General features: G+C 30.9%; 1 long non-coding RNA gene across 1 annotated transcript; it reads left to right on the top strand.

The window, feature by feature from the left end:
• The first annotated feature begins 20,193 nt into the window (after nt 1–20,193).
• LOC123274082 lies at nt 20,194–66,938 on the top strand. The gene is made up of 3 exons (XR_006511444.1): nt 20,194–20,459; nt 66,268–66,606; nt 66,770–66,938. It is a non-coding gene; the product is annotated as an uncharacterized LOC123274082 (long non-coding RNA).
• The last annotated feature ends 5,151 nt before the right edge of the window (nt 66,939–72,089 follow it).

The raw sequence follows: 72,089 nt of genomic DNA, 5'->3' as shown, positions 1-72,089 counted from the left end.
CTGTGGAAGTGCCTAAGTTTGGTATGTCATGGGTTGCCAAATTGTTATGAAATAACAGTAACCAAAGGTTTACCGAAACGCTTACCCGACTAGAATTTTAGTGAGGTATGCCGAAAAATCAGTTCGGGGCGAAGTTGGCTTTCCGAATTTAGGCTAGCCCAATTCGGATCTTATTTATTTTAAATTAGGCAAGCCGAACATTGGTATGCCAAAAGAATTCCACATTCGATGTAATCTCGTAATAGTTTGGCACTGCCTAAGTTCGGCATATAATGGATTGCCTAATTAGTACGAAATAACGGTAACTAAAGGTTTACCGAAGTTTGGTTCACCAAGCTCGGGCTCATTTAGGCAAACCTGTGGCAATACCTAAGTTCGGGATATCATGGATTGCCAAATTAGTACGAAATAACGGTAACCAAAGGCTTACCGAAGTTTAGTTCACCAAGCTCGGACTTACTTAGGCAAACCTGTGGAAATGCCTAAGTTCGGTATATCATGGATTGCCAAACTGTTATGAAATAACAGTAACCAAAGGCTTACCGAAGTTAGGTTCACCAAGTTCGGACTCACTTCGGAAAACCTATGGCAATGCCTAAGTTCGGCATTTCATGGGTTGCCAAACTGTTATGAAATAACGGTAACCAAAGGTTTACCGAAACTTGGCATACCACGATCGAGCTTCTTTAGGCAAAACAGTGGAAATGCCTAAGTTCGATATGTCATGGATTGCCAAACTGTTATGAAATAACGGCAACCTGTATTCTGAAGCTTGGTCTATCAAAATGAAACTTGACTAGGTAAGTCTGTGGCAAGTCCTCACTTAGGTATAATATCGGAATTCCTAACTCGACCGTTGCAACGGTAACCGAATGTTTGCCGAAGTGTCGGGCTTATAAGTATCTTGAGGCAAGAGGTCGCTCATCATCGGCGTAGCATCGCAGTATGGTATAGGGCTCTCGTGCGTCGGGTACAGTGTTCGAGTCTCGCGTTCGACATGTAAAATTTTCAATAATTAATAATTATTAATTATAATTATTCTTAAGGCGAGTGTGAGGTAAATTTAAGTGTTGTGTGTGACTAATGTATCTAACTCCATCATTTCCTCCCCCCTTGACCCATAAAATCGACCAATCAAAAAAAACTTCTTCATAGTAAGAAAAACCCTAAAAAGCGAAAAAAATGACCGAAAATTAAAAAAAAATAATACTAAATAAAAAAAAAAAATTTTTTTTTATTTACTTAATATTTAAAAAATTTTGTCCTAAAGTCGATATTTATATTTAAAATTTAAAAAGTAAATTAAAAAAAATAAGCATTCATTATTATTAATTTTTGCTTTATAATAAAAATAGCTAAAAACAAAAAAAGGATTCAATTTGGATTCTTCCGTGCGAATTTAGTTTCTGAATTGCTGCCTAGTTAGGTAGCCAAATTCGGACCGAATGAGGCTTGGATAGTCACCAGCAAGTGTGGTTTCCAAACCACCGCATAAGTCGGAAGCCAAGTTAGGCCCAAACTCGCGACTGCGTTACTTCCGGGACGTGGGCCAACTTTGGCTTCCTGGTTCGGCGCGAACTTGGAATTCGGCATGCCTAATTCAAAACGAACCACCGCCGAACTTAAATTTCTGGTCGGGTACTACCGGTTTTAGAATTTGCTTTCAGAATTTAATGAAATTTGGCATATTGGTACTTATGACCCAGCTATTGGGAAAAGGGACTGAGGCAGAACGAAGTTCACCACTTTTCTTTCCGAGGAAAGAGGGGTAAAATGGCTCCGATGTATAGAAAGTCCAAGCGGGCGCGTGGTTCAATGGAACCTGTACCTGCAACAGTACGACTTCGACGTCGTGTACCGAAAAGGGAAGTGGAACAAAGTCGCGGATGCGCTATCGCGAAGCACCCCTGAAAATTAGTTAATACTCGGATTAAACAAGTGTTAATAATAGTAATAGCACCGACCATCCGGGCCCACGTCTAAGATGCAGTCCCCAATGGAAGATACCGAAGATCCGAACCTCAGCGGTTTTTCAAAAGAAAGTATCGATGGTAGTACCACCGAGGCCGAGGGAACCATCAATAGGTCCGATAAAAAGTGTACCATCAACCACGACCGACAGATCGACGCACCTTGGGCCACACGACCACTGGGTCATGCCAGAGTTCCCAGAAATGGAGGACTATCCAGAGTCCTTTTCAGAGAGGCCTGGAGACCTGTTCACCAATCCCCAAAAGATCCAGACTCCGATGGAGAAACTGAAAGAGACCTTGGCATCGTTGGAAAACCTCCAGAGCCGACCCTTCCTGCCAGGACAGAAAAGCAAGCGCTCTTTCAGCGCCTACGACAAACAAGGGCGGATCTGGAAGGTAAGCCAGACCCGAAACCAGGCAAAACCAACTCTGCGATTGACCCAGCAGCGGCTCGAAGATTTGGTGGGAAAATTCACCCGTGGTAAAATGAAGTGTTTTGTTTATATTTTGTTATTTATAATGTAATCCCCGTTTATGACTCTGGACTCTGGCGAGCAAATTTCGAGCCGGGGATTAATTAGATAGGATTATTTGAAAACGTGGACGTTACAGATGGCGCTCGAACAGGGACATGATTAATTCTTTCGTAACGGGCCACGTGATGAAGTTAAAATGAATATTATTGTAAATCTTTTGGAATTTGGGGAACAAGACAAAAATCTTTCCAAAATACGATTAGCCGGGGTGTGAGTGTGTCGTCGAAAAGAAGTCGTTCAGCCGGATGAAGAATGAAACTAAAACCGTGAACCTCTGACGTAAACTAGTACCGAAACCTATAAGTGTCCGCAGTGCTCTGAGCAATTCAAAGATGAGACCATGCCCTGGAAGTATGAGTCACCGTCATCAAGAATCACCAGTCACTGAAATAGCCCCGAAGTTGAGGAACTTGTTGAAGCCAGAACCGGGAAACTCTGAAGTAAGCCGGAACCGAAACCTGTAAGTGTCCGCAGTACTCGGAGCAATCCAAAGATGAGACCATGCCCTGGAGGTATGAGTCACCGTAATCAAGAATCACCAGTCACTGAAATAGCCACGAAGTTGAGGAACTTGTTGAAATCAGAACCTGAGAAAGTCCTGTGTGCCATTATGTGGGCAGGGACCTGAGAAAGTCCTGTGTGCCACTATGTGGGCAGGCACCTGAGAAAGCCCTGTGTGCCACTATGTGGGCAAGCACCTGAGAAAGTCCTGTGTTCCATATTTGGGCAGGCACCTGAAGTTGAATCCGAAGCCGAGTATGAGCAGAACTTGAACCACGACGCATCACCGTAGAACAACCGTGAGGAAGATCCATCCGAGGTCCAGACCGCAAACCAAATTCAGCGATGAGGACACCGACAGAAGATCCACGTAAAAATCAAATAAAGACCCCAAGTTTCAAAAGATATCAAACGTAAATTCGAGAGTCTAGTTAGTTACATAGTTTTATTAGCACCGAGCCTGTTTATTGACCTAAAACCGTGAAAAGAAAAATTATTTTTTTGGTTGTAAGCTGAATGATATGGCATGCGACAGCCATTTACCGCGTTTTCATCGTCTTCACAACCATGGAGATGTCAAAGACCAATGGGATGTTGACCGAACTTCAGAAATAGAGAAGAATGGACCAAAAGAAAAGTGGCAAACGAAGTTCACCACTTTTCTTTCCCGGCTGGACTCCAGCGAGCAAATTTCGAGCCGGGGATTAATTAGATAGGATTATTTGAAAACGTGGACGTTACATACTTTATAATATCATAATTAAGCAGTAGAATTTTTGGAAGCCTGGTGAGTCCTGAAAAAAAGATTAATATTTACATATTTTTGCCTTTACCATTGATCCTTATGGAAAATCAAAGATTTTATTTTATTTCACAAAACTGGACGTTCAGATTCTTATAAAAATTAAAACAACGAGAGAAAATAACATCTAGAACATATTTAATAACAATCAGTATGATTTCCGAGAATATGAGAATATTTATTAATAAAAAACATTCAAAATTTATCTCTGTCTCTCTTTCTCTAACGTGATTTAGTATAGGCAAATCTACTACGTTAATTAAATAAGGTTAGGTTTTGGGATTTGACTCTTGTGGTAACGGTAGTACTACCTTAAAATATTTTTTCTTCTTCCAAAGAAGTATAACTTCTGACGCGTGTACATAGGTACACACACGATTTTTTTCCTGACTTAAACTTATAACATCATAAATAAAAAAATTTGCTCTTGAATCAACAATCAATAATTCTTAAAATGAAATAAAATTACCCGAGTAAAAACATAAAGTAGCCGCAACAGCACCGTACGGAGTCTAGGTGCCCGCAAAAGTGCTGCATCACAGCCGCAACAAATCTGTGATAAAATAAAAAAATTATAATTGCCGCAACACCATCGCAACACGGCTGCACTATAATAAATATTTCTAAAATACTTCTTAAATCCCGCAACACCGCCGAAACACAGCTGCAACAAATCTGTAACGAAATAATAAAATTGTTATTGCCGCAACACTTCCGCAACATGACCGCAACACGGCTGCACTGTCCCGAGTAAAAATTAAATTATTATTTTCTACTAGAAAATAATAAATTTCGATCGACCGCCGCAACACCGCTGCACTACCTTCGTTCAAATAGCTAAACTAAATTCTTTTAGTTAACTACGACTTGCAGCGCAGTTGGTAATGTTCGAGACTTTCATGCAGACGACCCAGGTTCGAATCCCATCGCAGTTTAATCATTATATAAAATTTTTCCAGGGTATTTCGATAGGCATGCCGCTTCTGTTCAACCCAGGAGACAAAATTAAAAATATACTTCAATAATACGACTAAAAAGAATCAATAATTTCGCGGTACTTTGGCCTGATTTAAAAATTTTTTTTCGTTTGAATATTAGGAATTTGAATAAAAGGAGATTAAACGATAGGTCTTACATTAAAATTTATGTTCAAGTTATTTATTAATTAATTATTGCGTGATAAATTAATTATGATGCCATTTTTTGTGAAATTGTAGCTATGCTTTAGCATTGGGGTACAGCAGTGTTGCAGGGGTGTTACGGCGATGTTGCGGCGACGATTTGAATAACATCAAGCAGCGTGCAGCTGTGTTGCGGCGGTGTTGCGGTTATGCGAGTCGAGAATAAAGATTTCGTGTTGCGGCGATTTTGTCTTCTAAACGGCTGTAGTGTAGCGGTGTTGCGGCAGTGGATAAAAATTTTATTTTTTAAAAATCAATTTTTATTTTTACTCGGGTATTCTTTATTAAAGAGAATCGTTTTTGAATAAAGAATTCACTTGTATCGATCGAAGATAATATATGGACCATTCTTGAACCAAGTAAAAATGTTATCGATCGGAGTGATTAGATCTCTCACTGCAAGAAACATGAAATCAAGGCAAGAATTTCTTGGAATAAGACAATTAGTTCTCTTCAAAATAATTTTCTTGGAGCAGGAATATTTTTCTTGAATGAAGATATTTTTTTTATCAGTGCATCAAAAAAATTGATCTACTCCGGTTATGAGTTTGCAAATCTTTTGAGGAATTATATTTTTTCCGGATGAATAAGGGATAAAATCATTATGAGTTATCTTAACTGATAGAATGTCAAAAAAGTTTTGTAATAAATCGATATTATAGAATCAATGCACAATACATATCGATGGTTTTCTGACGCAACCTCGTATCTCAAAAATGACGATTTTGGAGACGAGGTAAAAAATAGCTTATAGAAAATTAATATTCATCTAAAAAAAATATTTATCAATTGTATTTTCTAAAAATACTATCGTATTTATTATTAATCTGGTTAATATTTTTTTTTAGTAACGCGTTTATAATTAATTATTAATTTTTCAGTTGAACCTTTTCATCTTCAAAAATCGAGATACGTGGTTGCGTTAGAAAACCCTCGATATACTGTGTTTTTAAAATTAACAAGAAAATGAGTCATATACTGTATGAAAAATTTCATAATTAATTCTTCGTATTCGGGAACACTACTTTAATAGAGCATACAACAATCTGCAGCAGCCTGCATATATTTTGGATACTATATATCATTGAAACCAATATCACATTCTGTATGAATTTGGATTAAAATATTCATAGTCAAAATATGTTTTGGCTGAACTTCTTCCAGTTGACATAGATCATGATGTACGCTGATAAAAAATAATACTTCTACCAAGAATATATGTTGTTGATATAAGAACTTACATTCCTGAAAATTTTCGAAAACGTTATTTTCATCTGAAAAATTCGGTTTTGTCTCAAAAATTCGTCAAATTGATTGAAATAATTTTTGTTTAATTCAAAACAAGCTGTTTGTTTGATCGCTTGTAATAATGGAAACAAATATTAATATTCTTCTGCTAAAAAATTAATATATTAAATTGCTCAAATTTAACAAATTATTATTCTGACAATAAATCCTTGTTTGGGCGCAATTTTTTTCTCAGTGTAATTATTATAGACGGAGTCTGATAGATTCATAAAGATTTGTACAGAAAAAAAATTGATAAAAAAAAATTTCACATTCGTTTATTAGTCAAATCTTCACAGAAATTTAAACTGATCTCAGCCAATTTCCCATTAAAATTCATACAGGTATCCAGAAGGATTTGCAGAATAGAGTTCTTGTCCAATATTCGCAATGGATTTTTTAAAAGTTGTTGTGGATAATTGCATGAGCTTATAAGAAAATTCTATGGAGCCCTGTTTGAATCCTTGCAGAGTTAATTTTTGTATTGTTTTTAGAGAAAGCTTTTAACATTATAAACTTATAAATATGTTTTCGAAATAGACTTGAAAAAAATAATCAGTTTTCTCGCGCTGTCCTATTATACAACAATCATTCAAAATTTAATTTTTGTGAATAAATTAATAAGCAACTTTTCATTGAACTCGACAAGCAAAGATGAGTACGAGTGAAGACATGTTTATTTTCTAGATACAACTTGACGTAAAACAGAAGATATGGGTACACTAGGCAATACAAGTCTTAAAAAAATTAAAAACGATAAAAAATCAAGGGAATAAACCTGGTTGTGTACAAAATCAAAATAAATATATTTACAGATTATCCATGGCAATAACTCAAAAGCGGTTTGAATAGACGGCAGGGGTCCTCATTTTTATTCTTCATCTACTTTTTCATCTTCTTCTTTACCATATCTTCTCTTTGCCTACGTAAGTCCTACACATAGAACCAGAAAATCAAACTCAATCACTTTATACTGCTTTGTATTCTACGTTATCCGTCGTTTTCTGTCCCCCCTTCTCTTCGAAAACTCCTGCACTTATTTCTACGATCATCTGTCTTTCTTTCTCACCTTTCGCTTGATCATCGGAAAAAAATTCTCCTCTTCTTGATTTCACAACCGCAGCTTTGCACTAAGGCAACTTGATCCACCCCTCTACACTGCGCTATCCTATCTGCTATGCCACTCTTTAAACTTCTGTCCTGTTCTTTATCACATCCCGACCGCCCGTTTGAATGAGCTTTTTGATTTTCGTAGAGCTTTAAACTTTCTTACATGCTAAAACTTAAACTTTTAAAAAGAATTCATAACTCTTACACTTGAAACTTAAAGTTTGTCATATAAACATTTAAAATTTTCAAAGGATTCAAATCAAATCCTATAGTTCTTTATAACTTTTTATGTTTTAAATTAAATACATCCTCATCTGCTTACATAATCTTAATTAAATCATGCTCAAAATAATGTTCAATCTAAAAATCTAAAAATAGAAGACTTATGACCCTTATTGAATTTTCGAAGAAAAATATATTCTTTGGTTAATTTATAATAAAAAGTAACAATAAAGTAAACTAATTGTTGCCGATCATTTACGTAATTTTTTTTTTCTAATATTTCGCGGTATTTCCGTTACCCACTAAGCTTAAAATCGGCGGAAATTTTAAAAAATTATAGCGCATGCGCGTAAGAAAAAACTTTACCGATAATTATGGGGAATTTCACGCCAAATAGACTCCTTTTGATTTGACTGATTTTTTTTTCTACTCCATTGAGAACATTTTTCAGAAAATTTTTTAATTTTTTTACAAACTAAAAAAAGTTTTGAATTTTTCAAAAAAATGGTTGTTTTCAATGAGTTACAATTTTCTTGAAAGTTGAATTAACGAAACTTTTTTTTTCTTCAAGTTTTTTGTTCTTGAATGTACTAAGCGAAAAAAAAAAAAAAAAAAAAAAAAAAAACTAAGATTTTAAAATCTATGATATTTTTCACGTTTTCAAAAAAAAACCTATTTTATCAAAATCAGCCGTTTTTAATTTTTGCTTCTTTCCACTCAAAAACATCTTTAATTAATCCAAAAAAAATTCCCCCATTTATGGAGTGGGCCGATTATTCCTTATATTTTATTCCATCGATCGATAAAAAAAATGTTTTCAACATGGAATTATTTCGCAAGACATCACTCAGAAAATTATTAAGGATTCACAAAGGACCTCAGAGTTAGAAAAATTACAAATGAAAAAAAAAAAATAAAGTAATGATATTCCAAAAAATTGTGATTTTTTTTTTCAAAGATTAAAAAAAAAGACGATACTACAAACAATTTTTTTTTTCTTTTTTTTTTAAACTACACCTAAAGATATAAGTAGCGAAAAAAAAAATATTTTTATGGATGTCCAATTGTACATCTATAGATGTAGTTACGTGAAAAACTTTACCATTTTGTTTTTCGTTCTGCTAGGCGGACTGAAAGAAAATAATCGATTGGACATTGTCAACGTAGGTGATCTAGAGTATTGAGGCGAATTAGCTTGTGACTTGAATCAGGGTAAGGCAATAGGGGTACTCCCTATGGAAGTCTAGTTGTTGTGGGAGATTAGAGAAACGAAACACGCGAGGTTGATCTGCTCATAAGCGTGTAAATCCCTCGGGGTAGTCTCAGAACTACGAAACAGCATGATTGCACTTCTCCAACACGAATGGATTCCATTATACTTGGGGTAAGAGAGAATGCTCTTATTGCCGTCAATCTACCCCTGAATTCTCTTGTACATTTTCACCCTCAATTCTAATGGGTTTGAACTTCTTTGATTTATTTTCCGAAAATATAATGTATTAAGAAATTAAATGCAATTGATTTCCTCGGGTTATTTACTATACACTAACGAAATTATTCTTTACAATATTTAACTAAGAAAAAATAAGAAACATAAAAAAAAATATTTGATCCAAAAGTTCTGAATTCTCAAATAATAAATATAATTTTTATTATACAAAGTTTCAACAACTAATTTTCATAAAAGTATATCCATGCAAAACACATCATCAATACTTATGGTAACCGAAATCAAAATTATAAATTGAATAGGATTCTAATTCTTTACAGTATTTATTTTTGACGGATAATTTTTTAAAAATTCAAAACATAATATTTTTTCATCTATTCATATAAAACGGAAACAGTGGCTGATATTCTACTGGGCGTTGTAGTAGGTCCTTAGTGATATACCTGACGCAATTCTCAAGGTTCTTAAAGTTATATTATGCAAGACTTACTGCTGTGCGACACAATAGTCAGCTATGTAAAAAGAGTGTACAATTTTATTATCGTAATGGTGATCTTCATGGTCCGATTGTGTTTTTATGTTTGTCCATTATTTTGGCTCAATTACAAGTTTAAGAAGCATTAGCTGCTAATTTTAGCAGTATTTGTCATTTTTTCTTCTTTTGTATCAAAGCAAATTGAGATTTTACACAGGTACAAGGTACTGAGAAGCCAAACAAATTACTATTTAGTTCCAAAATTAAACACATTTACTCCTTCTTAGCGTAAAGTTCATACTCTTTAAAAGTGAAAGAGTGACTATGTATTCACTCATTTTTGGAGAATAATTATCACATAATTTTAGTTATTTATCTATATACTCATATTAAAAAAAAAAATATGGTGTCACTATCATTGTTTAAACTTATTAAAAATTATCAATCATTACGCTATGACTGACCTCAATTAGCTGACGATGTTTAAAATTTATTTTTATGATTAAAAAATTTTATTATTCGCATATAGTCTTATTTTGTAAAAATGTAACGATATATTTTTATTTTAATACCTTTGCAAAAATATTTGCAAATCACGATTGATAAATTCGTAGGTCTTGTGAATTACTTAAAAGAAGTTGCAAAGACCAGGAATAGATACTAATATTTGCCACTTAAAGTGATGTGATAGCTTTTTCATTTGTCTTATTTTGTACTTTTAAAAGTTAAAAAAAAATATAGCGTGGAACAGTAAATAAAAATAAAAATTAGCTTGGAAGTAATCGATTTTTAATTTCATAAAGTATTTCCTGCCATAGCATTTTCATAAATTTTACTTAACCAAATAAAAATTTCCAAAAAAACACTCTACTAATCGATACAGTATTTAATAATCTAGCTGCTATTACATAGCTTTTGTCAATAACTCCCGTTTAATAAAAGGAAACTCGATTTCTAAGTTTCCATTTACTATACAAGTGAAAAGTTTTTTTTCACCTTATACTCACCAAAAATTTAAAATTCGTGTTCTGTTTTACGATCATAAAAAAGTGGCACTTTTCTCTTCCAAGAAACATATGGCTCGACAGGTGTACTAGTCTTCCCGCAAGAATGAAAAATTTTGGTTACAATAATGTTTAAAAATAATTTAAACACCCTGAAAGATATTACTTATTGCTTACTTTCCAAACTTATTGTTTCGTATGAAGATTAGAGCATTTATCGAGAATTATTCAAATCGTTATTTTATAAGAGAAAAATACCACTTTTTCCACTGAAATGGAACAGGAATTCCAAGTGTGGGTGCAGATATCACATTATGAAATATTAAATTTTGAGAATTGACGGCCTGAGTAATGCAAGAGCTGACATTATTTGCAGTCTTTATCAACTATTTTGAGTACATTCAACAAAAATAATTGCAGCATGCTTAAAATACTTTCAAAGTGATTCGAAAATTTTGTTGTGCAATTAGATAGTAGCTTCGAATTGAAAAATGTTCTTCCGGGAAAAACATCAAAGATAAGAATTTTTCTTGCCATTTACACACTTTCAGTTGTAACCCTTTGCTATAATGTGTGGTAATGGTTTAATTCTAAGCATCACTGGTGGCTTCTATGAACTTAGTTATGCCATTTGCCAGGTGTAAGTGATGGGACTAGCATTATCTACTGTTGCACCCATTCCATTTAATATCGTATTCCAAAACATAAACAAAGGTAAACTACAAATTAATGTTCTCGATTTATCACGCTTTTATGCCCCGCTGGGACACGTGCGGACGGCCAAGTCTGGGACCGTCACTCTTTCTCTCTCTCTCTCTCTCTCTCTCTCTCTATTTCTCTTTCTATCTATTTACCTCTTTTCTTTGTTGACAATATTTAACTACTAATATTAAATGCTTTTTATACACATTGTAAATAATTTGAACCAAATCATAATTTCTACACTTCACAGGAAAATAAGATGATTGATAGTTCACAGAGTCAATATTTATTTCTGACCCAAGTAACGATAATGAGTTTGTGTCTACGTAATGATAATTTAATGAATTGAAATGGAAACAACAATTGCAATAGAATTTTTCTTTGACAATGGTTATGGATATGAGAGCAAACTTTTACATAATTTGTCTGAATTGGTATGTTTATAAGCAAATTAGAAATTATAGAGAAAATTTTACTTTGTCTTGTCTCTACAACGATTTTCATTGTTATACTCTTGTCAGTGTACCGAAACGAAATATATCGTGTACCAATAAATAATTGAATCAAGATTCATTCTGTGATTTTTAAAAAATTATTTAGTGAAATAGAAACGGAGAGAGTATTAAATGAAACCAAAAAATTTCTCCCTTCAATCAATGTAAAAGAGTTTGAGCGAAAAAATGAATGATATCAGTCTTCTATACATCTATGTAAATAATGATCAATTTTTTTTACACGCATGCGTTGTAATTCTAGCTGAAGCTCAGTTAAGTTAGTAAAAAAAATACCGCGGAATATTTAAAATAAAAATTACGTAAGCAATCAACAACGATTAATCCTTTTCGGTACTTTTTTTTATAAATTAACAATACAATATTTTTTTATAAAAAACTCAATGAGCAATCATTTAATTTTATACATTACTATTATCTGTATAATTAAGACAATAATGAAAATTTTGTCTCTGATATATATAATATATATTATAAAAAAAAAATTTTTTTTTTATTTAAATCGCCATATTCCTTAATTATTGCGATTAAAAAAATTAACGAAAATCGCTTACTTTTTCGGTAGTCACAGTGGTTACCCCCCTAAAATTTAATATCATTTACATTGAAAATGTCTTGACTTATTTATGGTTATTTTTTGTATTAGCTCTGTAAATAAATTCGAATTTCGCGCAAAATAATATTTTTTCATTTATTTATTTTGTTTTGGTCATGTAAATGTGAATATTATATGTCAAATGTTAATCTATATAATTAAGATAATATGGAAAATTTTGCGATGGGCATATTTTTATTGTAAAATAAGTTTTTATAATTAAATTTGGTTTCATAGAAAAATTCTTGACCTAAGTTTTGTATAGTTTTCGGTGACAGACAATTTTTATGTTACGTTTTTAGAGCATTTTTGAATAGTTTATTGGCTATTGATCTTATCATTTACGAGATTAAAATTGTCATAAAATCATAAAACCAAAGTCTTTTCATTTATCATCCGTAATTCTTAGGAGTGACATAGCAACTGCAGGTTGCTAGTTTAAACTATTCAATTATAATCAGCAGTATTTACTTTCATGAATGATTACATAGATACTTGGATCTAGCATGTAATGTTAGCTTTTGGTTCACTCATATGCAATAAGTCAGAAGAGAGTTAAGTTTAAGAGTAATCTTTACATTTAGAAAAGACTCTATTCCACTTATCTATATATATTTTATATCTATATATTTTCGTATGTAAGTATGTATGTATATATCCATTACATGGTTGTAGCGCCAACGAGTCATTCTCGTTTTTGAAAAGTCACATAATTTTAAGTGATTTACAACTTTAGGCCAAACGCTGTTGTTGATCTTACTCACACTTTTACGTCATATGAATAAGAAGCTCGCGGGATCCAAGTCCGTCTCTACCGGGTGGTCTGAGTAAAAGATGGACAGCGTGAGAGTTTACACCAATAACTATAAGGAGTGTACGAAGAACAATATAAATTAATGTCATTGCATGTTCCGAACAAATGATAAATGATACAGAATTAATAGAAAAACGCATGAAATTTGATTACAAACGTTATGTATTTTGACAAGCTATTAACAATCTTCAACTTTTATTATGCTATCTAATTCTATAAATGTTAATAATATATAGAAAAAAAATAATAGCTATGATTATTATTATAATTGTATATAAAATAGATATTTGTGTTTTGTAGTAATCATGTGTTATATATGACTGAATAGTTTTCTTAAATTGATAATTTCACCCTGAAAAACCGCAAGATCATCAATCAACTAATGCCAATGAGGCTGTCAGTGGAATTCATTAAGCTACTTGTACAATTTATCATTATTAGATATCACTGTTCTTAAATTTGACAGTTATCCATTAGGAAAAAACAATGTTTCTTCTTGACACTTCATCCAGATGCTTTTCGACATGTGCCTTCTTAAACATCTAACACCTACACTTCCGACTTCATTTAACGTGTTAAACATATACTCATGGCAGATAATCAGAGTATTATATTTTAAACATTTAAACACCTTTCAGAAGACAGAATAAGACGTAAAATTATGGTTAGTGGTGCTTAGATCTTCACTATAATTGGATTCTGGCCAATCTTATGGGTTTGGGTTATTTATTATTTTGCAAATTAATTTAAATGCAACTAAGTATTTTAATCGTAACTAACTACTTATATCTTGAAGTAAATGTTTGATTAAATTACTAAAGTCAGAGTTTATTAATCATTTATACAACGCTTAAAATTACAAACATTACTTATCGAGATGAATCATAAGCTATATATTTTATTCGTAAGACGTTTTTGATTTTAAAATTGTAGTTTAATTCATTTATTTGTGTTTTGTTTTATACTCTTGTAAACCTGATGACAGATTCGAAATCAAAGATTTCACTTATTATAGTTTTTGATGGTAATTTTTTCATTAAATCTAACTTACGATGTACATGAATTATTCTTCAGTCACTAGTGCTGCCTCCTTCATAGACTATCACTTTCTATTTTTCCTCGTGGTTATTTTTGAATACTTCCGTAATTTATCGATAACTTATAAGAAGCTATTTGCTCAGGCTACTTTAAAATTTGTAGGATCGATCGAACTTATATTATTCCAATAAATATCAGTTTTTCATGGAGACGTTAAAATCTCTTCAATGGAAAATCTAAAATTTTTCATTCTCTCACATTTTTTTATATTTTTCATACAAAAAATGTCATTTTTTTTTTTCTTAACGCCGAAGTCTGACCAACTCTTTGCCTCGTGGCCTCGTAGCACCTTAGTGGGAACTATGGACGACAAACGATGTTTCAGAGTGGGGGAGACGCCTATTCGACTCACAGCGTTAATAGCAGTTATCTCGTTTATCGTCAATCGATTTTAATTCCTAACAGCGTGTTTAATAAGCTTAATTATATATTGGTTGGATGCAAAAAAGTACTACGGAGCACTTTTTGACTATTAGTGCGAAATGTATCCATGCAGATCGACAGCGCTACCAAGCATCATGCTCAGTATGATTTTATACTAAACGTATACTTAATATACACTCATGTGTAAAGTATTACACGTGTATGTCAGTTTTGAAGACTTCGTGAAATAATGCAGTAAAAAGGTTTCTACCTTTAGCCACTTCTGATTGTAAAGTTTCGCAAATTCCAATTAAAATAGGTAATAAATATTTATTAACTGTTGTGGCAATGATTTCGGAAATCAGACTTGACTTATGCAATTTACCCTGCTCGAAATTGGGTTCTTTGAAATCACCCCAACTATTAGTTCAACCAGAATGTAATGCTTTTCATAAGGACTCTGGCTGGAATGCCCAGTTGGGTAAATAGTGTAACCCGATTATTCCCTATAAAAAGGAGTGTAGTCAAAGAAATACCAAAAGTTCTCAAAAAATGTACTTTTAAATATATAATCCTGCATGAACTCAGCGGGTCAATTTATAATATTCCTAAGAGGTACATACACAGTAAAAAATTTTGCGTTCACTGAGAGAACAATTTATTTGTATCCAATGAGACTCGTTTATTATAAAGAAATCTCTTATTTAAATACCACCAACTAATACCTAATTTCCTGTTAATTTGAACCGATTTGGACCGATAGATTTTGAGAAATTTGGAGAAATCTAAAAAAAAGTGGGAAAAAAAATTTTTCTGAAGTGGTTTTTTTGGGATAACTTTCAAACGGCTCAACCGATCAATTCCAAAAACTAATCAGCTCTCAACCTTAAAAAACCACGTCGATCGCCGCCAATCCGGTCAAAATCGGTTGATTCGTTCGAGAGATATCGTGAACGAAAGAAAACCGAAAAAAGTGTTTTTTCAGAGTTACTCCGAAATTTCTAGTTTGACCAATTGAAACTTAAAAATTCTTTATGAGGCTTAAAAAACTGCGTAGAATGCCGCCAACCACGTAAAAATCGGTTTATTCATTCAAAAGTTATTGCGGTATGAACATTCAAAAAATAGTGTTCTATGAAACTTCTATGAGACTTTTGAGCTCAAAGAGCTCAAAAGCATAGAAAAGGTATCTTTTTGAGCTCGGAGAGCTTAAAACAACACACAGATTGTACTTTTGAGCTCGAAGAGCTCAAAAAAGCGGCCAGGTATTAACGGAATTAGCGGGAAGTTGCAGGGATGGCCTTTAGGGTCAACCGTTTTCCTAATTTTTTTAACCCGTCAGAACTCACGTGAATTTTAGTTTCTCACTTGCACTACAGCGCCGCTCTATAAGTCGGATGTTGTTGCGTGAGCAAAATGCTCATAACGTGAGTGCTGACGGGTTAAATGAAATAGTTATTTGCTTATAGTTAACAAATATTTCTTTAATCTTTTAAAATCATTTATTTCAGTCAAATCAGATTTGGTAACTATAATCAAATTTGATTGTTCAATTCTTAGCTAATTTCACAATTAATCAATTATTTCATTTTTTATAATATTTACTAATTTTTTTTGAAATTATTCAGTATGTGAAAAATAAACGTAAAATCTTTAAATATTTTACTCTCGGCTGTGTTTTGGATACATGCATGCGGGTCGCTAGACTCAAGTACCTACTTTTATGACTCTGTCCGTTGAGGTCATATAAATGCAGTCTCTTGTTCTCTTCGTAACCCGAGCGCTCACCTGGTTCGATTTAAAATATTTTCCGTTTTAACTTTCCCTTTTTTATATGTGTAATATTTTTGTCAACGTATTTTTCTTAACAATATTTCTCGGAAATGTACTCCCAATAATAAAATGAAAAGAGTTTCCGTACTCTGTTGTGCTTAAAATACTACCAAAAGAGTCAGTCCAAAAGGATCTCTCCGAGCGACAACTACGTCAATTTCAGTCAAGTTCCAAGTTTAAATCGAATCCTCTTTGTTAGCATTTCGTTTTTCAACTAAGTACCAATTTTTACGATCTACATTAACATCATTTAATTGCTGAGTTTCACTTAAAGTGAATTGTGAGTTGAAATATCAGTGTCTTTTCATCAATCTGTGATTGAAGTTCACCACGACGTTGATTCACCACCATCATCAGAACTCTACAGTCACGAGCTTAAACCGCTACATTAATACATTCATCAGACATTTAAGAGCTCAAGCAGCACATGGTATTGTATTTTAGTAAACCTAAAATACCAAAAAGGTACGAATCAAATTTATACTTGCATACATATTCAATTCAACATTTCCCTCAGCGTCGGGAGGATGTCGGTTCGGCCGTCAGCCCTAAACCGCCCACCGGTGCTTAGCTGAGTTACTAGTTCCAATTCATATTCAATTATAATACGCTCATTATGATACTGCGCATATTTCACATTTCTTGCATAATACAATACGAATACTGAGTTTGAGTCGAGTTGAGACTTCACGAGCAAGTTCTCAAACTATTCATGTGCAGTGTTATTTTGAGCCCTTCTTGAGTTGCATCCCATTACATCCATAAAATTCACAAAATTATTGAGATTAAAATATTACATAATCTACACAAAGCAATCATTCAAACCGAGTTCTTTTCACTCTTTTACTCCACATAAATTTCATCCAATCAATGCACACCTTCGAAATCAGAATCTCAAATTCAAATCATCACTCGATCATACAGTCCACTATCTCTCCACAATCTATCCACTGTCAATCTCTCGCAATCTTCATTCAAACTCACAACAAGCTACATTGTTCTCTTCGATTTACAGATCATATTTGAAACGAACGAACGAGCGAACGAGCGAACGAGCGAACGAGCAAACTAGCGAACGAGCGGACGAGCAAACGAGCGGGCGAGCAAACGAGTGTATGAGCAAACGAGTGTACGAGTAAACAATTACTCGAAACCGAGTCCACGAGTTCCTCCCGAACTCCTTTTAACCTCCCGAAGCCAGCTTCGCACGGTTGGAAGTCAACCTCCCTCCAGCAGTCATCTTCAGACAACCACCAAAAATAACTCCACGCCAGTTTAACTTCCTCATAATCTTGCTGGGACCAGATTCATTAATATCAAATACATAATATTATTGTTATTAAAACTGTATTAAAAACCATACACTTCGAAATATAAAATCAAACAGTGATATTTGAATGTCTAAAGTAAATGAATAAACTAAAGTCATTAGATCCGTGTTGGATTTTGATTGTTTTTTTTTTTCCATTATTAAATTTATTAAAAATTTATGTATATATACAAAATTACTCAATTATAAAAGGCAACGATAAAAGTATTAAGATTACGATAACTCAAATAGCGACAGTAGCGACACAAGCGTCTCATGATTTACTTCAAACGAGATTTGTTAACTATTAACAAATCTTATTTGAATAAAATAAACAGGCGAATTTAATCAAATAAACCAAAACAAAATAGTATTTAGTTCAAAGTAATCTAAATTTAAATAAAACAAGTTTGTTCATATTAAATAGATTTTTTCAAGTTATTTTAAATAAATTTATGAATTTTAATCAAACAAACTGTTTTCTCAGTGTTATTGCGTTGAAAAATTTTGTGTTAAAAATTTGTATGTAAAATATATTGTTTATATTGTTTCTAGAAAGAAAATGGCGCAGATATCACTGGGAATAACCCAAGACTCTACTGAGTATAATCCAAATTCTAAACTCTCTAAACATGAACTAGTGAAAATTCATGTTAAGAGAGCAGGACACAATCTCGGATTAGATATTATATATTATCTATATTATATATTATGTAATTATCTATATTATATTATATTATATTATATTATATATTATATAATTATATATATATTATCCAGATATCACTCAGTATATTATCTGGATTATACTAGCTACTATCTGAAATTTATTTTCACTACAGATGTCACTGAGTATAATCTGAAATGTTATCCAGTATAACAAATATTATACAAATATTATAATAATTATAATCTTGTTCTTTCCGTGTACACAGACTTTAATTTTTTCTGAAGATAAATACCGGAATGAAAGAGTAAATTATTGCTTACCGATACTTTATATCCATTTCTCCTCAAAAGAGGCAGCTACTAGCAAATTAATGATAAGATAATAGCTTTATGAATTATATACTGTTATCGTGTGTTAGATACTGCATTTCATTTGAGAAGGTATTTTATTAGAGGTGAGTTATTTTTTTCTTCGAAAAATCGATAGCCACTTAGAATCTATTACTATGAACAATCGATTATGCAAAGAAAAAATAACTGTTAAAATTTAAAACTACCTGTGAATCTTTAATGATGAAAATATAGTCGCAAAAGATTTATTGATGTAAAGAAAAAAATATGAATTATTTTATGGGGTATATTAAATCATTTGGGAGATAGTAAATAAATAAATTTATGCGCAAATTTTATTTATTTAACTAATGTATTTTTAATTATTCATTTGTTTCGATCATTTTGTTCCCTTTTACACGTTCTAAATGTTTTTGAATATTCTATTGTCGTTGATTAAAATGATATTTAATAATAACGAATAATATAATTGTACACAATGATTTTAAATTTCAGAGCCAGTTTTTCTTTTTTTTTTTTTGTTTTTAATTTGTTACAGAACAGAGTTCCTTTTGAAGTTTATATACTCTAAATTTTTTTCGTTTTATTGTTACAAATATTTGTGTCATTAATATGAAGACAACATTAATCATTCTCTTAGACTCACATGTGTAAATAAGATCAATTTCTCCGTATCCCTTGAATCCGCAAACTTGCCAAAACAGATTCTACGGTTATGGTTGAAAATATCATTTTTCAACCATTGAATGTAACTTCTCGGTTTACTGTACAAACCCAAATGTCAATCACCCGTAATCCTGAACACATGCCCGTATGAAAAATCGGTTCTCGTAACCATCGAAAATTCAAAATTTCTTACATCCGCAAATTCTATTTGAATTTTAAAGATCACCGATGTCCTTGAGCATTGAGCATAACTGAAGCAAAACGAATTTGTCTGTTTTGTTGAGCCAGCGGGGTAGCCACTGTTGCCGATCCGACGGTGACTGAACGGGTATTATCCTGGAGTCAACTACTCTTTCTTGAGTTATGCGGTTATGCAAAATGAAGGCAAAGTGGAATATATACCTCTACTTGTACCTGCTAGCATGACCTTCAGCCAATTCTTGGACTCAAGGCATTAGTTAATCGTTAACCTGAACAATCTTCCTATTTTACTTGTAGCCGCAAATGCACTTTGTCCGAGGATTTGATTTACGGCTTGGGGCAAAAAGGCTTGTCAAATAAGAGCATCTCCATATTTTTCCTTCTTTTTTCTGCACTCATTTCTTAAGTTATGCTTTACCTTTTTTTCATTTATTTTCTTGAACAAACTTAAATACTGAAGGTCATTGTATACTAGTTCAAAGTCAGCAGCCGCTAGAAGAAAACATTTACTACGGGTTAGTTGCAAAAAATCAGTACAAGTAGACGGCCAGGCTTGGAGATCTCTGGTTCGATAAGTTTTGTGAACTTGTAAGGATCGAGTATAAGTTTAGTTGAGTAAGCGTGGGTGATGAGTTTAATTTATCTTTACTGTATTCCATTACATGTGCTCTACCTCGAATATATTATTATACATATATAGAATAATTGTGCCGTCGTAAGATAACTGAATAATGATGTAGTCATCAACCATCATTTTCAAACTGCTATCAGCTCACCAATACACTCAATATTTTTTTTGTATACTGTAAGTTATTTTGAAGATACATTTATCATTATAAAAATTCTGATTTTTGACGAAATGTCATAACTTGAAAATATAGGCTCTAGACTTCAAGAGTATACTTTACTTGTTCCCAAACACATATGTGTTTGACAGCAAATATTTTTTCTGGTCCCAACCCATATCTTTTAGTAAATAAAAAAAATTAAATGTATTTTGACTCCTTGATATATACAGAAAAATAACATAATTTAATTTTTCACTTCCCGCGAAGAAAATTGAAAATTTTCAGAAGTTGGCAAGTTATTGGTTTTACCCCGTTTTTCGAAAATCGAGTTTTCAACGGATGTTGACGTTTTGAGGTCCTAAAAAGCTTCCCCGAATGTTTTCGCGATGATGTCTCTGTGTGTGTGTGCACTGATAAATAATTAACTTGACTCAAGAGCCAAACTCTTGAACCAAGAATTCCATTTTGAAGAAAATGATTTTCTTGAGTCAAGAGAATAAATTCTTGAGCTAAGAAATTATTCTTGGTCTAAGAAAATTTTCTTCAAAATGGAATTCTTGGTTCTAGAGTTTGGCTCTTTTGAGTCAAGTCAATTTTTTTTATCAGTGTGTGTGTATATGGCCATATGTAAATTACTTGTAACTTTTGAACGGCTTGACCGACTTGAATCAAACTAGTGGCGTTTTAAAAAGTTTTATTAAACTTAGATTTCCTGTAATTTTGAACCGATTTTAACCTATCAATTTTGAGAATTCTCAAAAAAACTACGAAAAAAATTTTTTTCAAATGTGGTTTTTTTGGAATTATTTTCAAACCGTATGATCGATTAATTTCAAAAACTAATTAGCTCTTAACCTAAAAAAATCACGCCGATAACTGCCAGTCTGGTCAAAATCGGTCAATTCGTTCGTGAGTTATTGTCAAAAGAAAACCGAAAAAAGTGTTTTTCCGGAATTACTCCGAAATTCTTAGTTTAATCAATTCAACTTGAAAATTCAAAAAATAGTGTTTTATTAAACTTCAATAAGACTTTTGAGTTCGAAGAGCTCAAACTCATGGAACAGCTATCTCGTTAATCTCAGAGAGCTCAAAATGACACGAAAATGATATTTTTGTTCTCGAAAAACTCGAAAACGTAATAAGTGCAATTTTGAGCGCTTAAGTATGGAATCAGCAAAAAGTTGCAGGGTTGGCCTTTAGAATTAACCGTTTTCCTAATTTTTTAAAATAATTTTTTGGTCTTTTGAGAATTTTTTTTTAAATCATGATAGTGATTCTACTTAATATTCTTAAAATATTCGCCACATCAATATGATTGAGTCATATTACATTTTAACTCATTAACGTTAATTAGAAAACTATCTTTTTATTTTTAATTTCTAATGAATACTTAAAATTTTCTTGGACTTGATGAGTTGAAAAATTTGTTTATTACAATTAAAATTTTCTAACTAAAAGTAAAATTTAAATTTGGATACCTCACTATTAAAACAATATAGATGAAAAGGTAGACTAGAAGAAATGTGCAGATGTTTAATTAGATGATATTTAATTATAAAAATAAAAAAAAAGTATATCATAAGTTAAAGATTTCTATAATTTTCTGGTTAAATAATTATTTGATTGTTTTGATTGGTTTCTTAATTCGTTTTGCGGTAGTAATTTGTTGATAAATAAATAATAATATAAAAAAAAGTATGTACTTCGCATGACGTCAACATTATTGATTAAAAGATGTTTGATTTTTGATAAAAATTGAAATTAATTTACACTTTTTAAAACATGACCATATTAAATACAATAACACCACATTTAATAAGTAAATTTACGTATAGATATATCCAATTAAACATTTTCATGATTTTTAAGTAGTAAAATCAATTTGTACGGAAAAATGTGGAAATTTCAGTTTAGGATAAAGTTATGTATCTGATGAAATTTGAAGTTATGAGAGACTGTAACTTTTACGGTTATAGGTCACAATCCATCCTTGAACCAATAATTTTTAGATATATTTCATTTATAATGCGGTGTCATATAGCTTATTATATGACACTGTTATTTAAAAAAATGTTTTTTTTTTTTTTTTTTTTCCATGGAGTACCAAATTCAAACATATAAGTTTGTTTCGTCACGAATTATAATAATTTATGCATAAAAAAAAATGAATGCATAAATCAACAGGAATATACAAAAATAAAATACTGTCAATTTCTATGAAATATGTTGTACGACTGTTTATCTAATAGATTGCAAACTGGATTTTTTCGAAAGTATGACTAAAAATTCACTGCTTATGCTTCTATAAATAGAGTAAAAGCACAGTTTGAGGACACCATACCGTTTTTGGACATTTGATGTCCAAATTATTATATAAATTATTTATAAACGTAATAGCATCATAAATTCTGTTTGTATGAATGTAAGCGTTTAAAAATTCTATGAAAATATTATTTTAACATTACAATTTTCTGTACATTCATTGAATTTCAAAGTGTCCAAAACTAGCACCAAGGTATCCAAAACCGATGGTTCTACGCTATATTTATAGATAAAGTTTAAAATAAGTGTAAATATTATTAATCAAATTTAGTAACTATCAATTTATTTTTTTAATTAATTTTAAAGTATTGATAATCTCATAAGTTTTATTTTTTTGAATGAAAAATTCGTAAAAACTCTATGTGCATCAATTATAGTTTTAATCTATTTTTTGTTCCATAATTTCATATAAAATAAGATTTTGTATCTTTTCCGTAAATCAATATGATTACATAATCAGAAATAACTTCCAAAAAGGGTGAATTTATTTTTTTAGCCAAGGGATGAAATAGGACGATATCAGATATAATTGAACCTAGCATCCATCAACCGCCGGCTAAAATCATTCCATACGTTTTATTCCAGACGTCGATCATTACATTTTTCATATCATTCGTTTTAAAACGCAATACTCGAACGACTGGAACTAATAGTCAAAACGGGACAATAATTTTAAGTTATTAGTGCGGTGTCAAATTATTGATTTAGTTATATGATAATCTCGAGGTTTGTTTAGAACAAAAGTATTTCTCACAAGCATGTAAAATATGATATTGACTTCAATTACCTTGCAGAAGCTAGTCGTTAGTCACATTAGTTTGGGATTGTCCTATTTTGGCTGGTTAAGCAACATCAACTTTAAATACTTCTTGAAATTGTAGCAAAAAGTTATTTCATAAGCTATTTAAAAACTTAATATATTACATTATGTTCTTGATATTAATCGATTCTTATATGAAAAATTATTGAAAAAAATATAAAAGATAAACAACGTCGTTTATTTAAGAAAAACTATTCAACAAAATCAAATAAAACTAAATTCTTAATCCAAAAAACCTTAAAAAATTTGTTTGCTAAAACAATGTATGATTGTTGGTAAGGTCAACACCTTGCATTAAAAATTATATCTTCATTCAACGCATAGAAATGTATTTCTGAGCTACGTATAATTTTTAAATATTTTTAAAAACTTTCACTGAAATATTTCTAAAAATTTTTAATCCATTATCCCACATCCTATCGTTAACACAATTTTAAAATTTAGAAAAAGTGGGTACAAAAATATCTCACGCCCATGTTATACTAATCTAAAAAACATTCCCCACATTTATTTTCCCTGCTTAATGAGTGTTATACAGATTGAATTAATTTAAGAAAATAATAATTAATGCTTTTTACCCGCAATCTCGGTTGTAAAAAAAAAAAAAACTCATTATTATCTGACCCTCACATGTAGTTCTCAATTCGTCGATATTTTAAAGGTATTCATATTTTTCATTTTCTGGTTAGAAATCAAATCATTTTGATATCATATAATTCATTTCTTTGCAATGAATATGATTAATTTGTTTGTATTCAAGTCAATGATCTATGATTAATAAAAAATAGTTTCATTTTTGTGTATCATTTTTTATAAAAGATTGATGGAATCTGCCAGAGATTTGAAACAATTTCCATAATCATCACATTATTTATGTTTTAACAATAAAATGAAAACTATACGATGCATTATGTGATTATTAAAAATAGTTTAAATAAATATTCCAAGCATTGAATCCGTTTGTCTTCTATAAAGTGACATTTTCGCTGTCAACATTGACTTCGATCATATGATTGTTTGTGTAAAAAAACGCTCTTATCAAATAGTACCAAATGATATCATTTTCCTTAACATATTTCTTCAAAGTTTCTGCAGCATTTTACAGCTTTTATAAGATTCTATAGTTTCAAAAAACTGGGCAAAAAATCTTATGAGTAACAATTGTTTTGATAACATAAATAAATAACATGACTTGAAAGTTTGAAAGAAGTTTTTTTTAGTTGACAAATTTTTCCTGAATTATTCTATAAGCTCGAAGATATAAAATTCGTTTTAACTTTTATTTCAAAGCCTTCGAGTATTTGATAACTTTAACCGTCTCTGAACGATCATTAGTATAAAAAGTCACGAGTCTCATGACTTTTTTTACAATTATTCGCATATTGCATAGATTTATTTCTATCAATAATTCTTATTCTGTAATAAATCCGTGTATTCATTTACAAAAGACACCTTCACCTCTTCACAGTCAATCACTGATAATAAGACTTACATGTTATAAAATAATTCATAAAAATTTTCTGAAATCATTCAAAGGCAATGTTTTGTGAGATTCAGCTCTGTAATAAACGTTTTTCGGATTGCATTGTTTTACAATAACACTCAAAAATACATGACAGAGAATTTAAGATTTTTCACATTATTAATGTATGATTTTTTTCGGTTGCATCATTATGTACGCCATCTTTCAAAGATCTTCATGCTTATTTAAGACATAGATCATAATTATGAAGGTGAATAATTATTTTCGGAAAAAATTCTGTAAAAATAATTAAAACAACTAAATCACTGAATTGAATGAATGAAAAAGCTTTGTGATCTTTACCTCATAATTATAGCTTTCCTAGATGTAGTTCATGAGCCGAAAGAAAATTTTTGAATAATAATTTTTATAATTTCATGGCTCTAAATAAATTTAAAAAAATAATTCTGAACGTCAAAAATTTTTTCTCTCTATAATCATCATTTTGTTTTACTCATGTGGTTATTTTTTAAATTTCTTAGTACCGGAAATTTTATACACTGTAAAAAGAGCGGTGTTAAAAATTGACTTATTTTAACACCGCGCGGTATTAAAATAAAATAACACCGGCGTAACTTTTCCGGTGTTAAAATACCGGTGTTAAATCGGTGTAAAACGAAGTAATACCAATGTAAAAGAGGAGTCACCATTCTATTTAAAATATCAAGATTATAAAATCTATAAAACATAATAAAATTTAGTTTTTAAATTGAAAAAATAAATAGAAAATATATTAAAGTAGTATTCATTACACTGGCCCACAAAAAAAAGTGGTCTGTACTTTTAACCAGACCTACACGGAAAAAAAAATTTCGTTCTGGTAACCTAACTGTAGAGTTACCACAACTACACACGGTTTACTATTCGTTGTAGAGTTACAGTAACATAATGTTATTTAGTTCTAATAACTCAATGTTGTTGAGCTCTCAGAGCTCTACGGGATTGTTCTCAGAGCCAAACGGTATAGTTGGGAGCGCCCTACGTTGCGCAGTAGTAGAGTGCGCTGACATATTTCATAACATTCTAAAATGACAAACAGAATTATTTTGTTACTCATCCATATTATTAAAAATATATGAGGACAATTAAGTTTCCACACGGAAAAAAAAATTTCGTTCTGGTAACGTAACTGTAGAGTTACCACAACTATACGCAGTTTACTGTTCGTTGTAGAGTTACAGTAACAAAATGTTATTTAGTTCTGATAACTCAATGTTGTTGAGCTCTCAGAGCTCTACGGGATTGTTCTCAGAGCCAAACGGTATAGTTGGGAGCGCTCTACTTTGCGCAGTAGTAAAGTGCGCTGACATATTTCATAACCTTCTAAAATGACAAACAGAATTATTTTGTTACTAATCCATATTATTAAAAATATATGAGGACAATTAAGTTCCCAATTTATTTATTTAAGGAAATAGATTTTTTTTTTGTCAAATTGAATTTCGTTAAAACAGTTTTGTATTTGTGGTTTTTCAAGGTTCATTTGCAGTGACTGTTAATTTAATTTATTAGTTGAACATATTGTGATAAGTAATAAGTTATCGGAATATATTCAAAAGACCCCATTTAACACAAAATAAAATTCGTTTTCGTTTATTTATCTTTTCTTGTGCATATACGGTAGTGATTTTATGTCCAATATTTATTAATATAATCAAGAAAATAAGATAATTTTGTGACGACCATTTTTTTATTTTACAAATAATTTTTATTTGTAATATAAGTTCTATTATTATTTTATTTCTATTATAATACTATTCTTATTTGTCATATACAATTATTGTTGGCAATATAAATTCGTTCTGTCGCATTTATTTATTAAATTATCAATGCTAAATCGTAAAAAAAATTATTAATCAGACTGCCAAAAATTTGTTATAGTCTTAGAACGATCCTGTAGAGTTGTGAGAGGTAAATAACGTTTAGCTCTCAGAGCTCAACAATGTAGAGTTGCAGGAGCCAAACGGTATTGTTACCATAAGAATACGTTAACCTACTGGAACTTTTTACAACTAACTAACTACTATAGAGTTCCTATAGCAAAATTTTTTTCTCCGTGTATCTTTATGTATTTTGACGCGCTAAATCCGAATCTGAAGTCAGTTTTGCCTGTACACCCTCAAAATTATGAGTAAAATGCAAAAAAAAAACCCAAAAAAAAGCAAAAAATTGCGAAAAACTGCAGTCACAGCGATAAATAAATTTTTGTGAACCCAGATCAAGTATGATTTTCATGTACGTCAATTCACTGAATCTAAATCTAAACGTTAAGTAGCCCCTTGATCCGTCAAAATTTGAAAAAATTGCAAAAAACCGAAAAAAAGGCAAGAAATGAAAAATCGAAATTATCGAGATGAAAAAAATTTTTTGGATTCAGATTGAGTATGATTTTTATGTACTTTGTTCCACTGAATTTGAATCTGAAGTTTTCTTGCCCTATTGACGTTTTAAAATTAAAAAAAATCTCAAATAATAAAAAAAATCGAGAAAATTGCAGTTTTAAATATGAGAAAAAAATCTATTAATCACGATTGTTAATGACTCAGGTGCATTTTAATGGATGAAATATGATCTTAGAATTGAAATATTCACAAAATTTTTAAATCTATAAAAAATGAAGTATAAGTAGAATGAAGAGAACGATGACTGCAGTTTTTCGCAATTATTTGCCTTTTTTGGGGTTTTTTGCATTTTACTCATAATTTTGAGGGTGTGCGGGCAAAACTGACTTCAGATTCGGATTCAGCACGTCAAAATACTTTAATATAGGTAGGTCCGGTCAAAAGTACAGACCACTTTTTTTTGTGGGCCGGTGTAATTTTTATGATTTTTTACTGAAATAAACAAAATTGTGCCTATAAAAGTTAAGAAAAAAATGTATGACATAAAAAAATATAAAAAGTCTATGAGTATTACCAAAACAAATTTTAATTTCGGTTTGTAGTTATTTAAATTGTTACCTATGTAATACAGACTTTGTTTAAAAGATATACAATTTTACACCTTCCCTTTCAATAATTAATAGTTTTATGAATTAATGAATATACTGCCCAATAGTAGTAATTTAGTGAATAAAAGTATTCACAGAGTAAAATATCTTCAACATCAAAAAATATTTTAACACCGCTTTAACACTGGAAAAAAATATTTACACCGGCAGCGGTGTTATTTTAACACCGCTTTCGATGTTGGAATTTAACACCGCAAATTTTAACACCTACACCGCTTTGGACTTACCCCGGTTTTTTTTTTTTATAGTGTATAGCGTTTCGTAGATTCAAATATGAGTTATTGTCTTTTTTTTTCTTTTTTTTTTTTTTTTTTCATTTTTTCTTCAAGATTAATAAAAATTACTGTTATAAAACATTTGGGTCATAAGAATTTTGAATGCTTTTATCACGTGAATCACTCGATCCAGATTATTTTTACTTTGACTATCACTCAGAATATACTAATAATTTTGAAAAATATTTATTATCTGATCAATGTTTTGCTAAAACAGGTAGCGATATCAATTTTTATAAAGAGCTTTGTTTATGTTGAGCACATGTACTCTGCTATTGAAGCATTGAATTAATAGCTAACGCAGAAAAAAATTTTAAAATGTTAACATTGATGCGTTGTGAATGTTTATGTAAACAGAATAAAATTATTAGATTAATTTATCATTCTAATGGAGTACAACGCTTTTACTTTTTTTATCCTAAAAATAAACATATAATATTTTTAATTGAAAGTTCTTATTCTTAATATTCTTTCATCGTTTTCTCACTATTCTAAAAAAAATAAATAAAAAAAAATTAATATGATTTATGCATAATAGTAGAAAATTTAATATTTATCCTGTAAGTGCTAACACTTTAATAGGTTATATTATCATTTTTAGTAAAGAATGTATTAATTTAAAAAATTATACATTCGCCTGAATCTGAATTTAGAAATGTTTGTTGGTTTAAGTAAACTTGATTTGATTAAATAATTTTTTTATTCAATTCAAGGCTATTTATTTTTCCGAAATGATTTTCTTGGTCCAAGATTTTTTCTATTAAGTTAACTTAATTTTTTGATTAGTGTCTGATTGTCCATTCGGACAACTTTTGGGGAAAACACTGTTGTTAAAGATGAGTTTCAGTTGAGATCATTTTGTCTCGAGATATTTTTGTCAGATACATTATCACTGAGCAGATGCTTTTGTCTGCGAGACATGATTTATGAGACAAAATGACGTGGATTCATCACCTCAACGATATATAAATGCATGCAATCAGTGATATTGGTGCATAGAAAAATACGAAATTATCAATTTAAGAATAAAAAAATAATTATGAATAAAACATACAATATTTAATATTTAATCCTTAACATTGACCCTGAGCAAGATAAATGTCTTAAAAAAAAAAAAACAAAAAAAATTACAATACGGTTTTATTCAAAATATGATTTCAAAGTAATAAGATTCGATAACGGTCAGTATCAAGTAAATTTAAATCAAAAAAAGCACATACGTTTGCAGTTAATTAGTAAATTTTAAGTTAATTTTACATTTGACGTAAAAAATTGATAAGTAATAAATTTTCGGGGTATATTTTGGTCGTAAAATTCATAGTTATCAATTTTCCACTGTTGGAACTTTAATTTTAACACTATTGATTGCTCTGTTAATTTCTCCCAATTATAAAATTTAAATTAAAAATTAATTTGATTCTAGACATAAAATTTTTAATAAATTTTAAACATTTAAAAAGTTTTCAGTGTTTTTATAAATTGTAACTTTTTCACTACACTAAGTAAAAGAACACCAGACTAATTTAAAGACAATAGAAAATAAATAACTTTATGCCACACTTCAGGCTATAATTTAACGAAGTATATTTTATTCTGGAATCATTTTTATCGCGGTTGAAAACTAATGATTCTTAAAATAGTTTAATATAGTCCAATAAAAACAAAAATTATGTGTGAAGTTATTTCAAGAAAGGAAGTATTAAACGAATATTTTTTATTGTTGTTTGAAGATTTAGCAAAATTTTATCGAAATATGAAATCTTTTAAGATCGGAGATGTATAAGACGCGTTTCAATGGTGGACCGGTTTCTTCCATACGTATTGGCCGTCGGCAATGGCAATGGCGTCTTTTTTCACCATACTTTCTTTTCCAATATTTATTCCATCTCCATCATTCATTTTGAAATAACTTTTTAACTTAGGATTGCCTTTATAACTTCCCGCTTAGAAAATCTAAGATTTTCAAAAATCGGGAAGTTATTGTTTTTACCCCGTTTTTCGAAAATCGAGTTTTCATCAGATCTCGACGTTTTGAGGTCCTAGGAAGCTTCCCTGACTACTCCCGCGAGGTTGTCACTCTGTATGTATGTGTGTGTGTGTGTGTGTGTGTGTGTGTGTGTGTGTGTGTGTGTGTGTGTGTGTGTGTGTGTGTGTGTGTGTGTGTGTGTGTGTGTGTGTGTGTGTGTGTGTGTGTGTGTGTGTGTGTGTGAAAGTATGTGAACCGCTTATAACTTTTGAATGGCTGATTCTATTTTATCGTGGTTGGTGTCATTTGAAAGGGCTTGGCCAAACTTAGATTTCGAGTATGATTTGGACCGATTCGGATCAGTAGATTTTGAGAAATCTTAAAAAAACTAAGAAAAAAAATTTTTTCAAATGTGGTTTTTTTTGGATAACTTTTAAACGGCTCCACCGATCGATTCCAAAAACTAATCAGCTCTAAGCAATAAAAAACCTCGTCGATCGCCACCAAGCTGATCAAAATCGGTTGATTCGTTTGAGAGATATCATGAACGAAAGAAAACCGAAAAAAGTGTTTTTTCGGGATTACTCTGAAATTTCCGGTTCGATCAATTAAAACTTGGAAATTACTTATGAGGATGTTAAAACTGCGTCGAATGCCGCCAACCACGTGAAAATCGGTTAATCCATTCAAAAGTTATTGCGGTTTGAAAATTCCAAAAATAGTGTTCTATGAAACTTCTATCAGACTTTTGAGCTGGGAGAGCTCAAATGCATAGAAATATTATCTCTTTGAACTCAGCGAGCTCAAAATATCACATAAATTATATTTTGAGCTCAAAAATCTAAAAAATGTCATAAGTACAATTTCAAGCGCCCAGGTATGGAATTAGCGGGAAGTTGCAGGGATGGCCTAGGCCTTTAGGGTGAACCGTTTTTCTAATTTTTTTATTAGTATACTATTCGAATGTAATTTTTTGCTTATTAAAATACAATTTTTAATTAATATTCGACTATAGTTATACTGCTTATGTGTATATAATAGCTGTATTACGAATAATTTAAAAATAAATAAAATAAAATGAACAAAAAATCGCTTAAGGTTTTAATAAGTTATGAGTATGAAGCTATATATGAAGTTTACATTGTTATAATATGAATATTATTTCTTAAAAACAAATTTGATTTACTTCTATCGCAAACTATATTACATGTTTATGGTCTAATTATAGTAAGTTATTAAAATTTTAATATATGTTATTTTTAATAGATAATTTTTCATAACATTAACTAAAATCATTAAAAGAGTGCTAAATGGCTCATGGCCATTTACAAATTATTTTCTCACCTTGAAACATGATAAAAATAATTAATAATTCTAATTGCGAAAACATTTTAATGATTGAATTTTCTACGTATTAATCATTTTCATATGTGCAAAACTTAAAGCTACACAGTGCTTACGTATACCTGATGCTGTAGTTGTTGCCGCCGGTTAGAAAATCTTAAATATACTCTGGGCATATAAATATATATATACAAAGACAGAGGCTCTCATTTCCGGAAGAAATATGAAGAAGCAATTTCTTTATGTCATGAATATAAAACTTTCTTGTATATAGAGATAATATGATTTATGTTTTATTACCGGGTGAATACATAAATCTATTTTTAATAAATATCACAATGTATTTAAAATTCACTGTTCATGTGTATTTTTTAACGAAAGCCATTACTGATCTACGACTATAACCTATTACGTAATTATGATAATTAAGTAATTGATTTTCATATACTTATACTATAAAGTAGTGCAGAAGAATGACTTATCTTTGATCAACAATGGAAATATTCCTGTTAATTCTTCTAAATCTAAGAACTTTTTCCAAAAATCAGCTCGATTAAAAATTTTTGGAGAATAGCTTCCAATTTTTAAATTTTTCAAAGTACTATACTTTAAATCTTTTAGCAGTAAATAGAAAGCGTGAATATTTATAAAATTTTAGATTTAACTCATCTAAATTCATTGTGCTTTGGAAATTAAAAAGTTCCTGCACAGTAAAAAATTTTTCGTCAAATTTAACACAAAAATTTGTGTTGATGACTTTTTTTACACAATTTGTGTTGAATCAACACTCTATTGTGTTGAATTAACATATTAAAATGTTAAATTCTATACACTAAAATGTTAAATTCTACACAAACATTTTTACACTTTACACAATGACAAAAAATTTTTTACTATGTGGATAACCCCTAAAAATCAAAATATCGACTTAAAACTTTGTAAATACAGATAATTATAATTTATGACGGATAAAATGTTAGATTTAGAAAAAATGGATCAAAAATGAAGGAAATAAAAGTTTGTATGGTTTTAAAAACATTCAAAAATTAAATAAGCTCGAAAAATTTTCTCATCTAGCTGACTTTTAATGAAGATTGCATAACTATAATCAAGAATTAACAGATTTTCATAGACGATTTAAAAACATCAGAACACCTTAAACGTTTGAGAAAACACCCGACTAGAAACTACTTTGGGATTACCCAGCGTATACATCTGGACCTGATTGGGTCCCGAAGAGGCACGCCCAATTGGGAAATCCCTATAAGGGCCTAATTCGCCCCCAATTGGGCAATTCCAACGTAAAAATAAAAATTTTTATTCAGTTTTTCCCAATAGGGCCCTGTGTGGGACCTAAATGGGAAATCCCAACGTAAAATTAAAAATTTTTATTCAGTTTTTCCCAATAGGGTCCTGTGTGGGACCTAAGAGAGATGACCCAACGGAAAAAAAATAAAATTTCTAAATTTTCCTTAATGGGAACTGCGTGGGATCTAAGAGAGATAACCCAACGAAAAATAAAAATAAAATTGCTAAGTTTTCCTAAGTGGGATCGGTGTGGGAACGAAGAGGAGTTTCCCAACGTAATGTAAATAAGGCATCGATGGGTTTTCCTAACTGGGCTCGTAGTAGGATCCAATTGGAATAACCCAACCTGAGAGTAGATACATGAATAAATAATCTTTAAATTTAGAAAATCGTTTATTTATATAAAAAATCAATCACCCAAAGATCTGGTGAGCTTATATTCTTAGCATATATTTATTGTAAATTAATTAGAAATAAAAATAAAAATTAGCCGTTAAGTATAGAAAATAATTAGGAAAAAAATTCATCCAACATTGTTAAATAAAAACTACAAAATTTAGATTTATCAAATTTTACATAACTTTATATTTTGAAAAATTTAATTTTACGAGATTAAAAATACATTCTAAAAAATCGGGATGAATTCGGAGTAAATCTTAATCCAAATTAAAATTTAATCCCATTACTCGGAGTTTTGGTGTAAAGTAATTAAACAATTTGCGTGTAGAGTGAATCCGGAGTTTTTTTAGCGGAGTTATTCTAGATTAATTTGGGATCAATTCCAGATTAAATTCAAGTACTCCACAGAAAAAAAAGGTTCACTTGAGCCAAGAAAATATTTTTCTTCCTAATTATTTTCTTGAGCGAAAAAAAAATTTTTTTTTGGCACAAGAAATTTCACTTATTCCAATAAAATTAATTTTCTTGCTTATTAAAGAAATAAGTATCTTGATCGAAGAAAATTTACTTAAGTTAAGAAAATCTTGTTTTGAAAAAATTTAGTCTCTTGCTCCAAAAAATTAAATATCTCGATAGAAGTAAATTTTCATTAATATTTTTAATGATCAACATGTCAAATGGGAAGATCATATAATATTGAATCTTTTTTTTTTCATTTAATATGTATAATTGCACGCTAAAATAATATAAAATGGGTATCAAATATTCAAGAGAAAAATTTTCTCAAAGTGAGAAAACATTATTATTATTAGTATTGTTAGTATGTAAGAATTCAATTTTTGAAAAATATCCAACTTTTGAGGATTCACATTTGCAAAAGAATTTATATTGTAAAAAAAATTAAACTTTTTCATAATTAAATTTTTATCCATACAATAAAATTTTAAAAAATAACTTGCATTTCAAAAAAATTTTAATTTAAAAAAAAAAATTTTTGTGTTAGTATAAGGGGGATTCCAAATTTAATCGGATATTTTTAAGGAATTTTATTTTTGATTTTTCAATTTTTTACATTTTCAGTCGTTTTTATTTTTAAATTTTTTATTTAATTTATACAAAAATTTTATTTTCACGTCAGTAAAGTGAATAAATAAAAAAAAAAAAAAAAAACAATTTCTTAAAGCTTGAACATAACATGAATAATGTCTCAGTCAACCGGTAAAGTTCATGTATACGAGATAGGAAATTTTTTCATCAGCACTCCTGCTTGGACCAGCGGTAACGTCAAGGACTGAGGACCCAAAGGACGCAAGTTCGAGCCCAACTCACGACAAGGATTTTTTCTATCAACGATTTCATTTCAATTCAAATTAAATTTACTAACGAGATCATAATATAATATGAGTATATGGTTCTAAATTGTTTTTAATCTTTTCGAAAACCATAATATTTTTTCTTTCAAAATTTAGATTGGGCTCTGATGGGGATTTCCCCATTGGGACCTGAGAGGGATTGCCCAATGAGGGCCGCATAGGACTTTGCGTGACATCCCCATGTGGGGTCCCTATTAAGAAACCCAACGAGGGCCCAATAGGTCTTACATTAAAATTTCTAGTCGGGCAATTTTTGTATTTTGTATCAAAAGATCATAAATGGAAATGCATTTTTTAAAGTTGTGTTACTTATTTGTCGCGTATGGATCGTATTCTGAAAAAAAAATTATTTGGTATGCAACAACCGTGGACGTTGTCGTCAGAGCGCCGTACGAAAAGTAAAATATTTCGTCGTATTTTTAAGAGCCGGCGATATATACGATGAACAAACGTTTCAGTGTGTCTGACTGGTGTCGGTAACTCGGTATCGATGGCCATTTAAAAAATAGTCGAAAAATTTTGAAGAAATATGAGAAATATGTCCCTTGTCAATAAAGTTACGATAAACAAGAATCGGTAGCGTCAAGAAGAATGGGAGCTAAATTTAGGCTTGACAGTCTTAATAAAAGTTGAATTTTCACAAATTTACTATCGCAATGTACTTTCAAATAATGATACTTTGATGCTTATTACCGGAAATGTGCACCGCCATCTACCATTACTGGTTAAATTACTACATTTAATAGTGAAGTCTGATTGTCGGGAATTATTTAATGTATAAGCCGTTATTGTTCGTGTAATACAGCAGAACGTAATATTGGCGCCAAATCATTGACAATTTAATAGTATCAACCAATAAACAATAAGTATATACATTACGGTTTACATTAATACCTAAATTTCATTGCGTGCAGATAAAAAACTCGGCAAACGTTGTTGTTGTTGTTGTTGTTGTTGTTGTTGTTGTTGTTGTTGTTGTTGTTGTTGTTGTTGTATACCTTATAATACGGAATATCGCGTCAACATTTTTACGTGTATTTTTGGTATGAAATTTCATCTGATGATCAAGATAATCACTAACATATAACTACTTCATGAAATATAAAAAAACTTTAGAATTTCCATTGTATACATTATGTGTACAAATGTGTATATATGAATGATGTAGGTATGATACAAAGAATTAAAATCAGGAGATGGTAGAAAAGTAACGAGCTCGATGGAACGCATGTCAACATGTAGCCGCATCAGCGTCCGCGATTGTATACACGTATAGAGGATCTAGACACGGCCCACTGGATAACTCCTCTCGCCGCTCGGCATTTTAGCTCATTCGCGCTCTCTTGCTCAGTAGATCCAACCTCCCAGGATCCGGTCCGGCCTGGCCGGTTGGGGTTGCCAGGGGAAGAGATGGATCATCCATCGCGGCGGCAATGAATCATGGGAGTCCTAGCTGCTAACGAGAGAGAGTGAGCGAGATTCTGGACTGTGGATGTCCGTTGGCACACTAAAAGGGGGAAGAATGAGCTAGAGTGAAAGCTAGGGGATGGTAAAGTTGTGAAGCGGGGGTGGATAAGAGAACTAGTTGTTTGGGGACTCCAGGGTGGACGAGGAAGGGGCCGGTTACACGGAATGGCTTCCGGAAGTCCGTTCGCTCTATTTTTTATAAATAAAATCCGACCACAGTGCCACTCTATTGTTTGGTTTACCCGAAACGCTCTGCTGCTAAGGGAAATTTATATTTTCCATCAGACCGAAAAAAATTCTTTGAGAAAATATCAAAGTTTTTTCCAAGTCAGTACCCGGTTGTTATTCATTCTTTTCACGATTTGCGATTGAACATTGATGATTAAAACTTTCAATATTTATTATTTTTATTATTATCATTATTTTATTCTTTGATAAATCATCTCAAACGCACTTTGCAATTGAGATATCAAGTCAAGCCGTTTCGTTTCAAAACATACTGATCGATGATAATAATCTGAGAAATCGATACACACTCGGAAGTTTTGAAATCCGAGAACGGCAATATACAATTCCAGATTTAACGACCAAGATCAAGTCACCGGATCTTTGAGGTCGCATAATGTCTCCACTTGACACGAGGATGCCTGGGAGTTCTTCTAGTGTTCTATATGCTGGTTAACAACTAACTAATTACTATTCTTGATTCTTGATCATTTATATAGATACGTCTAGCACACCCTTCTCATCATCGTTAAATCAACTAAGTATTCTACCTGTCATGTCTTCATTAAAATCTCTTTGTTATTCAACATCATATCCAAAGTCTGTCAACGTTATTATTCATTTTAAATCTAATCAATACTCATTATGAAAAATGATTATGTACCAAAAATTAATGGCTTTATTATCTTTGAAAAAATTAGTACAGATTCATAGCAATACTACTAAATTTTGGGTGTTTTCTTTTTCATGCTTCTAAAGTTGAAAGTCCTTCCATTTAAGATCAAAAGAATTTTTGAGATAAGAATAAAATTAGAAGCGACTTTTATAAACGAACTTGTGGTAGTATTCTCATGCTGCTACTGGAAAGGACAAGCATAAATTTTAAGGAATATGCATATCTGAGAAAATATAGGACAAGCCGCATATTTATAGTTCCATTTTTGCAACACCAGGTATACAGACCATACAAGAAAAATAGGAGACTACCGAGCTTGACCTTATTACGTCATGTTGCGTTATGGTACCTCATGGTGTCATGGCGTTGAACAATTATACGGTACATAAATTATTTTACAAGCTACAAATATCAGAAGTCAATTTCTGTTTGTCGAAAATTCAAATTTCCTCATTTTAAGTATAATTATACTTTCCTTGAAGTAAAATATAGTTTTCAGAAGCAAGAATAATCAGTGTGACCCAATAACGTGTATTTTCGAAAATAGATTAAAAAAAAAAGAAAATAGATGATAAATTTCTTTGAATATTTATTTCTTATAAATAAAAATATAATCGAAATTAATAAAATTTAATAGAAAATATAAGAAAAAAATTAGAAGCGGTCAAAATCGAGTTGGTAGAAAGCGTGAGCATAAGCAATATGAAAGCAAGAGAGCAGCAAGTGGCTCGTACGTCAGCCGGTGGCTCGTAAACGTCAGCGGCGGTACTCGTAAACGTAAACGTGATGCTATAAAGGGGATTCATGAGGATGTAACTGGTAGCCTGTGCTGTCGCAGAACGAAATTGCCGGTGAATACATAGAAAAAAAAACACTTTTGTGAGGATGTAAATTTATATCTTCATCTGATAATCTGGAGCTTTTATAAAAATAATTTGAAATCTTAAGAAAAAGATTTCGTAAGTGCTCTATTTTTGTTAATTTATACTATTACTTTATTCGTCATAAATATGTAAAGTTCCGTTTCAAAACTTTTCCTTAAATATTGTTCAACTCTGTCGAATTTTTTTCTCTTACATTCTAAAGTAATCAGCTAATCTTAATTCTTGCTAGTAAAAAAATTTTATTTTTTATTTTTTATAATTTTTTCCAGTTATGTATGAGCAGTAAAATGACTAGAATACTGTTCTAATGGGTCAGTCTATAAGTAAGCTGCCCACAATCTGGACTTCACACAAGATGAGATAAGGCGAGACTGAAAAATGGAAGTTTTATATTTGGTAATGTCAATGGACTCATGAGTGAAGCTGGCTAGATATAATTTGTCTCAGACTATCATCTCTTACCAGTATTTCAGGCGCCAATATGATGTAATGAGCCACAAGACTTCAGTGGTGCTGCTAGCGACGGCAAAATTCTTTGTCTAGATGCAACTATCCTATCAATGAAATGTGAAGAAAATCCAACACATTTTCGAGTATTGATAGTTTCAAAGATCCAGATTGTAAGTGTAAGATATAAATATATGTATTGGGTAAGGTAATAAGAGAAAATTTTAAATTTGAAGGACTAAGTTGACTTTCCGAGCTGACAGCAAGGACTGATACCTTTAAAATTTGAAGTTTTGCTTCAATATTCTGTGCCACTCATTCAACGTCCTTATCAGTCATATTAAAAACTAGGGTTCTCTATGAGTTAATATCCACTAAATTGAAATTAATTTGCAAGAAAATAAAAACACTATCTGATATCAATTTCGATGGTAATTTTTAAGTAAACAATAATTAAAACCAATTCGGCCAATGCTGAGATGATAGAGATTTTTTTTTTATTAAAAAAAAAACATTATTTTTTCAAGATTAATGACCAAAAAAAAAATGGCCGTTCGGCAGCCGAAATGGAAGTAGATTTCATGATGAATAATAAAAATACTACTAGGGTTGCATACGAAAAAAAAAAATAAATTTCTGTCTGATTAAACAACAATGACGTCAAAACGAATGCAAAAGTAAAATTTCATTAAATCTGTCTGAGAAAGTAGGTGATTTTTGGCCTAGACTGATAATGAGGTACACAAATTAAAGCTTATTTAATAAGCTTTCAGATACCATTTATATAATTTTGATAAGATATCACGTTCAATTGTAATTACACGAAAATACGGTAAAAGTGAAAATTTTTGCGATTTTTGAAAATTTTTGAATTGCTATTATTCCTAAACTATTTAATTTGGAGAAATAAATAAGTACACAAATTGAAGCTTATTAATTAAGCTTTCAAATGCAATTTACAGAAATCCGATAAGATGTCGCGTTCCATTGTTATTACACGGAAATAAGGTAAAAGTGAAATTTTTTTGCGATTTTTGAAAATTTTTGAATTGCTCTCATTTCTAAACTAATCGACAGATTTGGCTCATCTTAGAACTTAACCTCGTCCTAAGAATAAATACTTATTTACGTTTTATTGAGATCTGTATAGAATTACGAGAGTTAGAGAAGAGACAATACCGATTATATCATATATATATATATATATATATATATATATATATATATATATATATATATATATATATATATATAATAAATACATACATATATAAACTTTTGAACCATATGCATTTTCTGAATCCGCTTGACAAGCTGAGTCGAAATATAGCAAAATTTTTCAAAAGTTCTGTCATGAGGACCAATGCAATAGTTAGATTTCTATGAAATCTACTAAAAACAACCGTTACTGAAGTATAACAAAACAGTCTAGAAAAAAAAAGAATTAATAACTTTGAAATAGCTGCATTGATCATGGTGTTTAAGTTTGCTGTTATCATTCCTCGATCTTATAAATAAATATTTTCAAGCCAACCAAAAATGATTTTTTCTTGTATCTGTCGGCTGATAACATCTCACAACTTTTCTAGGTTACTAAAATCATGGTTATCTTCACTATCTAAAACTATCTCAACAATTATACACCAAAATTTGAATTCGAATAAATTATTCAAAATATATTTATCTTGACTTGATGTTACTATCAGTAGTAATATTAATTAAATTTTATGTCTTAAAGTTAATTACGAATGATCGTTGAATGTTTTGAAAGAATAAAGTCACTTTTGATCAATGGAAGACATTTATTCAGAGACAGATATAAATTAATCGGCATTGTTTAACAATAATGATTAACAATTATCACGGACAAGCGTGCGGATGGAATCAAAACAAAGCAAGATGAATCCATGGAAATAGAATTAAAGGGAGAGTTTCGGTGAATTGTAAGGGGATGCTAGAAGGGTTATTAAATGGTATAAAAGCAATGCCGCAGGTTCTCGGAGCAATGATTAAATTGGGTTGGAATCCCAGAGATCGGTTAACGAAGGTTCGTTGAGAAAACTTGATGGGAGAAAGGGTGGTGGGAGAGTGAGGGGGGGGGATAAGCGAAGAGAAAAGCAACATGGGGCGGTGCGAAGGACCAAAACAGTGGCATTCTGTGTTTAATCATGTCTGAGCAAGTAAGGGGACTTTCAAAAGAGAAGGGATACTGGAATTTGCATATAGTTGATGATCTTTTGCGTTTATGAATAACTACAATGTACAGCTTCTAAAAGGATCTCGACACTCTTGACGCTAGAATGCTTGAAATTTTTTAAGTTTCCATAAGAACTTTTTATAATTCTTTATAATGATAATAACTATTTTAACTAATTTCTCTTAAAATTTTATAAGCCGAATATTTACAAAGCTGATGCTGCGATTCAAATTTCGATAATATAAATTCTTTTTGTATGATGACATATGTAATATTTCTTTTACCGATTAAAAATTAAATTTTACTAAAAGACATTTTGCAGTTATCTTCATTTTTCTTTTTTTTTTTTATTCAATTGATAGATATTGATACGTCATTTCCATGACTAGTATTTATTTTAAAGTTAATTCGATATATTGTATGGAAATATTATAGAAAGAGTAATTATAAAACAATTAAAAAATCTAAATTTGATTAGCTCACATAAAAAAATATATTATCAATTATTATAAATCTAACAAGTCCTTACCAAAAAATTAATAAGCATTGAATCTGAAACGATGTGCGATAAATGTTATTAATGTCAATGGCTTAATAGATTAACTGCCCAAGTTAAGAAACTGGGACAGTTTTAAGTTTTAAAAGTTAATCTAGGTCTCATTCGACCATCATTTTCTGGGTGGGTCTCAATTAGAGCTCAAACGTTTAGAATGACGAATCAAGGCTCATTTCGTCTTCAATCCCCATATTGTTCTATATGGGCTCCCTCTCTTTCTATTTCCGAATATTATCTCAAACAATAACGTCTTAATAATACTAATATCTCAACCAAAAAAATCTCAGAACAAAAAATTATTGTAACCTATTTAAAAAAAGACTTAAAATTTGAGATATTTTTGTAAATATTTATTTCAAAAAAATGTAGCTACGTGAGTAGTTATTGGACACTAATTACAAAATCTAAGCATATTTTATATAATGATGGACCTTACTGTACTCCGCCGTCCATCTTACGGCATCAAATAAATATCTTATTTGTGAAATAAATTTCATATGAAACATAATTCTCTTAAGACCACATTTTATCTGAAAGTACAGTTTCTGACGAACAGACACATATCTCAAATCGATTTTAGGAAAAAATTCTAAAACAAAAAAATAATTATTTTGAAGAATTTTACCGTCTTGAATAAAGTAGAGAAGTTTTTCAGTCAAGTAAAACTTAATAAAATTATGAGCAAAATTTCTTGATTCAAAATCGTCAAACTTTTTTCAAATTTTTATTGTGGCATTTTATATTTTAGGAACGGAGGCATTTTTCTTATTCTGAAAACATTTTTTAGTATTCGTAGCTCATCGAATTCGGGATCATCGAATTTATTTGCAATATCTTGAACATATTCTCTCATCAGTGGAATATCATAGTTTGAATTCAGTCTATGGTTTTGATTCTAGGTTGAATGGATTGTATCATTGTAAGACATTTATTTTGTTATAGTTGAATTTTATAGTAGTTCGTTTTACCCGTATTTGTCTATATAAAGCATAAAATTCCTACATGAACAAAATGAAATAGGTATTTTTTCTGTACGTAGGGGAGGGTGGGGCAAGACGGCCCACCTCAAAAATTGACCAAAAATTCATTTTTCTAATTTTTTTTAATCACCACAAATTCGGGTTATTGATGCATTTTTAGCCCTACGCGTGAAAACAAAGGCAAAATGAGCCACTAAAAAGTTCTAAAAAAGAAGTTATCTTATAATTTCATAACCTAATCATGATTAATAAAGTAAAAATCATATTTTTCAGCTGATTTGATAGATTTAGGGCAAAATAGACTATTCGAAAAAATTGTAAATAACAATATCAAATTTTTTATTTAATAGAAAAATAACAGTTATTAAGAAAACCAACAGGATAATTATTATTATATATGGGTCGTCACTCCATGTCAAATCGATCCATTGTTGGAATCGACCCCTTTCGATTCGGACAAATTTTGGTCAGAAGTTTTCTTTTATCATATAACGAAGTCTGTCAAAGGAAAAAAAATAAAAAAATTTTTTTCAAAAGATATGCAAATTCAAAATTTCGCGATTTTTCCAGTTTTTCAATTTTGTTTTTGTAATATCTCGAACGCTAGTATAAATACAGGAATGGTCTTTCGTTTGTTTAAAAGGGGACATTTGAAGCTATTGAAAAAAAATATTTTGGGAAAAAATTTTGAAAAATGCCAAATTTATCAAATTTTGAATTTTTGAAAATCGTAAAAAATGACGGTAGACAATAAAAAACATTTAAAAAAAAATTTTTTTTTTAACAAATTTCAAAAATTCATATTTTTGAAAAAACAAAAAACTCAGTTCCAAAAATTAAAAAAGTACATAAAAAAAATTGAGCAGAAAATTTATTGTCAACCATCATTTTTGACGATTTTCAAAAATTCAAAATTTGGCATTTTCCAAAATTTTTTCCCAAAATATTTTTTTTTCAATAGCTCCAAATATCCCCTTTCAAACAAACGAAAGACCATTCCTGTATCTACACTAGCGTTCAATATATTACAAAAACAAAATTGAAAAACTGGAAAAATTGCGAAATTTTGAAAAATTCCGGTGAGTTGAGTCAAAGTTAAACGAGAGTAAATCCACTTGATAGTAGAAAGCCACAAAAAATAAAAACCGGCTTAGGTGGGCCGTCTTGCCCCACCCTCCTCTACATAAGTATTTTCCCCATATTGGTGTAGAAAAATTTAGTTTGTAAGGCCTCTTGTAAGGCCTTCTGGACATCGTCTTTAGTTGTTTCGTCGTCAATGTCCCGGATTTCAAGATGTTCCTCTGGGCCTTTACAGATGACTTGCGCTTCTTTTTTAAGGATGCTCTTGATGGTCTTCAGCAAAGCTTGTCCTTTGTCTGCGGTCTTTCTGGAAAGCGTAATGAGCATATTCCCATCATTCGTCTTTTGAACGTTGTCAAAGACGTCACGGGTCTGATCTGGTGGGACATCTTTTTTAATCCGACGCAGTATCTCGGCATATTTTGCCTTCTCAACGGGTCGAATAATTAAGGCATCTGGTTTGGTGAATTTTCGCGGTTTTTTCCGCTTAGGCTCCGGCCGAGATTTGTTCACCGGTTGTTTTGGTAACCGCTCTCTCGCTTGCTCTTTCTTCTCCTTCTTGGATTGGACCTTCTGCCATTCAGTCACCTCTTTTTTTCCGGCGTTCTGCACTGCCGTGTTTTTCGGAGGGCTTGGTTTCAGGTCCTTTTTCTTCACAACTTGGCTGATCGTTGGGTCGGGAGAAGATCGATCTTTTCTCTTAGTTGACTTGCTGCTAGTTCTGCTTCTGTTTTCCGCGACTGATTCACCGTCACCTTCGGCTTCAGTGTCCATTGCTTCTTCATTCACGACAGTTGCTTGAATGCTTCTCTCCGGTGTAGTGCGAGAAGTGCGTCGTACTGTTAAACGCCATTCTTCATCAAGTTTCTTGAATCTCTGGAGGGCATTGGCTACGCTGGTCGTCTTGGTCTTAATCTCCTTGTGGATATTGACCTTAGATTGGATGAAGTCATTTAGCTCACTGGTCAGCTTTTCAAGGCGTTCCAACGCTTGCGACCGCTTCATTTCAGCGCTTGCTTCAATCGCTGCTTGTTGGGCATGAGGCCCGTTTTCACTATTGTTGTTTTCCTGAATTTTACTCATACTTTTAAATTCACCAGCGCATCGTACGGAGTGGAACGGGTTGTCATAACTAGGAACGGGTGTACCCTCGGAGATAGTACTCCTACCCCAGTTCCCTGAGGCCTAGCCGACACTTAGCCAGTCCCGGAATACACGGACGGACTAGACTCGCTCGGAGCGGTGAAGATTCCGATCTCTAACACTCACTGCGTACTTCCTGATCAAGGCCCGAAGTGGCTGGCTCCTGATCCACTGCTGCAACTTACACCTCGGCAGAGCAAGCTCACATCAGCCGTGGCCTGCATCGTCGGAAACTACGACACGAGGTTCCGGTCACTCCCAGTGGGTCACTGCAGGGAACGATCGTCTTGTTAGGTCAGTTAGTGTGACCAACCTATTAAAGGGGAGTTTTGTCCACGGGAACGTATTTTATTTGGCTCCTACCCTCTGTACCAGGTACAGCGAGCGTTCTCCCATCCGCTACGGGGAGACGCGCCTGGTAGCAGTTTCTCCTCTGCCCCAAGTGTGTGTGTGTGTGGCCATATAAAAACCTCTCATATCTTTTGAACGGCTTGATCGATTTCATTGTAGTTGGCGCCATTCAAAAGGGCTTGACCAAACTTTGATTTTGAATACAATTTGGACCGATTCAAACCGATAGATTTTGATAAATCTCAAAATAACTAAAAAAAAAATTTTTTTTAAATGTGGTTTTCTTGGAATAACTTTTAAACGGCTCTACCGATCAATTCCAATCAACAAATCAGCTCTTAACATACAAAAACCACATCGAGTTATCGTTGTCGAATGACAACTGAAAAAAGTGTTTTGTTAGAATTACTTCGAAATTTTCTTATTTGATTTATTTAAACTCAAAAATCCTTAATGAGGCTTCAAAAACTGCGTCGAATGCCGCCAACTGCGTGAAAATCGGTTCATTCTTTCAAAAGTTATTGCGGTTTTAAAATTCAAAAAATAGTGTCTATGAAACTTGTATCAGGCTTTTGAGCTCAAAGAGCTCAAAAGCATAGAAAAGGTATCTTTTTGAGCTCGTAGATCTCAAAACAACACACAGATTGTATTTTTGAGCTCGAAGAGGTCAGGTAATAACGGAATTAGCGGGAAGTTGCAGGGATGGCCTTTAGGGTCAACCGTTTTCCTAATTTTTTTTATTGGTTTTTTCTATGTGAATTTAACAATTTTAGCCATGTTTAACCGAGGTATAATTCCTATTTTAACACAGGAAAATTTCCGGCGCTACGTTAGAACCACCCCTATGTGAAATATAGGTGAAATTCCCATGTTATATTACAGGAATAAATGTTATCTTCACATCTTTAACTTTCAAATCCTTCGACCAACTAACTTAAACCCTTACATAGAGGAAATTTTATGGTTTTGATGCTATAGCGTCAACGATCTTTGAATTGTAGTTATTATAATTCATATGATACTAATTCTTACCATAATGCGGTAATGGCTATATTTGGGGCATTTCACGCCGACTTGACCACTTTTTATCTTGACGCCTTTTGATTTGGCTGAAACTTTTCTATCTTTTTCTACTCTATAAAAAACGGTTTTTAGAATTTTTTCAAATTTTCTCGCCCAATCAAAAAAATTCATGAATTTGTAAAAAATAAAACGTTGTTTTTCGATTCACCCTTTAACTTAATGGGGCATTTAAAACAATACACTCAATGAATTTTCACCTCTTCAAAATTTTCTACTTTATGGTTCGTTAAATCTATTTCTTCACGGTTTCGAGAAATGACCGAACTAAACATTTTTTTTTATTTTCTTTACTTTTCAATTTAGTTTTTGAAAAAAAAAAAAAAAAGAAGCTTTCTTGTATTTTTATTTTAATTTTTCAGAAAAAAAATTAGGAAAACGGTTGACCCTAAAGGCCATCCCTACAACTTCCCGCTACTCTCTTAAATCGAAATAGTGACTATAGTGACTATTCACTATTTTTGCAGTGCAGAGTAGATCACTAATTCAAATAGTGGTATACTTTTCACTAGTAAATAGTGAATAGTCACTATTTCATAGTCAAAAGTCACTATTTCGATTTAAGAGAGTAACTGTATACCTAAGCGCTCAACATTTCACTCATTTTATTTTTGAGATCTTCGAGCTCAAAAATACTATTTTTGGTTTATTTTGAACTCTTTGAGCTCAAAGAGATGACTGTTCTATGCTTTTGAGCTCTTTGAGCTCAAAAGTCTGATAAGAGTTTCATATCACACTATTTTTTGAATTTTTAAACTGTAATAACTTTTGAATGAATTAACCGATTTTCTCGCGGTTTACGGCATTCAACGCAGTTTTCTAAGTTTTTTAATATTTTGTAGAGCGCCAAATAGCCAGACATAAAATTTTACGGAAATTCTGAAAAAACATTTTTTTCGACAACGATATCTCACGAACGAGTCAACCGATTTCGACCGGGCTGGTGGCGATCAACGTGGTTTTTTGAGGTCAAAAGCTGATTAGTTTTTGGAATTAATCGGTAAAGCCGTTTAAAAGTTATTCCAAAAAAACGAATTTTCGGAAATTTTATTTTTGAGATTTCTCAAAATTTATCGACTCGAATTTTTTAAACTAGTATCTTAAATCTAAGGGCAATAGAACTCTTCAGAACGCCGCTTATTTCGATCGAATCGGATGAGCCGTTCAAAAGTTATGAGAGATTTATACACACACACACACACACACACACACACACACACACACACACACACACACACACACACACACACACACACACACACACACACACACACACACACACACACACACACACACACACACACACACACACACACACACACACACACATATATATATATATATATATATATACAGACACGGTGACATCACCGCGGGAATAGCCAGAGAAGCTTTCTAGGGGCTTAAAACGTCGAGATCTGACGAAAACTCAATTTTCGAAAAACGGGGTTAAAACAATAACTTCCCGATTTTCGAAAATTTTCAATTTTCTTAGTGGGAAGTTAAAAATTAATTTTTTTAATTATTACTACTTTCAATTTTTAGGTTTTTTTCTCGAATTTAGAAGTTCTCTTCGAACTGGCAAGAATTTTTAAAATGGTGTTATGAGAAAAAACGCTAAATAAAAATTATTATGTATTATACGATTTATTCCCATGTTAGCATAGGTATAATACCTATGTTACCATGAAAATAATACGTACAGAAACTTTTTATTTTCACTGTTGAACATGGTTATAATTCCTATGTGTTTACAGAAAGTTTTGCTATGCTATCATTGGAATAACTCCTATCTTAGCATATAGAAATTATTTCAATGTTCACTTAGAAACATTCTTATTTTTTAGATGAAAAATTCCAATGATAAATAGGTGTGTCTCCTATTTTTGCATCGGTATAATTCATATTACAATAGTAAATATTCCTATGTCAACATAGAAATTATACCTATGGGAAAATAAGAATAATATACAATTTTTTTTTATCCGTGTAAGAAGTAGAAAATTGAGAATACGACCCATGATTGTGAATACTTTATTCGTCTATAAGTACTTCATTCCTCGAACTATCAATCTACAAACAGAAATTCTACTCTTCCGCCATCTATCGGTGCTTGCAATCAACATTCTTTCAAACTATCTTCATTGAAAGAAAACTCAGATAAGGTAAAAGCCCCAATAGATGATCACGTACCAGTATATGATCACTCCATGTATCTGTATATCTATATTCACAAATATAGGTATACAAATACATGGAGTGATCATATACTGGTACATGATCATCTATTGGGGCTTTTACCTTACTATCGAAAAAAGATATTTTATGATCTTGTAGTAACACTAGTAATAATCCGGAGCAAACCTTTTCAGGGTCAAAATAATTGGTCAAGAATCTAGGAAATTTTTGGCTGCAGTTTAGACTAGCAGACTTGAACAAGTATTACTCAACGTTGCATTTTCAAATATTGTCCAAATCTGGCGCTTTATATCACGTCAACCCGCTATATAGTTCATATACAGAAATTAGGTTGATTGTGTCGGTCAAAGCTTGTCAATTTTTTTGTCAATAACGTATACTTACGTATACTTAAATATCTCAATTTAGAACCTTGTCCAAAATTAACGCTCCTAGAAAAAAATTGCTGATGTTTCCTGTGAAAGAAGGATAAATGCTGAATCCAAGTAATTATATATAATTTTAATATATTAAAAATAAAAATAAAAAACCGAATATTCAATTTTAGTGAAAAGTGACTTATTCCAAGTATCTAGTGAAACAATTAGAATAATAATTTAAATTATTTTTACTTTCTCTTGGTACATAAAGGTCATGAAGAAATTATTTGAAGGGGTTATTCTATAAAAAAGAAAAAAATATAGGATGATATCTCAATCAAGGATAAAAAGGCTAATAATTTACACCGCCACCCAGTAGAAAGATGATTGCACTGCTACAGCAATGGCGCAATATAAACGTTAAGAAAATGCCCAAAATTATGATAATGATTCAAAATAACTTTTAGTTAAGACATTAGAAGACATATAATTTTGGATGAAAAGCAGGCACGTGTAAGTAAAGACTCCTTGCAAATCGATTCTCTTGGCTTGTTTCATACACTCTTTTTCTTTTTTGTATATTATGTTTAGCTGATACTAAAGTTTAACGTGAATTATGGAGATAGCTCTGAGTCATTATACCAAAAGATTTCTATCCATATTCGCTTTATTCACATAAATTCACTCACGAATCAATTTTTCTACATTGTGTTGAGATATAATACACTTGTCATCTAGATAAAAATAATCATATCTCTTTAACTGTATTGAAGTCCCTTATTTTCTTGGATCTTTCGTATCGTTTCAAATTTTCACGCTCAAAATTTGAAATAACTGCCATACAGTGATGTGATGAGAGTGTTATTTATAAGTATATCATTTTATTTCAGCATTACTAAAAAAAAAAAAAAATAACAAAATGTGTAACATGAAAAATTATTATGTAAAAGTAAAGATCATACTTTGACTATATTTCGCTCATATAATAATAATTTGAATTTAAAATTTAAGAATAAAATTTTCGAGGAGTTCAATTTATAAAATATTGTTAATTTTTACACGGAACATTTAAAAACAAAAAAATATTTCCATATTATGGGGCTTCTTAATGTATTCATCCTTAAAACAGATACCGGTTAGCAAATGTAAAAGCTTGTAAGTTGCGCGTGCATGGGAGCTAAAGGAAAGTGGTGAATAAGGTGTATGTTTAAAAGAGGGTGGGATAATCTTCCCGAGTTCCGATCAAAATTATAGCTATCGATAAATGAATAGTTTACGAGCAGCGAAAATCGCTTGGGCAAAATATCGTCCTGCCGCGTGGAGACGTGCCGTAATTCGCCCTTCTCTCACTATCTTTCGAGCTAACCAGATTATTTTTTGCTTCTTTTGTAATTCATTTTTTGCAAAACAAGATAAGTCAAAGACCGGATGAATGTCCGCAATAATTACATTCTTCAAAATAATCCTAAATATTTTTTATAAGTATTCTTAACTAATTCTGTAAACGCATTGAAAATCCATCATAGCCATCATTCTATAGACTACTGAGATCAATATTGTAGTATAAGTGGAAACGATCATGAAAATGCTTACAGTTGAATCTTTGACGAACAATGATGACCTAAAAGTCGACTTTCAAGACTGTTGAGAGACTTCTTTAGCTTCATCATCCGGTCAAGCGAGAAATCTTTAGTTTTATTGTGTGTATAATATGTCAAAAAAATTTATGAGTGTGAATGTATGTGTCTAACCAAAATAAATTTATTGTTGTGTTTGATGGATAAAACGGCGGGTGGTTTGTTGTATACTGTCTAACTAAGTTAAGTTTCGTTGTTTACAGTGGAGAGTTATCGATCTTTATGCTCTCTCTTATCGTTTCTTGTACTTGTACCGGATTTGTAGTTCTTTGAGATCATATATACAACACAAGCAAATCAATGGCATTGTCATTTAATCGTACGGTTGTTCACGTATTTTTATTAATAATAATTTTGATGAGAAAGTTCCGAAAGAAATGTAATAATTTTTTACGATTTATGTAATTTTGATAAGTATTTCGCGTGTGATGATGACAGTCATGACGACCAACGGATACACCTTAACATACTGCACCACTAATAATTTTTTGATTACATTTGAAGCAATATCAAGGGAACAATGTGGTAATCTTATGATTTCATACATAACTGTGGCAGAGAAACGATCTCTTGTCGGCAGAGTGGCGTAGCATCATGTTCGTGTGTACAGCACTCCCACACGCTATATCGAATTGCGAGACGAACAATAAGATATATTTTTCTTTAGAATAAGGAAAAATAGGATTAGGATTGAATCCTCATGTTATTATAAGTTTTAGTTCCTTATGAAAATATGTTGAATCAACAAAAAAAGATAAATCTGAAGAAAAAATAATATGATAAAAAAAATTGTGATAAGAGTATACAGGCTGGTGCTCTCTCTGCTATCTTAGTATGAGCAACAGCATGCTGATGGATGACAAATGGGTTCTCCACAACGCGTCACTTTGGACGCTGCTGGGGGGCTATATGTAGGAGATCAAGCCTCAACTGGGCTAGGAAGAAAAGAGATGAGCAAGGGAGACAAGATGAAATGAGATGAGAGAGTTGGTAGAAGAAGACTCTGATGTGGATGAGAAAGCATAGATGCAGAAGGAGGGTGAATCCACGGGGTGGTGAACGGGTCGGCGAAGATAAAGTGGGACGTCTGATCCTCCGACGAGCGAGCAAAAAGATCCCTGCGCTTTAAGTCCCGAGAGACGGAAGCTGAGAACGAGGAAAAACTCTTCTAACGCCAGCACCTCATCTCTTACTCTTCACCTCACCTCTTTGACCTACACTCTCATCCACCTCAGTTACGAAAAGACATTCCCTCTTATACTCGTGAAGAAAAGAAACTTTGAAGGAAAAGAGTCTTCTCGCGTTTGTGCTACCTTTTTTTATCTTTATTCTTTTTCTGATGTATTATTCTTCTCTCTTATTCTCCTTCATCAGTACTCCTCATTCTTCTTCGCTGGTTTTTTCCCACCTTTCTTTCGATGAATACTTTTGTTTATTTTTTATCTTTTTTTCTCTTTAACTACCAACTACGCTATTAATGAGTTAAGGCTAGACTTCCATAAATAGACCTGTCTGTCCATATGAAAACTAGTCTTTAAGACTCACATCCGTTCTTACTATCAGTGGTAGCGTTTTAATGAAAAATTTTATTGCTATCATAATTAGTAACACGTTTATGACAATTATTGAGATTAGCTCTCATCAAAAGACATATTATTAATATAATTATTATTATTAGTTATGTTTAAATCTTTTGCTGCAATATTGTCGATATCCGAACTTTTAGTTCGCTAAAATACCCATATAGATAGCTATCAACAATCGGATATTGCTTATAAATTAAGAATAAAGACTTCATAAACACAAGGATCCCTGATCGTTAAAGATAACAGCTATCGTTGTTGAAATTCTCATTGAAGTACAATATACTCAAATCAGTCAATATTTCTTTACTACTATATACCCACTATGATGGACGATTAGTACGTTGAGAATAACACTGAAGTGGTAGAATAAATCTGATAAGTAAGCGGTGCACGACGTCTTAAGATGGCCACAAATCCGCAACGATAAACCCTTGAAAGTGAGCTAAAATGCTGTAAACGTTGAGTTAGCTTATGAAAGGAGAAGTAAAAGAATCGATGAAAAACTGATGGTACAAGTCTAGTAACAGGAAATAAAAATAATGTATGAAATTGATCGTTCTTGTTAATAAACATATTAGATCAGAAGTCAAATTTTTTATTTTTTTTTTTTTTTTTTTTTTTACATTTTAGTCTTATAAATAAGTAATTAATATAAAGATTGATTTGAAGTAAATTTTATTTGCATTATATTACCAAGTAGTTTGAAATATATTTTTGATATAACTTGAAGTTTCAACGTCTATTGAATCAGTTGCAATGATACAATTTCAGGCTGATGTGATTTAACGTTTCATCTAATTTCAGACTTATCAGAATCACTTTTGTTTATTTTAAACATTAAAATAACTCACACCATTGTCAGTTGAATACAACGCTATTGGTCTCAAATTGTGTCATTATGACAGGCTTATGACATTTAAACATTAAGTTCCAACATAAGTAACATGAAAAATCTAATCGTATCGTGTCATCTCTTGTCACACAATATACAATTTTAAATTAAGTGATAAGAATATCACTCTTTCCTTAAAAAATTTCTTGGATTTAATTTTTAAGTCCAAGAGCTGCTATATATCTTCGTGCCATGCTCATATGTTAATCATCATATGAGAGATTTACAACAACAAATAAACGTTAATAAAAATTAATTAAAAAGATCACATGTTATCCACAATTTTCACAATCAAATATCTCAAAAAAGTCACACAAGAGAATCCACATATTAAAATCATACATTTATTAGGCCTTTTCGATTTTCAGATTTCGATAGGTCTTAGTGTGAGCTATGTGGGGAAAGTTACAATATCACTGCCTATTGTGAGAGTAAGAGTTTTTATTTATAGTAGTGTATATATGTGCCCTTTTCTTCTATTTTTTATGCCTCTTCTTTACATAATAGATATTAGTTAACTCACTCTAAAATAAAGACATCCGATTTAAACTGAGCGTACGAATTTCAGTTCAAAAGTTAGTGCACTGTAAAAAATGTTGTGTTAAATACCGTCAACACAAAATTAGTGGTAAAATTCAACACATTTTTGTGTTAAAATGACACAAACTATGTGTTAAAATGATACAAGCTTTGTGTTGAAACAACACAAATTTAACATTAATTTTGTGTTGACGGTATTTAACACAGAAATTATGTTGATTTTACACAATATTTTTTACTGTGTGCTAATATAAAAAGTCAAGGTTAAGATTGGGTAATATACCAGAATTATTCAATTTTTTAACATTCGAATAAATACTTAAAAGTTAGAGAATTTTTATCCATCAAAATAAACGACTAGATTGACAATAAGTACACTTAAAAAAAATTAAATCGAATCAAGAGAAAAGTTCTTGAACCAAGAAAATAATTTTGAAGAGTTTCATTGTCTTGATTCAAGACGAAAATTTTCTGAATCAAGTAAAATTTAATTGAATCAAGAAAAATTTCTTAGCTTAAGAACTTTTTTGACTCTAATCAAGAAGACGAAGTTCTTCAAAATCATTTGATACAACTTAATTTTTTTTCATTACTCATGTGGGAAAAGTAGTATCTTGGCGCTCGCTGTTGCGGTTGAAAAAGAGCTGTTTGCTCATTTTAAAATTACGCGTGAGTTTTTTCATAAACGAAACTATTATTTGAGTGCGATAAGTTTATTTGTCGCACGCAAATTGAACTTGGTAAACGCAAACTATCCTTATCGCACGCAAATTGACTGTGAAAACTGCTAAAATAAAAAAAAATTAGGAAAACGGTTGACCCTAAAGGCCATCCCTGCCACTTCCCGCTAATTTCATACTTAAGCGATCAAAATTACACTTATTACGGTTTTGAGCTCTTTAAACTCAAAAATATAATTTTCGTGTCATTATGAACTCTCCGAGCTCAAAGAGATAGCTTTTCTATGCTTTTGAGCTCTTCGAGCTCAAAAGTCTAATAGAAGTTTAATGAAACACTATTTTTTGAATTTTCAGACCGCAATAACTTTTAAATGAATGAACCGATTTTTTCGCGGTTTACGGCTTTCAACGTAGATTTTTGAGCTTTTTGAAGAATCTTAGAACTTAAAGTGGTCAGACTAAGAATGACATAGAAATTCTGAAAAAAATATTTTTTCGATTTTTTTTTTAACGATCTCACGAACGATTCAACCGGTTTTGACCGGCTTGGCGGCAATCAACGTGGTTTTTTGATTTTAAGAGTTGATTGAGAAGTAAAAAAACAATCTTACTGCACGGAAAAAAGAAAATTTGAAAAATTCCAGTATAGGGGTAGGGGGGGGGGAATGGGCCCCTTAAGAAAAAAATGTTGATATCCTTAGTGTTTTTCTCTGGTTTTACTTTTTTTTAGTCCCTTGCCAAGTATTTGACCTCAATTTGCTCTGTTCATGAGTTTTTTAGCTCGTTTTACTTTTTTTGGGCTTTTACTGAGTTTATGGTATTAATTTTTTTGTGTACATCGAAATTAAAAAATTGAGAAAAGTGGGGTAAAACGGGCCCCCCAAAAAACTCAATATGTTTCTTACTTGTTTTATATTTTGAATTTTTTTATTATGTATTCAGTATAAAAAATTAGGATAACAGTAGACCCTAAAAGCCATCCCTGCAACTTCCTGCTAACTCCATACCTAAGCGCTCCACATTTCACGCCAAAAGCAATAATAAATCAGGTAAAAAATGTCGGAGTAATTTCAAAAAAATGTGTTTTTTGAATTATTTCGACAACGGTATCTCTCAAACTAATCAACCAATTTCAATCACGTTAACGGCGATCAACGCGGGTTTCCAAGCTTAAAAACCGATCAGTTTTTAGAACCGATAGGTGAAGACAATAAAAATGTATCACAAAAAAAAAACAATTTTTTAGAATTTTTTTGACAACGATATCTCACAAATAAATTAACTGATTCAAAAAAAATTAAAGGCATTCTTTGCAGTCTTTCTAGAACAAAAATATTATTTATCACTAACCAAACAATCGGACGTGAAATTTTAAAGATAAGTTAAAAAAATACTTTTTTTAATTTTTTAAAATTAAATATCTCTCGAACCACTCAACCGATTTTGACGTTATTGGCGGCGATTGAAGTAATTTTTTTAAGCCCTAAAAATCATCTCGTTGAATCAAAAACGATCCAGCAATAAATGTCGGAGTTATGTAAGAAAAAAAAACACTTTTTCCCAAATATTTTGTTCCGATACCTCACAAACGAATCGACCAATTTTGATCGCGTTGACGACGATCGACGCAGTTTTTTAAGCTTAAAAGCTGATTAGTTTTTGAAAACGATTGATTCAGCAGATTAAAATTTATTTAAAAAAAACCATTTTCTGAAAATTTTATTTTCGAGATTACTCAAAATATATTGGCCCGAATCACCTTAAATAGTATAAAATATCTAGGGGCAAAGAAACTCTTTCGATTGCTGTCAATCCCGTTTGAATCGGTCGAGCCGTTTAAAAGTTATGAGAGGTTTACGTTCATACACACACACAAACACACACACACACACACACACACACACACACACACACACACACTCACACACACCCACACACCATCAAGAAAAAAGTCAGGGAAGCTTCTGTAAAATAAATAGTTTTTTAACAAAAAATATAGTAAATAATGCTGTTATTTAACTCGCGACCTAGTTCGTACTTTACCTATATAATTTTTTTTATAATTCAAAAATTCTAGAACGCGTTTAACTGAAAAATATTCTTTGGTTTTTAAAGTCTAATCAGCCCATTATACCTACCAAACACTTCGAGAATTGAAAATATTGGGGGCCCATTTTGCCCCCAAATATTTTTGGATATTGAAAATTTTAAGGGGCCCATTTTGCCCCCCCCCCTTCCCCTATAATGCAACGTGGCGCTTCGTGATAAATAATGGAAAAATTACAGTTTCAAATGTAATTATTACAGATTTTATAAAAATTACATTGTAAAATATAATATTTACATTGAAAGCTCTGAATATTAAATTAAAAAATTCAATTTAGAAAAATGTTATTTTAAACTGTAATTTTTCTAGTTTTGATTACGTCGGGACCGATTTTACATTTTATATTGTAATTTTTCGAGTTTTCTTTTTTCCGTGTGTCAATATTAAAGAAGTGAGGTTGACATTACAAAGTTCATATTTTTAACGAAAGTAAAAATAATTAATTAATATTGAGCAGTTTAATTTTAATAAAAATTAATTTAGCAGATATTTGATCATTTTAATAATTTTTGTAACAAATAAACTATGACAAAAAAAAATTTTTTTTAAAATCGTCATGTAGAAATTTAAAAAAATAAAAAATACAATTTTTTATAAATGATTTTTTGGAACAAATTAGTTTGTTAAAGAAAATCAAAAACTTGTAAATGACAGCTAAATTTAATGTCATTTAATTTTATGTGTTGATCGTTTCAAATAAATTTTTTTGTTAATTAATATTAATTACTTTGTATTTATTATTTGAAATATATTTATTTATTTTTTTTTAACTTTTTATTTGTTTTTAGGGACTGGGGGGGGGGGGGGGCTCCGCTCCTGAACCCTGCCGGGGCTCTGCCCCTGGACCCCGATTTTATGTCCACACACAATATACTATTTTCTGTGTAGGAACTTAAGGTCTTCGAATCAAGTCAGTGGATGCGGACCAAATTTTAGGCCGTGCGCCATCCGTCGAAAATGCTAAGTATTGGCTGAATATGAAAACCAACTGCATAAGGGAATAAATTGTTAAGTAAGGGTAATAATTGTTGATGTGAGATTACTTAACAGACAAAAATAATCGGTGACATAAATTACACACGGATTAATCGACATCCATTCTAATTTGTTTTCAGTCATATTGTTTTATAATGATTTTTTTTTTTTTTTTTTTTTCTAGTGGCGAGTATATTAATGCTCTGTGATTTTTATATTTTTATACACTTTTATTATCCATGCATTCAAGATAAAGTATTATAGTCATAAATGGAGTTTGAAAAATAGGTTGACTTTGACCAATGGAGAGTTATGCACAACCTTCAATGCTTCACGTTATGAGGTGTGAAAAATCACTTTTAAAGGATAATTTTACGTTTTAATAATTTGGGCTATTGCTTCAAATAATAATCTTAGAAAACTTACGTAAAACTTCTCGTCAATAATAGATAAACTTCGTTAATAATAATTCTCTTCAATGTTTTAGAAAAAATATATTTTTTATTTTGATCTATCAGATCTTAAATAACATTTTATTATGTTCGTTGTAATATTAACTTTAGAGATATTAATCACTCGGATATATTTTAAAATATAATAAAGACATAAATTATAGACAGATGAGATTCTAGTCACCTTAATCAAAATAGACACATCGGAAACACACTAGAGGATGACCGACGTTGAGAAATTACGAGCATGTTTCCCTCCAGGTAATCTCCTGAAATGCTTGGTCAGTACTGCATATACATAAATGTAAGATGTATAATACCAGTACTCAGAATTAATTGACCATCAATTATTAATGTTTAATTAAAATACTATCACACAATATTATTTGATATTTTAAATATGTAAATATTTGCCGTAACACATATGAAAAAAACATAAACGATAAAAAAAAAGTTTAGTAATACAGCATAAAAGCAAAATATAAATTGCTATTCACTATAATATCCAAATGAAATCTGTTCTTATAAATGGCGGAAGAGACACGAAGAAAAAGTAAATACGATGCCGACTAAAAATGAGATACATCTTAGCACAGCGCGATAGGAAATCTATAAATGAAGGCTGGTAAAAAAGTAGAATTCAGTCGATGGCATCATTAATAAAAGTGTCAATGGTGTCAGTGAACTAATGTCGGTAGTCACTCGTTAGATATAGGTAACGAAGAGGTAGCGTTCCTATCTTAGGAGGGAATTTTACCCTCTATCTGAATCGTTCTTGAGTGCTACTTCTTCTTTCCATTTCGATATATTCTCTTTTTTTTTTTAATTTTTTTTTTTTTTTTTCGAAATAGTTATGTTCACCGGTACTTTTTTTAAAAATAATACTTTTTGCGTCTTTGACTTTTTAGTTAACCACACAAAATGTTATTCCGTAAAGATCTTCATCTTCCACTGAAATGAGCTTCATTCTTGGTCACCGGTTCAGTTGCTACTCGTTTATCGCTGTCATTAATTATCATTCAACATTACATGTTAAAGAAAGCCGTTTAATTGACCACAAGAAAAAATCTTTTGCATTAATACCAGAATTTTTCATTATCTTTTCAAGCTATATTTAACAATTGTCAGCAACTCATGATCATTCGTTTTCGCCAATTTCAAATTCAAATCGGTAGTTTATCGACTCGTATCTTACAATTAATGTAACGAACTTACATACGTACATAGAACTCTGACAATATCTGATAACTAATTATTAATTATGTACTTGAAATAAAACTTATTCATTTTGTTTAGGAACTATAAAAATGATCGTTTGTGCATGCAGATATTGATTCCATTAATTTTTCGTACATTCTATGTATATATATAAATATCACATTTGAAGTAAAAATAATTCGCAAAAAAAAAAAAAAAAGAAGCAAGAGAAACTACTTGACACGACGTTAGTAAATTTATCAGTGTTGAGAACGTATTTTATCATCGTCTACTACAAAAGTGCACATATGATGCTACTCTGCTTTAAATAAAAAATTGCTCACACGATGCAACCTTACTTTAATTACATTACTGTCATCAATTAATATTTTAAAAATGAATTAGTAGTCGCTTTTTTTTTAGTTATGAGTCTTATGAAAATAATTTAAATCATAAAATAAATGGAAGCTGTTCACTATAAATTAAAAATAATGGAATCCGTTTAATCCTAGGAGAGAAAATAAGGAACAAAATAGACAAAATAAGGAACAAAAACTTAACTTTAAAATAAAAAAGTTTGGAAAATCCAAAAGTGCACACCTCGTAACGCTCATTCATTCTTTAAGAAAAAATTAGGAAAACGGTTGACCCTGAAGGCCATCCCTGCAACTTCCCGCTAATTCCATACTTAGGCGCTTAAAATTGCACCAATGACGTTTTTGAGCTCTTCGAGCTCAAAAATACCATTTATGGGTTATTTTAAGCTCTCCGAGCTCAAAGAGATTGCTTTCCTATGCTTTAAAGCTCTTCGAGCTCAAAAATCTGATAAAGATTTGATAAGACACTATTTTTTGAATTTTTAAACCGCAATAACTTTTGAATTAATAAACCGATTTTTACGCGGTTAAAAGCGTTCGACGCAGTTTTTTAAGCCTCACAAAGAATCTTGAACTTTGAATTGATCGCGCTAGAAATTTTGGAGTTATTCCGAAAAAACACTTTTTTTGGTTTTCTTTCGTTCACGATATCTCTCGAACGAATCAACCGATTTTGACCGAACTGGTGGCGATCGACGTGGTTTTTTGAGGTTGAGAGCTGATTAGTTTTTGGAATTGATCCTTCAAGCCGTTTAAAAGTTATTCCAAAAAAACCACATTTGAAAAAATTTTTTTTTCAGTTTTTTTAAGATTTCTCAAAATCTATTGATCTGAATCGGTCCAAATAGTTTTCAAAATCTAAGTTTGGTCAAGCTCTTTCGAATGGCACCAACCGCGATGAAGTCGGTCAAGCCGTTCAAAAGTTATAAGCGGTTCACATACTTTCACACACACACACACACACACACACACACACACACATATACATACAGACACCGTGACAACCTCGCGGGGATAGTCAGGGAAGCTTCCTGTGACCTTCAAACGTCGAGATCTGATGAAAACTCGAGTTTTGCAAAACGGGGTGAAAACAATAACTTCCCGATTTTCGAAAATCTTCGATTTTCTTAGCGGGAATTTAAAAAGTAAATTGTGTAGTTAATTAAAAAAAAATAATAATAATAGTTAAGTAATTTCTTACAGAGTATTTTTAACTTCCCGCTAAGAAAATCGAAGATTTTCAAAAATCGGGAAGTTATTGTTTTCACCCCGCTTTGCAAAAATCGAGGAAACTTCCCTGACTATCCCCGCGAGGTTGTCACGGTGTCTGTATGTATGTGTGTGTGTGTGTGTGTGTGTGTGTGTGTGTGTGTGTGTGTGTGTGTGTGTGTGTGTGTGTGTGTGTGAAAGTATGTGAACCGCTTATAACTTTTGAACGGCTCGACCGATTTCATCGCGGTTGGTGCCATTCGAAAGGGCTTGACCAAACTTATATTTTAAAAACTATTTGGACCGATTCAGATCAATAGATTTTGAGAAATCTTAAAAAAACTGAAAAAAAAATTTTTTTCAAATGTGGTTTTTTTGGAATAACTTTTAAACGGCTTAAAGGTTCAATTCCAAAAACTAATCAGCTCTTAACTTCAAAAAACCACGTCGATCACCACCAGTCCGGTCAAAATCGGTTGATTCGTTCGAGAGATATCGTGAACGAAAGAAAACCGAAAAAAGTGTTTTTTCGGAATAACTCCAAAATTCCTAGCGCGATCAATTCAAAATTTAAGATTCTTTGTGAGGCTTGAAAAACTGCGTCGAATGCTTCTAACCGCGTAAAAATCGGTTTATTCATTCACAAGTTATTGCGGTTTAAAAATTCAAAAAATAGTGTCTTATCAAATCTCTATCAGACTTTTGAGCTCGAAGAGCTTTAAAGCATAGGAAAGTAATATCTTTGAGCTCGGAGAGCTCAAAATAACCCATAAATTGTATTTTTGAGCTCGAAGAGCTCAAAAACGTCATTGGTGCAATTTTAAGCGCCTAAGTATGGAATTAGCGGGAAGTTGCAGGGATGGCCTTCAGGGTCAACCGTTTTCCTAATTTTTTTTTCTATTTTAAATATCGGCGCCCGTTTTTCTTGTTATATGCGCACGCAGTTTAAAAAAATCTAGCTTAATCAAGTGGCGCCATAGTTTTCTCTTGAGAGATAGAAAAAATTCGTTTGTTTTTGTACGTATGTATCGTAGTGAATTTTAATAAAAATTCAATTAAAAAAATGAGGAAAACGGTTAACCCTGAAGGTCATCCCTGCAACTTCCCGCTAATTCTATACCTAAACGCTTGAAATTGCACTTATGACGTTTTTGAGCTCTTCGAGCTCATAAATACAATTTGTGTGTTATTTTGAGCTCTCCAAGTTCAAAAAAATAGCTTTTGTATGCTTTTGAGCTTTTCAAGCTCAAAAGTTTGATAGAAGTTTGATAAAACACTATTTTTAACTTCCCGCTAAGAAAATCGAAGATTTTCAAAAATCGGGAAGTTATTGTTTTCACCCCGTTTTGCAAAAATCGAATTTTCATCAGATCTCGACGTTTGAAGGTCACAGGAAGCTTCCCTGACTATCCCCGCGAGGTTGTCACTATGTCTGTATGTGTGTGTGTGTGTGTGTGTGTGTGTGTGTGTGTGTGTGTGTGTGTGTGTGTGTGTGTGTGTGTGTGTGTGTGTGTGTATGTATAAGACCCTCTTATAACTTTTGAACGGCTTGACCGATTTCTTCGCGATTGGCGCCATTCGTAAGGGCTTGACTAAACATAGATTTTGAATATACTTTGGATCGATTCGAACCGGCAGATTTTGAGAAACCTCAAAAAAACTATAAAAAAAATTTTTTTGAAATGTGGTTTTTTTTTAAATTCCTTGTTTGACCAATTAAAACAAAGATTTTTAATGAGGCCTAAAACACTACATCGAATATTGCCAAATGCGTGAAAATCGGTTCATTCATTCAAAAGTTATTGCGGTTTGAAAATTAAGAAAATAGTGTTTTGTGTTTTGTCAAACCCCTATCAGATTTTTGAGCTCGGAGAGCTCAAAATGACATGAAATTAATATTTTTGAGCTCGAAGAGCTCAAAAACGTATTGTGCAATTTTGAGCGCTTGAGTATGGAATTATCGGGAAGTTCAAGGATTGGCCTTTAGTCAACCGTTTTCCTAATTTTTTTAAATAAAAATTTATGAATTCGTCCGATTTAGAGTTGAACGCCCCATTTAGAACATAAAACAATTATTTCAACAAATAATAGAATAACAAAGTTCTTGTCGTCTGTATATTGCAATTTGATATCACGTAAAAATCTATAAGCATATTCACCTTCCTTAGCACACCCTATGTAAAGCATACCCTCTAGTCTCCAGTACATACTATACGTATAAAAGTAATTCTTTCCTTGTCAATTTTAATTGGTCCCGCAATTATCTATGCAAAAGGCACGAAGGGACTGAGAAATACACGATTGGAATATCAAATCCGTTGCCCCAAGAGAGGGAAAAGGAGTACCAGTACGCAGTTCGCATAATGATCGTAGGGTATGCTACAGAAGGGTTGTCGTGTTAAAGGGTTATATGAAGTAATCAAGGGAACGAAGAGGTCAAGAACATGTATTTACGTAGGCAGGGCGGCTTGACGTCTTACTTGGCCAATCGCAGTAATATTAATTAATAAAATGTCATAGTCTTAACCATAAGAAGTATGTAGTCATGAAATTTTCCAGTAAAAAAATTTTAATAGGATTTACTTGAGATTAAAACTTGATTAATTATACTTATTTTTTCGATATCCTACACTGATAGAAGGATTTCTTAGTATTTAAGAAGATTTCTTTCTATTTAAGAAATCATTTCTTAAACATCATTTTTTAGTATTTAAAAAATATTTCTTAATATTTAAGAAATATTTGATAGTATTTAAAAAATATATATATTTCTTAGTATTTGAGAAAGATTTCTTAAATACAAAGAAATATTTTTTAAATACTAAGAAATGATTTCTTAAATACAAAGAAATCTTCTTAAATGTTAAGAAATCCTTCTATCAGTGTATAATATAAATTGATGACTAAAGTGAAGTTAGTTTAGTATTGAATTTTTCGATACTAATAAAAAAAAGACCCTGATTTCTTATTGGTTTAGGATTACAGCGCGCAATTCGAATTTCTAGTGTAAATTAACTATAAATGTAACTTTGTTCACTTAGTTCAGTTATGTTAACACATGTTATTTTATTTTATAAGAATTAAAATTTAAAATTTTTAGTTTATATAGATTCATATTATCACTTATGTTTGTCACTCTGTCGAAATCTTTAACTTTGTAAAAATTGAGAAACCCTGTTATTGGCCCTTGGGCTGTTGGGTTAGAACAAAGGCAAATAAATAAATATTAATATTGATGATAATATTTTAATTAAATTAATTTGAATTTATTATATAGATTAAAACTAAAAAATAAATACGACTATTTTGGTCTGATATGGTCTGAAATGTCTATGTTCATCCATGTTCATTATGTAATATGACTAATATGGTTTGATATGCTCATATTTTTTCATTGAAGATAGTGTTCAAAATATTCAATAGAGGGTGCATGATCGCTAAATCATCTCCTAAAAAAAGATTTAAGTGTCAGGTGTTAAATATAATAAGTTTTCAAGTACATATAAATTATTTTTTTCACTCCTCTGAGGGTCTCATCTGTCACTGGTTTTTAATTATTCAATTGGTAAACTTATTTTAGTCTTACTTACGGCATGATGATTGACATACACATTTCTTCTATGAAATATATAAACATTAAAAGTTACAATAAAAATTTATTTTTTATCTCATAATTGATTAAATTAATCAGGCCTGTTACGGAAATTGGCATTCTCAGAAAATTTTCTACACGAGAGCAATCTTGCAGAGTCAATTGCTATTCATATTTTCAACATGAAAATTATCAGTCTATTAAATGATATATATTTTAATAGTAGAATTTATTGCTATCTTTAATTTTATTTAAAATAAAATTTTTTCATCATTCTGAATTTTAACTGTCACAGAACTTATAAAAGTAAAAAAATCTGAAACGGTGATCATATAAATTTGATACAATTAACATGGAAACCTATAATGTTTATAATTATGAAAAAATAAAGATTAAAAAAATATAAAATAGAATTTTCGGAATAGATGAACGAAAGAATTTGTAGACTAAAAGAAAAATAGTTATCCGTAGAGTGAATAAAGAAATTAAATGAATAAGGTACTGCCCTTTTTTGGTTTTACCAATGATCTTTTCCCATGTTCCAACTATTTTTACTACATCTTTTCATCTCTTTTTTCATTCGCCCTCATCTTTTTCACTCATTACAATGTGGATTTCGTACTTGTATACGAATCTACGTCTAAATGTACAGGGAAAACGACGACTCCACGTACCCCGACGTCGCCTGACGCGCTCCACTGACGCTCTGGGCGAAGATTAATGGCTTCGAGCTCTGAAATCCTAGAAAATAAATAGCGAGAGGGAGGAACGAAATGTTAGAAAGAAAACGAGAGTGTCCTAGAAGAATCGTTGGGCAAGACGCGCGCCTGTTGTAGAACCGTCGTATACACTCTGGGGAATAACCACCATTGCTCTTTTTTCATCTGTCGAAGGAAGTAAGAACATGTAGAGCTAGAAACTACCCCACCCGGATGATGGATATCATGAGCCCATTATCGCTCGATTCGAATAGAGGCTGAACCATTTCTTTTATGCTATTCCTCTCTGTTCGTTTATTTTTTGTTTGTTTCACCCGATTATTTATTTTACCGTTGAAATGAATTAAGGAAAAATATTTCATTTTCTCGAACTTAACTCATTTTTTGATCCTTAACTTTTAATATAGATATCACAGTTAAGTTAATGAGAAATCAGTAATTATAACTAATTAGATATTATTGAATTTATGACTACATTTTACACGGAAAGATTAAAACCCGACTGGTTAGTGTTCTGCACCAGACTCAGTCGTGTGCGGGTTACTTTGCATGGATTCTGGTGCATCACCAGAGTGAGTCGTGCGCACACACGACTCAGTCGTGTTCTGCACCAGACTCACTCTGGTGATGCACCAGAATCCATGCAAAGTAACCCGCACACGACTGAGTCTGGTGCAGAACACTAACCAGTCGGGTTTTAATCTTTCCGTGATAGTATTCTTCTTCCAGTTTGATTTCATCTCATAAAATAGCTCGTAAAAATAAAATTTACACTATCCATTTGTTTGAATTATGTATATTTTTTTTAGCAATAAATTTTATTTTAATTAATTCAAATGAAAAATTCAGGAAATCCCAATGTGCATGCCTCATAACGTTCATTAAATTTCTAACAAGAAACAAATTATTATGCTAACTTTTGACCCACTCTATGTAACGCTGGATTATTTACAGAATAATAAATTAAAATTTTTCTGGAGAAAAAAAATTTGATAATTTTGAACTTTAAAATGATTTTTATTGAAAAAGTAAGAAATTCTATCTTTACACCCAAAATTATTCTTGTATATTCTTTTAAATTTATTTAAAAACAAAAATAAGAAAAAATTATTCTGATTAGTTAACTTTTAAAAAAGTTATGACTATTTGAAAAAAAGTAATTTTTTTATATTTATAACTTGCTTTTGGTTTTTTTAGCTCAACAAAATTTGAAAGGATACCAAAAAATGTTTTTAATTATACAGAAAAATTTGGTAAATATGAGCTTCAAATTGAAAGAGATTCGTTTCGAAAAGGGTCAATTTGATATGAAAATGGCTTTTATGTACAAATTATTTTTTTTTTTATTAGTAATTTCTTCTTTGTTATATTTTTAATAAAATGTTATTGTTATACAGGTGTAATATAAACATAATAGTAACAATTGATATTAAAACAAAGCTTAACCTTAACCAGTTAAGAGAATGACCGCTTCTCGTTGTGAGACATGCTATTATTTTTTCATTTGCTGCTATCATCCACTTCATTTGTCATTAATCTTCTTTCCCATTCTTCAATTTTAAATAACATTTAATATAACAAAATATATAATTTCATATTTGATAATTGGAATTTTTATTTTAATCTTTTGCTCGTCTTTAGCGAAAAACTCTTATATGTTGTTGCTAGATTTACGATCTTTTTTCATCATTCCTTTTTTTCATGCACAAAATATGAATTATTTCTATCAAAAGTAAAGTACAATTTTAAATCTTATCGTGAAAAAATATCTTGCACTTCTCATAAATCACAATATAATGAAAAAGTGAACTATTCTTAGAGATTACGTTGCTGGCATACATTATATACTAACGATATAATTATATTTTTTGTGTTTCAGATACGGTTGAAATACTAGAGAGTGAAAAGTGCTGAACGTAAGCATTAACCGCATCACAGATTATGAATTGGTGAGAACAAAGTGAATACACCCATGAAAGAAAAATTCTAATTGTCTTAATTTACATGATGCCTGTAGGCTTGTCTACAGTTTCCCTTTCTCAGCCAACCTAATTTTTACGTCGCCTTTGTTCTTTTGGCTCGAACAATGAATAACAATATCAAAACATACTTAATCAATTTAGCACTCCAAAAATGATTGTATAAACCAAAAATCACCAGGCGTGTGATTTCCTTCAAAGTAACGCTGTTATACCGTAACTTGTCAAAATGTTCAAAAGTAAGAATATTCTTATTGTCAGCAAATATAGCGATCATGAATTATTTTAAACACAAAATAGCTAATGCAAAAGATTACAGTCTGATTACTATCTTATTTGCATAATGCTTGATATGCAGAGTTTTTTTAATATGTCCGTTCTCTTTTATTTTCTCTTCCGCAGAGCTAGACTGTGCATCCAACCATGGATAAGTATTCAGCGTCATCAGATTAACAACTACATTGTATAATTTACCAATTATACCATCAATTATTGTCAAAAGAATCAATTAATAGGAAGAACCGCATCAAACAATTTATAAAATACTAATTATAAATTCACTTTTAAATAATTCCCGGTAATTTTTATAAAATTATGCTATCATAATAATTATGTTGAAGATAACTCATATTTATAATAAATACAGTATTTTAATGCATGTGTAATTAAATTTATTAATTACTCTAATTTTGATGATACTGGAATTAACAAGCACATGATAATTTTTTAAATCTCTATAACGAATTAATATGAAAAAAATTTATTAATAAAATTTCATTAGTAGAAATTCCAAAAAATTGTAAGTGCAAGTTTTTAAAAATATTTTTTTCATCATAATTAATTGGTTATAAAAATCTTAAAAGTTTTCAGATGTCTACTAATTTCGGTACCATTAACTTTTCTCTGTAAACATGAAAAAAAATTTCTATTTTAACAAAGCGAAAATCCCCACAATAACATGGGTATTTTCATTCCACCAACATGAAAATTTTTCCATGTCGACCTAAAAGAAATTTTTTGTCCACATAGGAAAAAAGTTTCGTTATAATAAGAGGAATTCCTAAGCTGAAAAAGAAATTTTTGTTATAGTAAGAATGTTAATATAGTAAGAATTGATGATATGTTAACAAAAGAATAATTTTTTTGCTAGCTTGAAAAATTTTACTATGTTGTATGTAAACAATTACGATATTAACACGCTAAAATTTACAATGTCAGCATGAAAATTTTCCTTCCATGAAGACGGTAAAAATCGCCATTTTTTTTTTTCTGTGTCGGTATATTTAGAATGTACGATGAAAATAATTATTTTTAATAAATAAATATGAATACAGATGGTAGAAGAAGACAGAAAGCCCGGTGTGAGTAATATTAATAACATAGGAAAGTAAGAAAAAAATAAATAATATATACTTTATGCTGTATACAGATGATACCAGGGCTAGGATAGGAGAATGGCTGCGGAACTTGCGTTGATTGATCGGCAGTCTTTGCTTCTCCCTTTGAATCAGGGTGCTTCTCTCATCCTGAAGGGTATTGCTTACTATATTCTTCATAGTATGTTTCCGGATGTAACAGCCGCCGACATGCCATCAGACAACCTCTCTGCCTCAAATCGAATCTTCTTGTCTCTTATGTAAACTATTTTGTCGCTAGCCGTTTCATAAAGCCACTTTCAAAGAAACCTTAGGGGTATTTTATACTGTCTGCATTTTTAGATCCAGACCTATTTAAAATTTTTAGAAATTTTAATGCATCATCCTTAAATCTTTTTAAATCATAATCTATTTATCATAAGTAACTGTAGATATATTCTTAAATTTGAATAATGCTTGTGATATTTTGACATATAGAATTTCATTAAGGAGTAATTTTTTTATTGTGAAACGCCATATGTACGTTGTTTTGTATCTATTTTTTGTGTTTATCATATACTTTGCGGTTTTACTGATGGAGTCAAAATACAATTGACGAAACCATCAAATAAAAAATGATAATATGTTTGCTTTATTATAACTTTTATTCTAATTTTTGAGACTAAACAGGTTAAAATTGCCTGATTTAGACTGATGTAGCTTGATCTGAGCTGATATGGATTGATGTCGTAGTATATGAAAATGAAAAATAAATTTTTTTTTTTTTTTATTGTAAGCGTCCAAAAATTAATCTTTATTTTGAAAAAATTGTAAAAAAGTAGCGTTGTATACATTCTTACAATAAATAAATCAATCTACAAAATATTAGTTCACTTTCATAATAATAAAATCCATGCTCAAACAATGTGTTTAAATTAAAACATATTTATGCAATTGAAATAAAATATGAGCTATTTTTCTAACACATGTGCTCCAAATGTTGTTGGAAAGTAATAAAATTTCACGGAGAAAAATATTGCATAACAGTATTTCTGTTCTCTCTAAGACTCATTGATGAGGGTATAGTAAAATATCTGAAGAAAGCAACCTACATATGAATTATAATGAACCATAAGGGTCCTCACTTTCTTCTCATTTAAAAACTGCACCAAATGCTTCCACGAACTTGATTTATTTGGGTTTAACATATTTCATAGACTTTGTAGAAATTTGACTATTGGATTTGTTTTTACGACTTTCTAAAAATTTCGCATACTAAGCTGGTTCAAGAAATAGCTTTCGTTCAAAAATTTTTACATATGTAAATTGAAAGATATTATCTTAGCGATAATCAAATCAGAAATGAGATCAATTATGGTACTAAATTAAAATATACTGCGTAAACGTAAATAGATATAAGAAACTATGGTCAATAAACTGATAAAAATTGCATAAACTCCTCATCATACTTTGAAATTACATAATAAAAAAAAAAAAAAACCAAACAGATGACCGGTATCTCGTTAATGCTTCTTTTGGCTTTAATATCAGTAGCAGTTTTAAAATATTGTTAAGCGAGATATGATCGATGTACCAAGTATCAAATAATCGATTATAAGACGTATAATTATAACGGTAGAAAGTAATATAGGAAGTGAAGCATTATTATTATATTACATTAAGAAAAAAAAAAAATTTGTTTACTGCGTCAGAATGAGTTTATTCGATATCCAGTAAAATCAACAAAACTATATGTTTATTACAGATACTTCGTAAGATGATACGGGCAACATCATTTTTGCGCAGTATACAACGTGGCAAAGTTGGCACTGAACAACTCATTTAATCAACTCAATTACTCCGAAATCGAGCAGAAAGTAAATAATTTTATGCGTGTGAAATATATAACTTGCTCAAGTATATGATGGTTGTTAACTTAATTATCTATTTATTATCAAAATTGTTTGCACTATAATTGTAAAGATTGAGCAATTTTAATTTCAAGCATGTACTTTGAATGAATCAACTGCTGTTATTCAAAGAATCAAACTTTTAACTACGACTGATATCTATTCATGTTGAATTTGATGTACTTTACATTTCTTTCAATCGAAACAGATGAAGGGGTAAAATTGAAATAGTTTTTGAAGTGATCAAAAATAGATTTTTTCTTTTACAATTTTTTTAGGAAAGCAAAATTTTACTACAGCCGGGTTTCACTCAAAAAAAATTAACATTCATTGTTTCTTTTTCAAATACAAGAAAGATAAATCCAAAAATTCAATTTAATTAGAATTTAAATTATTTTAAGACACAGTTTTTGAAAATTTTTTCTGATTACGATTCATAGTTTATGAATTTGATTCATTCGAAAGTTGTTATTAAATTATTTTTCTTAAAGTCTTACTTTATTTTTATAAAAATAGCTTGTTTATCCATTTAACTTTACTATTTTTCATTTCTGCGGTTGTTTAAAATAACAATTTATCCATTAAATAATTTCAATATATGTTTTAAAAATTTTTTAATCCCCTGAAATTTATTTGCATTCAAGGTCCTAAATTCGAATACCGTCGCCCAGACTATCTGAGATTTATAATTTTATGAATTTTTCATGACCGAAAAAATCTAAAAAACGATTAAACTTGCAGGCCATCCTTGAAGCTTTTCGCTATATTTGAGTTCAAAAAGCTTTAAAATGAATATGGATATAGATATATCTGTTCAATTTATAAATTGAACAGAAATAAGCAATAATGTCTTTACCAATATTTTTGAAATAATTTTTTTGAGACAGTATTTTCAGTTAATGAGCCATTCTAAACCAAAATATGATATCTAAAAAATTAAAAAAAGATGAATGTCGGTTTAGACATTATTGCTTATTACTGTTCAATTAAAAAAATAATCATTTGATGAATTTTTATTCATATTGTGTAAATGTTTTTCTTTCTTTTAAAATTCAATCTTATGAAGACTCAATTTATTACATTGTGTCCAATTTTTCAGTTAAGCTATCAATAGTTTTTACTTAATTCCTTAATTTCAATTACTGAGTTGAAAAAAAGCACTAAAATTCGAGTGGCCAAATATTCAAAAAATTTGGGATTATTAAAGAGATAAATCTGATGAAACATTATGATCAAATTTAGTCAAAACACAATTGAAAAAAAAAAAATTTTTTTAACTTGAAAAATTTTGAATGAAATCAAATTTTCTTCTCAAAAGAACACTAAAAAAAGAAACGACTCAATTGATGCATTTTTTGCAGTTATGAATAATTGAAAAAAAAAAAATTTATGTTTTGAAAAATAAAATTCAAAACGACACTTGATTCTATTTTACACTGAGCTACAATGCACACGGTAATATTCCCAATACCATAGGAGACGTTGTAAGAGTTAAAAATTTCTTCCCTGTGTATAGAGCTTTTATACATGCCTATTCATCACCTATTTGATTATAATCTTAATAACAACTCGATTTCGTGGAATCATATGATTGTGATCAAATTGTATCAAAGTGATAAAAAGCATTTTTTGTTCGTAATATCACCTAAAGATTTATTAAAACAATCATTTGACACACCACCGTCCATCGCACATAGTGTATTACTTTTTTATAAAAATATATTGAAAAGAACATTGAGATACGTAATTTTTAATATGGCCAAAAAGTATTCAACTGTTATCAGTTGACACAAGGACTTAATAGCAGTAATAACAGAACTAAAATAGAAAGAAAATATTTGTTTAAATATATCTAATTAAATTAGTAAACTTATTTATTAAATAAATAAGCAAAAATATAAGTTATCATGAAAACAGTAAAGAAGAAAACTACATATATCTTGGTTCGAATAGAAAATCCACTAAATACTTACAGCTATTCTGATTTAAAATAAATAGACAGCGGTTTTTCTGCACTTGAATAAATATGACCGTAAAATGAATTACTACTATTATATATAAAATTTATATATTTATACGACAAAATAATTCATGAGTAGCACTTACTCATGTTATCGTCAAGAAATTATAATTAATAGTTATTTTTAGATCTAAGTTGAAAGTTTTTCATTATCATCTTGGTAATTGATGAAAAAAAAAGTAACATTATTCGCCCACACCCACCATGGAAAAGTAAATATTTCAATTGAATTTGCAGAAGAAAACATTAAAGTAATAATATAAGTCATTATCAAAACTCAACACTAAAAAAATTAACTTGATTCAAAAGAAAAACTCTTGATAATATTTTGAAGACTCTCATGGTCTTAACTCGAGACGAAAACTTCTTGATTCAAGTAAAACTTCTTAGTGCAAATATTTTTCTGCTTGATTCAAAATGATCAAACTTTTTAAAGT

This window comes from Cotesia glomerata, linkage group LG1, assembly GCF_020080835.1.
Source record: "Cotesia glomerata isolate CgM1 linkage group LG1, MPM_Cglom_v2.3, whole genome shotgun sequence".
Taxonomy (NCBI): Eukaryota; Metazoa; Arthropoda; class Insecta; order Hymenoptera; family Braconidae; genus Cotesia; species Cotesia glomerata.
Note: the sequence above shows the minus strand (reverse complement) of the source record. Positions and strands in the feature narration are given on the sequence as shown.